Genomic DNA, 72,089 nt, shown 5'->3' on the forward strand with positions numbered 1-72,089 from the left:
CAACAGCCTAAACTTTTATTTGGTCATATCATTTAGTCAGAATCACCTAATATTGTGGGCAGAAGCCCAATAAAGGGCTCATCAACAAAAGGTTGGTGATGATGTTTCTGGTTTTTATTTGTAGAATCTTCACCCTACAACAATAAAATATATGCCCAACGATTGCTATTTTCTCTTTGGGTAAAATACAGGTTGCATTACAGTAGCGTATGACTACAGGAGCGCATTTTGGGGGTAAGGCGAAACCGCAGGATGGAAACGTAGGTTTTTGGTGTACCAGAGCTGTTTCCTTCCATTGCGTCACGCAGAACACCAATTATTGCATCACAATAGCTTGGCGCACACCTGCCATGACTGTGTTCCATTACATCCCGCTGTCGTCAGACTCACTGTGTCCACCAGACAGCTCGGTAACAGTGTGACATTGCTTATTACTTCAACCCCAAGTTTCCCCTTGGTAAAGAACGCATTTATCTAAACAGCACTGGATAGAAGCTACATCTCCGTGCGCATTTTGGCCATCTTTCATCCTACAGTGGTCGTGGTGATGTGTGACTGAAGAAGTCAATATGTTTGCCAATTCAGTCGAGGACCTTGGCCAACGTAAGCTAGTGCCACGGCTCCTCAAAACATCCGAGGAGGAGTTAGGCTCAGAGGGGGTCACCGGGTACTTCAAACTATTCGTGGTTCTCCTCTCCGTAATTATTTTCCTCTTCTGGGTTATCCATCTACGGAAAGATGATGTAAGTACTGTGCTGTTCGCCAAGCCCGTAGACGTAGCTGCAGGAAGACGTTTTTGAGTAGGGGGTGCTGCAGGGGAGGGGTGGGGGTTGAAATAAATCACCTTAATAATATAGTATTTGCGGGCTAACAATAAAATACAATTCCTAATGTGATGAATAGTCTAAGCATATAGGACAAGATTCGGCAACATCACTGCAGCCTAAAGTTAATTGAAATAGATGTGGCAATTTTATAACTGACATGCAGATCGGTAGAAATGGTTGGATAAATTGTTACCTCCCCCAAACTCGAAACACAACTGGAAACTCATGCACTGCCTAGGAATAGACCGTTGTGAACAGAGCACATATTTATTTGTACTGCATAATTACAAGGTGTGTGTGTGTGAGAGAGAGGGGGGGGGGGGTTCACTAAGATTGTGCCTATTAAAACTGAGCACAAATGGACAGCTATGCGATCGTGGAGAAAGGTGCTCACCTCGATCCAGCACCAGCGGGCAGAAAGCACCACTCACTGTGTTGCTTGCTGGACTGGTGGGCTAGTACACCTATGTTTGACATTGGCTGGAGCAGGCCTGTCAGCCGACCATTGTTCCATATTTTATATTGCTTTTCTCCAAGTTGAGGATGATAAACTAATAGAAATGGAATTGTTCCAGATCAGTTGATATCCACCACAGGGGAGAGAGAAGGGAGGAGGGAGGAAGCCTGACCCGACTTCACTCAAACTAAACTGTCTATCATACAGCAGATCATGTCTGACTCCAATCCCCCAGAACTGAATAGATAAGAGCATATTGTAACAACCTTAAGCCAACACATGGCGATCTCATCAACGGGTTCGGACCTCTTGGCGCAACAGTTAAGGTGTTACCTCGACAGTCGCTGGACCCGGGTTTGAGTCCCAGTTGAGGATACCCACTGAATTTGCTATATTGATGTCAGAAGTGGGATGGTGGCCGAGGGGCACTCGGAGAGGCGTGTCCACGTGAGGGACTTGGTATAGAGAAGCGTGGGGACACACTCTCCTGAAGGAAGGGGGTATTGTAACAACCTTAAGCCAACACCTAGTCTCCTCATCAAGGGGGTTGGATCTCTTGCCGTAACGGTTAAGGTGTTAGCTTGACAGTTGCTGGACTCAGGTTCGAGTCCCATTCAGGGCTACCCCCTGAGTTTGCTACAATATCAGGAGCTCACCACTTATAAAACTGAGCTGAGATGCAGAATGGGGTCTAAAACTAAGCTGAGATCTCTCCATACAGAATGGGGCCTAAAGCTAAGCTGAGATCTCTCCAGGCAGAATGGGGCCTAAAGCTAAGCTGAGATCTCTCCATACAGAATGGGGCCTAAAGCTAAACTGAGATCTCTCCATACAGAATGGGGCCGAAAGCTAAACTGAGATCTCTCCATACAGAATAGGGCCAATATATAAATATCCCAGGTTTATTTTTCTACCCAATCCCATTATAATTTATATAAATTTTATTTATTTTTTATTTATCTTACTAGGCAAGTCAGTTAAGAACAAATTCTTATTTTCAATGACGGCCTAGGAACAGTGGGTTAACTGCCTGTTCAGGGGCAGAACGACCTTGTCAGCTCGGGGATTTGAACTGGCAACCTTTCGGTTACTAGTCCCACCGCTCTAACCACTAGGCTACCCTGCCACCCCAATAATGAACAGAAAACGAGTTTAATAGTAGTTAACAATAATAGTAAATAATAGTAAACACAAATTATTGCAGTTGTACCATCTTACCACCAGGGGCCACTGCACCACCATCAAATCAAATTACATTTTATTGTTCACATACACCGGGTTAGCTGATGTTATTGGAGTGTAGCGAAATGCTTGTGCTTCCAGTTCTGACAGTGCAGCAATATCTGAACAAGTGATCGAACAATTCCACGACAACTACCTTATACACACAAATCTAAGTCAAGCGATGGAAAAAGCTTCCCAGCTGTATGTAATAACACTTAAGATTTTCTGGGCTAACAATGTAAGAAATAATACATATAAAAAAATACTGCAAAGTTTCCTAAGGACTAGAAGTGAGGCGACCCTATCTTTCGGCGCCATCTTCAGATCTAGTTGTGGTGCCAGTAGGCTTACTCTACGTTAGTAGTGGTGCCAGTAGGCTTACTCTACATCAGTAGTTGTGTCAGTAGGCTTACTCTACGTTTGTAGTGGTGTCAGTAGGCTTACTCTACGTTTGTAGTGGTGTCAGTAGGCTTACTCTACGTTTGTAGTGGTGTCAGTAGGCTTACTCTACGTTTGTAGTGGTGTCAGTAGGCTTACTCTACGTTAGTAGTGGTGCTAGTAGTTAGTAGTGGTGCAGTAGGCTAGGCTACTCTACGTTAGTAGTGGTGCCAGTAGGCTTACTCTACGTTAGTAGTGGTGTCAGTGGTGCCAGTGTGCAGGCTTACTCTTAGTAGTGGTGTCGTTAGTAGTGGTGCCAGTAGGCTTACTCTACGTTAGTAGTGGTGTCAGTAGGCTTACTCTACGTTAGTAGTGGTGCCAGTAGGCTTACTCTACGTTAGTAGTGGTGTCAGTAGGCTTACTCTACGTTAGTAGTGGTGTCAGTAGGCTTACTCTACGTTAGTAGTGGTGCCAGTAGGCTTACTCTACGTTAGTAGTGGTGTCAGTAGTGGTGTCAGTAGGCTTGTCACTCTACGTTAGTAGTGGTGTCAGTAGTGTTTGTAGTGTCAGTAGGCTTACTCTACGTTTGTAGGCTTAGTAGGCTTACTCTACGTTAGTAGTGGTGCCAGTAGGCTTACTCTACATTAGTAGTGGTGCCAGTAGGCTTACTCTACGTCTGTTAGTAGTGGTGCCAGTAGGCTTACTCTAGTAGTGGTGCCAGTAGGCTTTACTCTACGTTAGTAGTGGTGCCAGTAGGCTTACTCTATCAGTAGTTGTTAGTAGTGGTGCCCAGTTAGTAGTGGTGTCAGTAGGCTTACTCTACGTTAGTAGTGGTGCCAGTAGGCTTACTCTACGTTAGTAGTGGTGCCAGTAGGCTTACTCTCAGTAGGCTTACGTTAGTAGTGGTGCCAGTAGGCTTACTCTACGTCTGGTGCCAGTAGTGGTGCCAGTAGGCTTACTCTACAGTAGTGGTGCCAGTAGGCAGTAGTTGTTAGTAGTGGTGTCAGTAGGCTTACTCTACGTTAGTAGTGGTGCCAGTAGGCTTACTCTACGTTAGTAGTGGTGCCAGTAGGCTTACTCTACGTTAGTAGTGGTGCCAGTAGGCTTACTCTACGTTAGTAGTGGTGCCAGTAGGCTTACTCTACGTTAGTAGTGGTGCCAGTAGGCTTACTCTACGTTAGTAGTGGTGCCAGTAGGCTTACTCTACGTTAGTAGTGGTGCCAGTAGGCTTACTCTACGTTAGTGTAACGTATAGGAAGCGGATAATCAGACAGGCTGAATTTAGGCCTTAAATGTCTATTTTATGATCCTTATACCAATTTTTGCTGTGGCTTTTTTCAACAGGATGAGGTCTACGACGAGATTGACTCGTAAGTCCTCTTTCATAATTTATTGTGAATTCAAAGGGATCTTTCATGTGGGTTAATAAAAAATAAAAAAGATTACCATTGAATAATTCAGAATTTAAAAAACAAATGACACCCTATTCCCTATGTAGTGCACTACTTTTGACCAGGACCCATAGGGCTCCAGTCAAAAGTAGTGCACAGGGGATTAATTAGGGTGCCATTTGAGATTGATTGATTTTGTCCTGCAGAAACCTGGTCAACAGGTTCACAGAGGGAGTCACCCTCAACTACAAATACCTCCAGCGCTTGGAGGGGCGGCTGGACATGAAGAAGCTACAGATAGACAGACTGAACGCTGAAGCGAACTTTGACCTCTCCTCCTGCTGCTGCTATGGTTCTGACTCCTGCTTTGGTGGACCCTCCTGCAGCTACACCTCAGACTCCTGGTCTGAGAGGTCCTCCTGCAGATTCACCTCTGACTCCTGCTCTGGGAGGTCCTCCTGCAGCTACACCTCTGACAACTACTCTGGGAGGTTCTCCTGCAGCTACACCTCTGACTCCTGGTCTGAGAGGTCCTCCTGCAGATACACCTCTGACTCCTGCTCTGGGAGGTCCTCCTGCAGAAATACCTCTAGAACTAAAACACATTCTAGATCACATTGTAGATCTTCCGAATCTTCTATGTCCTCCTCCAGATCTAGTGGTGGTGACTGCAGCACCTGCCAACACTGTAACAAACGGCCGGACAGGTTCCTGGGCGGTAGTCTGGATAGTCCCTACTCATTGGATAGCCTGGATTGCCCTCACCCATTGGATAGCCCCAGCCCAGTGGAAAGCCCCAGACAACCATTTAGTCTTAGCCCACTACCAGGAGATGATAAGGGGCACGTCAGATACTATGGCTCCACGCAAGCCTCCAACACCTCCTGCCGTTCGACTCGCCCCTCCTCTGAAAATGCCTCCCAATGGTCCTCTCCCAGCCTCTCGAGGTACGTGAATCCTTCTATCTCATCCCCTAGCTCCTCTAAGTATCTGACTCCTCCCCTAGCTCCTCTAAGTATCTGACTCCTCCCCTAGCTCCTCTAATTATCTGACTCCTCCCCTAGCTCTTCTAATTATCTGACTCCTCCCCTAGCTCCTCTAATTATCTGACTCCTCCCCTAGCTCCTCTAAGTACGTGAATCCTTCTGACTCTCGGCTGCCTCTGGAGTATCATCAAAGCCCTCGGCAGCCTACTATTGGTTACTACGACACCACCAAGATGGAGGACAAAGGGGACTATGTTCCTGTGGTTGCTACTACTGTTAAGTCTTCACCTGGCTGCAAAGACTGCTCCAACCCCGCTGACTCCTCCGAGACTCAGAAGGCCAACTGTGTAGACCATTCCAAGACTCCGATGACAGTGAGACGGATTATTACAGTGTTTGAGATCGTTCCAGGGAAAAGTGACCCACCTGTCCTGCACAGCTGGAACCAACGACGCCTGGAGGTAAATGTGCAACAGAAGGTCTGTACAAATTACCCTTTAAAATGTCTTCTGCGTCCCAAATGGTGGTTAGTGGTTAGAGCGTTGGACTAGTAACCGGAAGGTTGCAAGTTCAAACCCTCGAGCTGACAAGGTACAAATCTGTCGTTCTGCCCCTGAACAGGCAGTTAACCCACTGTTCCTAGGCCGTCATTGAAAATAAGAATTTGTTCTTAACTGACTTGCCTGGTTAAATAAAGGTAAAAAAAATATAAAAAATCTTAAATGGCAATTTATCCCCCATAGATCTCTGGTCTAAGGTAGTGCACTATATATATGTACGTAGGGAATAGGGTGCCTTTTTGGACGCACACCCTGTTGAGGAGTTGTTGGATTTGGTGGTAATCTGATGTAATCTAATGTATTTTTATGTAATCTAATGTATTCTGATGTATTCTTATGTAATCTAATGTATTCTGATGTAATCTAATGTAATCTAATGTAATCTGATGTGATCTAATGTATTCTGATGTAATCTGATGTAATCTGATGTGATCTAATGTAATCTGATGTATTCTGATGTAATCTAATGTATTCTGATGTAATCTGATGTGATCTAATGTATTCTGATGTAATCTAATGTAATCTGATGTACTCTAATGTAATCTAATGTAATCTGATCAAAGGTAGCCCATAATGAGAGACTGAAGGGAGGAGGGACCAACACCACCTCTAACCTGACCTCTACCTCCACCCACCTCGAAACGACCCAGTCCACCTCAACCTCATCTCAGGCTAAAACAAGAAGGATCGCCAGGAAAACCACCAGCCTTCCAGACTTCTCCCCGCAGCGTGTCAACAACCCTCCTAGTCTCAGTGGGTCGGAGGGTAAAGGTAAACCCAAGTCTTATAAGAGTTAACACTACTAAGTTTATCTCCTTTTTGATGCTTGAAGTCACTGCCCCAAATATCAACACTGTAAAAAAAAAGAGTACTCCTGCACCCACAATCTGTATTTTTTTTGGGGGGTTATTTTATTTTCTAAAGGTCAAGACAAGCCGTCCATCCGGATGTACCTGCAGGGTGGGGCCCAGATCACCTTCATCACCCAGGATATCCAGGAGAAGCTAGAGTCCCATGTCCGTCGCAAGCAGAGCCAGCGCCTCTGGGGATTCCCCAAGCTAGTCACCAGGTACGTGGGAGACCACCTTGCCGACCTGGCTGCCCAGGCCCCCTCCGCTTCCGGCGACAGCAAGACGGTTAAGATCCCTGGCAAGATCATGGGCAACGTAAGCGACCATGTTGGCCGAGGGCAGCGAAACACAGAGTTGTGTTTCAGGCTGAGTAACAGGACAAGGCCACGGGAGGAGAGAGAGGAGACCCAGGCTACTAGTCCTGCAGCTACAGCCAAACTCAAGGACAATTTATACAGCTCACCTGCCAACAGCAGGCCTGTGGAGAAAACTCCCTTCACCAGCACCAGCACCACCACTACTCCCCAGCCAGCCGAGACCCACACTACCAGACCCACCCAGACCAGCCGATCTCTGGACGAGTCCTCCCTCCAGATGGCCCCAAACCCAGTGACCCTGACCCAGGAGAGACGCCAGCTGGAGATGCATGTGAAGAGGAACTGTCTGGAAGTCAAGCTCAAACCCCTCCCTGGCATGGTGGCCACCAGCCAGACAACCCTTTCCTCAGCAACCAGGCAGCCAACTAGGCAGCCCATCCAGGCAGCAGCCCTCGACCCTCTGAAATGCCCTGCGCCACTAAGGCGGAGGGATCCGTCGGCAGCAGAGGGATACGCGTCTTCTATGGACCCAGAGGCACCGAGGCGTCAGGAGGAGAATCTGGTGATGAAGCCCACATCTTCGGCCACCCCTTCGACCTCCTCAGCCCACCCTCACAGCTCAGCTCTGGAGACTTGGACCGGCATAGACACTGTCTCAGGACCCCGCTCTGCCTCCACCCCCATACGACTGTTGTGTTATGACACGGACACTGAAAGGCTTTTTGTGTTTACAACATAGATCTACATGGACTATTTGTTTTGGTACCAGATGATTCAGAACTGATACATTTTCTTTAACTAATAAAAAGGTTTTGCATTTCACATGGTTGACTTTAACTTGTTCTCGTAATCCATCAGATGTGTCTGTTAAAGGTATCATAATATTAAGTTATGGCCTTTATTGGCATCTTAAGACAATTCCATATTAAGCTAACATACGGAATTGTTTTAAGATGGATCATTTAGCTAATTTTAGGACTCCTGTAGGTATAAAAAAGACACACAGTTGAAGTCGTTAGTTTACATACAGTGGGGCAAAAAAAGTATTTAGTCAGCCACCAATTGTGCAAGTTCTCCCACTTAAAAAGATGAGAGAGGCCTGTAATTTTCATCATAGGTACACTTCAACTATGACAGACAAAATGAGAAAAAAAATCCAGAAAATCACATTGTAGGATTTTTTTATGAATTAATTTGCAAATTATGGTGGAAAATAAGTATTTGGTCAATAACAAAAGTTTATCTCAATCCTTTGTTCTATACCCTTTGTTGGCAATGACAGAGGTCAAATGTTTTCTGTAAGTTAATAACAAAAGTTTATCGATGCGTGGAACGGATGTGGGTGGTCTACATAAAGGTGCTAATTTTAAAAAACTCACAAATGCTTTGATGAAGGCCTTGAGGCCGATACGTAAAGCTTATTAAACACTACCAGACCCACCCAGACCAGAGTTGTGTTTCAGGCTGAGTAACAGGACAAGGCCAGGGGAGGAGAGAGAACATCTTGGCCATGTTCTGTTATAATCTCCAACCCGGCACAGCCAGAAGAGGACTGGCCACCCCACATAGCCTGGTTCCTCTCTAGGTTTCTTCCTAGGTTTTGGCCTTTCTAGGGAATTTTTCCTAGCCACCGTGCTTCTACACCTGCATTGCTTGCTGTTTGGGGTTTTAGGCTGGGTTTCTGTACAGCACTTTGAGATATCAGCTGATGTACGAAGGGCTTTATAAATACATTTGATTTGATTTAATATCAGTGATACTATCGAGCAGTGTGCAGTTTCCTTTTTCCTTCATCTTGTCCAACTGTTACCATGCACCTGCAAAAAAGATTGCTCAGATGTGCGAGTGCCTTTTGAATGTAATATTTGAGATTCTTCAAAGTAGCCACCCTTTGCCTTGATGACAGCTTGGCACACTCTTGGCATTCTCTCAACCTTACATTACATAACTTTACAGTTATACACTACAGACACCCTGGTTTCGATTCCAGGCTGTATCACAACCAGCCGTGACAACGTTTATTTTGCAACGCTTGCGCACCCAACTCATCCGGTTCGGGCATCATAGGGCTTACATGCTGACCACACCGCTCGTGCCGGGTGCATTGCAAAATAAATGTACACATGCATGTTATTCAATCATTGCACCCACACTGCTCGCATGCGCCAACGAGTGTCAGCGTTGCCAAGCGATAAAATAGAAGTTGCTTCTATTTGTGCCGTTGAACGCGATGCAAGTCCTAGTCTATGGTGTTGCCAGGGAACAGCACCCTCTTCGAAAGAAGTAGAAGGTGAAGATCTGCCTCTCTTACTGTGATGTTGGACCCCGTCCTTGAAAAATCCTGCAGAGCAGCAGACTCCTCCTCTGGCACACGGCAGCGAGCTGCAGATCCCCTCCTGGTCCTTGTGTCCATCCTCATGAAGTTACGCAGGACACAGGTAGCCTTCACAAACCTGAATTCCTCCAGGAGGCAGTCCCAGATGACCCTGGTCACACAACCGTGCAGTGCTCTACATGGTAACTGTAGGCATCGATTTGACGGAGTCTCCAGTTACAAGGTATCTGTAGGAATGTGGAAGATAATGTCTTTATTAGACTTTTACATCACCAGGTCATTGTGGATTACTAAAGTATAATATCTCTGATAACAAATCATGATAACATTGGATTGATTTTGTTTTTTTACAGTGATAAATACATCAAGATAGCTAGTTAATATGAAGTTAGGTAGCTGGTGATATTTCATTCACTTAGCTATCTATACAGTATGTGAAGTTGTCTAGATAGCAACCTCATTTAGCAGCTCATTTGAGTTAGTTAGCTAATAATACATCTGTTAAAAAACAAAAACATTTTCAACATGTATTTATTAACTTGAATAGGTTGTTCTCCCAGCCATGTGGACAATTGGAAACAGGGCAGCAAAGTGTGTTTGCCACCAGAGGGGTTTAGAGGATATTACTATTGAACTATGAACCCATTTAGTAACCAGACCTCTATACAAACTTGCAATGCTGAATTTTTGAAGCACCATATGCTGCCGGCACGCCCATAAGCGATTCGCAAAAAAACACATTAGATATTTTCTTTTGAACATTTCCGAAATTCCGTAACCCGGAAGTACTTTTTGTAATGTTGCCGACGAGACGCTGGTAAAGGAACCCATCAACGTTTTCCTTCCTGCTCACAAAATGGTCAACGATTAAGATTGATCATCCTAATTGCAAATGGACTATGGTAAGAGTTATTTGTCTGAAAAAATAGCTAGATAATCATTTCGGTAGCTTATCTTTATGTATATATAGCTTATATTTTGTTATGTTTAGCTAAATAAACTAGCTACCGAAAAGTGTCTGACTGTTTTGACTGGCCATGGAATAGTTAACCTAACATGCATAACTAGCTACATGTCCTTTATATTGATATAACAGCATGGATTAATTTGTTTTAGGTAGTCTGAACTAGTGAGACTGCTGTCGTCTTCTCCCATACCGCCAGTTGACTGCTCGTCCCCCACCACCATGTCTACGGGGATGGCCTCTGCACCTCTACTGCAGCCTACTAGCAACACAACCCAAGGTTTTATGCAACAATTACACATTTTTACTATTAACTAATTATAATCAATAGGGACGATTGATAACGGAGCTTCAGGCTATTTTGACTGAGTCTGATCTTTTTTGAGTCGTCAAAAGAACGAATTGTTCGACTAATTTATTTTTAATTTAATTTGGACAAAAGAACGAGTCAGAATTCATCCAAGGCTGAAAAATGACAAAAGAAAGTTGGCTGAGCTGGAACCGTAGCGCGATCCCATAGCAAATTAATGGTGTTTTTACGTTTGCAGAGCCTCTTCTCTGGCACAAAAAATGTATCCCTTTTTATTTTACAACTACCATCTGGGTTTGTGTCCACATAACAAGGAAGTAGGAAACGAATGGCATTTTTTGACTGTTTCTGGTCTAGCGATCGATGACAGCAGATTACGCTGCCCAACAATATGTAAATAGAAAGAGATTATTCTGATTTAAAATGGTGCGCGATTTGAAAAAAATGTAAATATACACATTGTTTGATATTAGGCGAAATATACCAGAGTGCCCCTCCATATTAAAACAAAGGGGGGGGCTGCTCAGCGTTCCAAGGGCAAAAGGTATTTCAGTTGGGGGAACAATCTAAATATACATTACGAGATATTTGTTGAAATAGGGGAAATATAGGTATGTCTGTCTATAGGAAACAATGGGACAACCGGTCTCATTGTCAACTATCGAGAAGCAGGCATTGTGACACAATAAACTGGGAATAGAATGTTTGGAAGGTAAGTTGGTGCTCAATATAACTAATAGGAGTTGGTAGGGTGAAAAATTCACCAAAATAATGCCTGTTTTTTTTTTTTTTTGTGATTTCCTAAAAACTACAAGCAGTTGGGATATATGGTAATATTATGAAACTGGGATCGACGGCATATGCACTGAACTAGAGTTTCTGAAAAATGTGTCCAGCCTACCCAGTGTACAGCAGGTCAAATGAATGAGTCACTCTGGGGGGGGTCATGACTCACAAGTCAGTGAAGAGTTGTTAAAAAAAAAGACTTGTTCGAACTGCACATTACCATCTTGACGTTCTGATGCTGTTTTCAAATAACTACTGGTTCGACACAACATAGCGATGCTTGTGTCAAAGTAACAATAACACGTTTTATTTTTTACATGTTTTAAATTTTACCTTTATTTAACCTTTATTAAACTAGGCAAGTCAGTTAAGAACAAATTCTTATTTTCAATGACAGCCTAGGAACAGTGGGTTAACTGCCTGTTCAGGGGCAGAACGACAGATTTGTACCTTGTCAGATGATGATGCTTCGGACCTCACACTACCATCTGGGAGGTGTCAGAACTTTAATTTTATTTTTATCTAACTAGGAAAGTCAGGTAAAAACAAATTCTGATTTACAATGACGGCCTACCAAAAGGCCTCGGATGGGGATTAAAAATAAATTAAATAAAAATATGACAAAGCACACATGACAAGAGAGACCGAAGACACCAACATGGCAGCAACACACGACGACAACACAGCACGGCAGCAACACATGACTGGGGGAGACTGGTCCTGGGGGAGACTGGTCCTGGGGGAGACTGGTCCTGGGGGAGACTGGTCCTGGGTGCATGGATGTAGAGTGTGTGGAGGTGGCGCAGTTTGGCAGGGCTTGAATGTAGGGTGAATGAGGGGTGCATGGAGGGTGAATGAGGGGTTCATGGAGGGTCAGGGGGAGAGTAGGTCTGACAGGTAGGTGGGTCCGATGTCATTTAGGGCTTTGTAGACAAGGATAATTGTGTAGTAATTTTTTTTTGAGAAAAAGGTAGCCGAGGTAGATGAGCAAGGATGTGGACAGACTGGTTTGTTTGGCAGAATCCTAGAGACACTTTTTTGGGATGAGCTGTAGTTTATTAATTGATATTGTGTTCACATAATCAATTCTTGAAAAAAAAAATGAATGCATGGATGAGTTTCTGTCAGATGTAGTGAGCGAGGGTCCTAGGCGGGAGATATTTTACAATGTGGACATTGAAGGAGAGAGCAGGGTTGAAAACAAACCGCTAGCTATACTTTGACAGGAGAGCAGGGTTGAAAACAAACCACTAGCTATACTTTGTTGATGACAGGAAAGTCACATTTCTTCAACTGATTTCAACGTTGACATTCAGAATGACAAGATTGATTAGCTACTCAAAAAAACAAATCCACTTTTAAAAAATACAACACTAAATTGCTAATAAAATAGAGCGATCAGCCTAGGGCACCGTCAAAACAATCTGTTTTTGACCGCGTCAAACTGATTCTAAAATTACAACTAGGCTACAGAAAGGAAAATGGGGGATACCTAGTCAGTTGTCCAACTAAATGGCGTTTCCCTGTACAGCTAGTGAACAGAAAGTTATTTATTTTTTTAAAGTGTGCTGTTTTTCATGGTTTTCATGGCCCCTTAGTTCTAGTGAAGGGAAAATCTTTTTATTTTTAACTGTTTCTCCCCAACATCAGTACCCGACCTCACTAATGCTCTTGGCTGAATGGAAGCCAAGACACCGCAGCAATGTTCCAACATCTAGTGGAAAGCCTTCCTAGAAGAGTGGAGGCTGTTATAGCAGCAATGTTCCAACATCTAGTGGAAAGCCTTCCCAGAAGAGTGGAGGCTGTTATAGCAGCAATGTTCCAACATCTAGTGGAAAGCCTTCCCAGAAGAGTGGAGGCTGTTATAGCAGCAATGTTCCAACATCTAGTGGAAAGCCTTCCCAGAAGAGTGGAGGCTGTTATAGCAGCAATGTTCCAACATCTAGTGGAAAGCCTTCCCAGAAGAGTGGAGGCTGTTATAGCAGCAATGTTCCAACATCTAGTGGAAAGCCTTCCCAGAAGAGTGGAGGCTGTTATAGCAGCAATGTTCCAACATCTAGTGGAAAGCCTTCCCAGAAGAGTGGAGGCTGTTATAGCAGCAATGTTCCATCATCTAGTGGAAAGCCTTCCCAGAAGAGTGGAGGCTGTTATAGCAGCAATGTTCCATCATTTAGTGGAAAGACTTCCCAGAAGAGTGGAGGCTGTTATAGCAGCAATGTTCCAACATCTAGTGGAAAGCCTTCCCTGAAGAGTGGAGGCTGTTATAGCAGCAATGTTCCAACATCTAGTGGAAAGCCTTCCCAGAAGAGTGGAGGCTGTTATAGCAGCAATGTTCCAACATCTAGTGGAAAGCCTTCCCAGAAGAGTGGAGGCTGTTATAGCAGCAATGTTCCATCATCTAGTGGAAAGCCTTCCCAGAAGAGTGGAGGCTGTTATAGCAGCAATGTTCCAACATCTAGTGGAAAGCCTTCCCAGAAGAGTGGAGGCTGTTATAGCAGCAATGTTCCAACATCTAGTGGAAAGCCTTCCCAGAAGAGTGGAGGCTGTTATAGCAGCAATGTTCCAACATCTAGTGGAAAGACTTCCCAGAAGAGTGGAGGCTGTTATACCAGCAATGTTCCAACCTCTAGTGGAAAGCCTTCCCAGAAGAGTGGAGGCTGTTATAGCAGCAATGTTCCATCATCTAGTGGAAAGCCTTCCCAGAAGAGTGGAGGCTGTTATAGCAGCAATGTTCCATCATCTAGTGGAAAGCCTTCCCAGAAGAGTGGAGGCTGTTATAGCAGCAATGTTCCAACATCTAGTGGAAAGACTTCCCAGAAGAGTGGAGGCTGTTATAGCAGCAATGTTCCAACCTCTAGTGGAAAGCCTTCCCAGAAGAGTGGAGGCTGTTATAGCAGCAATGTTCCATCATCTAGTGGAAAGCCTTCCCAGAAGAGTGGAGGCTGTTATAGCAGCAATGTTCCATCATCTAGTGGAAAGCCTTCCCAGAAGAGTGGAGGCTGTTATAGCAGCAATGTTCCATCATCTAGTGGAAAGCCTTCCCAGAAGAGTGGAGGCTGTTATAGCAGCAATGTTCCAACATCTAGTGCAGATTCACCCATCCCCCGACTTCAACCCTCGACTTTCGTACACAGTCAGTTGCTTTCGCCTTACACGGAACCCAAACCGGCTGCGCACGTGCGCCACTGTGCGCAAATTTATTTTGTCCCCCTACACCAACCACGATCATGACACGCATGTTAAAATATCAAAACAAACTCTGAACCAATGTCTTTAATTTGGGGACAGGTCGAAAAGCATTAAACATGTGTGGCAATTTAGCTAGCTAGCTTGCACTTGCTAGCTAATGTTAATTTGTCCTATTTAGCTAGCTTGCTGTTGCTAGCTAATTTGTCCTGGGATATAAACATTGAATGTTATTTTACCTGAAATGCACAAGGTCCTCTACTCTGTCAATTAATCCACACATAAAACGGCCAACCAAATCGTTTCTAGTCTCCTCCTTCCAGGCTTTTTCATCTTTGAACTTATATGGTGACCTATCTAAACTTTCATTGTATTACCACAACAACCTGCAAAACAGTTGCTCTTCCAATCACCCATGTTGTTATAACCAATGAGGAGATGGCACGTGGTACCTGCTTCTATAAACCAATGAGGAGATGGGAGAGGCAGGACTTTCAGCACGATCTGCGTCAGAAATAGGACGGATTTCTATTTTAGCCCTTGGCAACCGCAGAAGCTCGTTGGCGCGCGCGCAATAATTGAATAACATGGATTTCTAAATGTATTTTGAGACCCTTGCGCACGCGACGTGTCGGGTCTGGTCAGCATGTTACCACTCAAACGCGTCCTATGTGTCCAACTAACTAACGTACCAAGCTGCTGGACTACTCTGGATGTGAAAATGAACGGTGTGTCTTTAAGGCGTCCTACTGCCCTGTAGATGTGTGTTGCTGTGGCAGAGAAACTGACGCCCGGGACCCTGTAGTCCACGTTATTATTCCATCCTGAACCGGCGAGGAAACTGGCGGCGTTGCGTTCATAGCAGCCGTCAATCAAAAACAAACGTCCCAAACTATTGCAACTCTGTCGCGGTGAGTGTTAAACAATCTCATCTTGACTCATGTGGCGTTACTTGATGAATCGGTGTTGTGCGAGGAAACGGTTTAGGTGTTCTAGGTAGGCGCTTTAGCCCTTAGGAAAGCGACGTGTAAAACGACTAGTAGAAGGTATGCTAAGCTACTTACTGTAAGTGCAGTGTCATTAACGAAATGACTATAACTTGTGGTTTTCACAATGGTCTTCTCCTCTTTCCATTGTGAAAAATGAAAGGGCAAGGCAAATGCTACTCTAATAATCTCTCACTTGGGGCACATAGATCTTCTACTAACTGCCCGGGCTGCTTCAGTGTATTTCTTTCATATTAGTGAGAAACAAATACAGAAAAAAGAATACAAAAATTTTTTAAAAAAGGTTTAAATGACTTAAACCCGCTTTATAGGGTTAGAGTTCTCACACAGCCATATTGACACGCTACAGCGCATGTTTACGGAAAACAGACAGGGAGGAATACCTGTGCTAATTAGCCGTCTCCGAACACCTGTGTGTAAACGATAGCCACAAACGTGTTGTCGCTGAACAATATTATCGACTGCAACTGTTTTAAAAATATTTTAAAAGAAGCAAGCTGTTGTGTTTCCGCTCTCTATAGGTCAGAGAATGCCCTGCACGTTATACGGCTGCCATCGTGTCTACACGGACACAGACAGCCTGGCCAAACACATCAAGGACCATCAGAATCACATCCCCACTCAGTCCCTCCCAGGTAAGCTCGTAGAATACAACTTCCTGGATCTTGGAGGAGACAAGGTTTCCTTATTGGATAAAGGTAGACTCAGAAGTACCTGAACTGCTGTGTGTGTGGGGATACAAAAAAACATCACTGAGGACAGTTACAATTATTATAGTCAGGTTAAAGTTGCACTATGCAGAAATCGCTCTGTCGTTTCCTGGTTGCTGAAATTCTATTAGTTCTCATAATTAAAGTTTTTGTGAGAAAACAAGGAAGTATTGTGTAGAGAATCATTGTACCATCTAAACTGCTGTGAAATATCTTTTTTACATAACCAAAAATATTGTATTTTCAGCTGGTGTACCTTACTGAAGGTCAGAGATGCAAAAAACGAAACACTAGGGCCCACAATAAACCCAACCAAGGCAAAAACCTGGCCAGCACTAGGGCCCACAATAAACCCAACCAAGGCAAAAACCTGGCCAGCACTAGGGCCCACAATAAACCCAACCAAGGCAAAAACCTGGCCAGCACTAGGAGCCACAATAAACCCAACCAAGGCAAAAACCTGGCCAGCACTAGGAGCCACAATAAACCCAACCAAGGCAAAAACCTGGCCAGCACTAGGACCCACAATAAACCCAACCAAGGCAAAAACCTGGCCAGCACTAGGACCCACAATAAACCCAACCAAGGCAAAAACCTGGCCAGCACTAGGACCCACAATAAACCCAACCAAGGCAAAAACCTGGCCAGCACTAGGACCCACAATAAACCCAACCAAGGCAAAAACTGGTCAGCAAGGAGAGAGTAGTGACTTACCAGGATGATAGCAGGCAGAGAATCACCAATGTGTTACCAGGATGGTAGCCAGGAGAGAATCGCCTTGGAGGGATGTAGTTTAGGATGTAGGATAGGGTGCCCAGGTATATCACAGTAGACAGCAGTCTGCTCAGATAATGCCTCGGAGCAGGATAGGGTGCCCAGGTATATCACAGTAGACAGCAGTCTGCTCAGATAATGCCTCGGAGCAGGATAGGGTGCCCAGGTATATCACAGTAGACAGCAGTCTGCTCTCTCTCTCTCTCTCTCCTGCCATAATCAGTTTAATATGGAAGGTACCCACTATCTCTCTCTCTCTCTCCTGCCAGGTAAAGTGTTCCTCTGCTCCTTCATCGGCTGCAACGGCTCCTTTCCCAGCATGCAGCATCTGATGGAACATATGAGACAGCACCACAAACCCAATACGTACTTCCTGTAGGTATTTGTGTGTGTGTGTGCACGAAGAGCTACTCATCATGCTCCAGATGTCCCTCTGAAAAGTGTGATGATTGTCTTGATTCCCCTCTGTCTCTGCCAGGTGTCAGAGTTGTCGGTCCAAGCTGCGCTCCTACCGCGCCCTCCTCAAACACCTCCACACCTGCGCTAAGGTAGCCAAGAGCAAGGCCAAGGCTGGCGAGCAGGTAGAGGTCAAGCCGGACCCTGACCCCGATGCTGCTGTTCCCATGGCTACAGACCAGGAGACCCCACAGCAGCAAGAGCCCATGGAGTCCGAGCCCTCCCACCCTGTCCATGGGTCTACCGGGTCTGACCATCTCTCTGCCCAGGCTCCCTCCCCCTACCGGCCCCCAGAGGATGGATCTCTCCTCGGCCTGGACCTCAACTCGGCCCTGCTCCCTGGGGCTTTCTCCCTCCAGGAGGGAGGTGGTGGGGGATTGTCAGACACCCAGCCCCCAGGCCTCCCAGACCAGCTCCCTGAGGGATCCTATGGCTCCTTCTCACAGTACCTTCAATCTCCACTGGAAGTTTCTGGACCGGCGCCGCAGCAACAGCAGAGGCCCCCCAAGTCCGTCCCTTCGGCTCTACCTTCCTCTCCGCCCCCCCAGACCTCCACCCCGCCCGGCTCGAACGCTCGCTGGAGGAAGAACCAAGGTGATCTAATAACAGCTTGTTTGGTTGAATCTCAGGGTTAGGAAATGTTGTATTTTCTATTCGATTTCAATTACTTTTAGCCCGCAGCCCGTTTTTGAGGAGCGTGAGGGGCTCAACGTTGAGCAGCCCCCTACCCTACCCAACCCCTACCCGCCCCCTACCCTACCCACCCGCCCCTTCCCTACCCACCCCCTTCCCACATCCACCCCTACCCTGAACAGGCAGTTAACCCACTGTTCCTAGGCCGTCATTGAAAATAAGAATTTGTTCTTAACTGACTTGCCTAGTTAAATAAAGGTAAAATAAAAATAAATAAATAAATTAAGGTCGTAAGTAAAATACTGCCCCCTAGTCACAACAGGTTTTAAGGTGGTAAGAATTCTCTTTCTGACCACTTCTACCATGGGTAAATTTTACTGCCCCCTAGTCACAACAGGTTTTAAGAAGTCTCTTTCTGACCACTTCTACCATGGGTAAATACTGCCCCCTAGTCACAACAGGTTTTAAGAAGTCTCTTTCTGACCACTTCTACCATGGGTAAATACTGCCCCCTAGTCACAACAGGTTTTAAGAAGTCTCTTTCTGACCACTTCTACCATGGGTAAATACTGCCCCCTAGTCACAACAGGTTTTAAGGTGGTAAGAAGGTAAATATGTAAAGAACGTTTTGTTCAAAAGTTGCTTGGAATTCACGTTCATGTTGACTTGTAGTCCTATTTTAGCCTGGTCCCAGATCTGTTTGTGCTATAGTCAACTGCAACGACCATAGGAGTTGGGGGCTACACGGATCTATAAACAGATCTGGGACCACCAGGCTAGTCCTGTTGGAAATCCCTGGATGAAACAGACAGTGATGAGTGAATTGTGTTTTATCGTGTTGCACTGTCCTGCCAGACGCTCCGGGGTCTCTAAGACACAGATGGACCTCTCCTCCTCCAGCCAATCACAGGTTAACTAGAGATGGAGCGCAGGTGAGACGTGGAGAAACCACTAAACACACACAACTAGAGAGAGAGAGAGACCACTAAACACACACACACAACTAGAGAGAGAGCGACCACTAAACACACACACAACTAGAGAGAGCGACCACTACACACACACACACAACTAGAGAGAGAGAGAGCGACCACTAAACACACACACAACTAGAGAGAGAGAGAGAGCGACCACTAAACACACACACAACTAGAGAGAGAGCGACCGCTAAACACACACACAACTAGAGAGAGAGAGCGACCACTAAACACACACACACAACTAGAGAGAGCGAGACCACTAAACACACACACACAACTAGAGAGAGAGAGCGACCACTAAACACACACACACAACTAGAGAGAGAGAGAGAGACCACTAAACACACACACACAACTAGAGAGAGAGACCACTAAACACACACACACAACTAGAGAGAGAGAGAGAGACCACTAAACACACACACAACTAGAGAGAGAGAGACCACTAAACACACACACACAACTAGAGAGAGAGAGAGAGACCACTAAACACACACACAACTAGAGAGAGAGCGACCACTAAACACACACACAACTAGAGAGAGAGCGACCACTAAACACACACACAACTAGAGAGAGAGAGCGACCACTAAACACACACACACAACTAGAGAGAGAGAGCGACCACTAAACACACACACACAACTAGAGAGAGAGACCACTAAACACACACAACTAGAGAGAGAGAGAGCGACCACTAAACACACACACACAACTAGAGAGAGAGAGCGACCACTAAACACACACACAACTAGAGAGAGAGAGACCACTAAACACACACACAACTAGAGAGAGAGAGAGCGACCACTAAACACACACACACAACTAGAGAGAGAGAGCGACCACTAAACACACACACAACTAGAGAGAGAGAGCGACCACTAAACACACACACACAACTAGAGAGAGAGAGCGACCACTAAACACACACACACACTAGAGAGAGAGAGCGACCACTAAACACACACACACAACTAGAGAGAGAGAGACCACTAAACACACACAACTAGAGAGAGAGAGACCACTAAACACACACAACTAGAGAGAGAGAGAGCGACCACTAAACACACACACACAACTAGAGAGAGAGAGACCACTAAACACACACAACTAGAGAGAGAGAGACCACTAAACACACACAACTAGAGAGAGAGAGAGAGACCACTAAACACACACAACTAGAGAGAGAGAGAGCGACCACTAAACACACACACAACTAGAGAGAGAGAGAGCGACCACTAAACACACACACAACTAGAGAGAGCGACCACTCACACACACACACACACACACACACACACGAGAGAGAGACCACTAAACACACACACACACGAGAGAGACCACTAAACACACACACACACGAGAGAGAGACCACTAAACACACACACACACAGAGAGAGACCACTAAACACACACACACACACGAGAGAGACCACTAAACACACACACGAGAGAGACCACTAAACACACACACACGAGAGAGACCACTAAACACACACACACGAGAGACCACTAAACACACACACACACGAGAGACCACTAAACACACACACACGAGAGAGAGACCACTAAACACACACACACGAGAGACCACTAAACACACACACACACACACGAGAGAGAGACCACTAAACACACACACACGAGAGAGAGACCACTAAACACACACACACGAGAGACCACTAAACACACACACACACGAGAGAGACCACTAAACACACACACACACACACGAGAGAGACCACTAAACACAAACACGAGAGAGACCACTAAACACACACACACGAGAGAGACCACTAAACACACACACACGAGAGACCACTAAACACACACACACACACGAGAGACCACTAAACACACACACACACACACACACACACACACGAGAGAGAGACCACTAAACACACACACACGAGAGACCACTAAACACACACACACACACACACACACACAGAGAGAGACCACTAAACACACACACACGAGAGAGAGACCACTAAACACACACACACGAGACCACTAAACACACACACACGAGAGAGACCACTAAACACACACACGAGAGAGACCACTAAACACACACACGAGAGAGACCACTAAACACACACACGAGAGAGAGACCACTAAACACACACACACGAGAGAGAGAGACCACTAAACACACACACGAGAGAGACCACTAAACACACACACACGAGAGAGACCACTAAACACACACACACACGAGAGAGAGACCACTAAACACACACACACACGAGAGAGAGACCACTAAACACACACACACACACGAGAGAGAGACCACTAAACACACACAACTAGAGAGAGAGACCACTAAACACACACAACTAGAACGAGAGAGACCACTAAACACGCACAACTAGAACGAGAGAGACCACTAAACACGCACAACTAGAGAGAGAGAGACCACTAAACACGCACACGAGAGAGAGAGACCACTAAACACACACACGAGAGAGAGACCACTAAACACACACAACTAGAGAGAGACCACTAAACACACACAACTAGAGAGAGACCACTAAACACACACAACTAGAGAGAGACCACTAAACACGCACAACTAGAGCGAGAGAGAGACCACTAAACACGCACAACTAGAGCGAGAGAGACCACTAAACACGCACAACTAGAGAGAGAGACCACTAAACACGCACAACTAGAGAGAGAGAGACCACTAAACACGCACAACTAGAGAGAGAGAGACCACTAAACACACGCACAACTAGAGAGAGACCACTAAACACGCACAACTGAGAGAGAGACCACTAAACACGCACAACTAGAGAGAGAGAGACCACTAAACACACACACAACTAGAGAGAGAGAGACCACTAAACACGCACAACTAGAGAGAGAGAGACCACTAAACACACGCACAACTAGAGAGAGAGAGACCACTAAACACACGCACAACTAGAGAGAGAGAGAGACCACTAAACACACACACGAGAGAGAGAGACCACTAAACACACACACGAGAGAGAGAGACCACTAAACACACACACGAGAGAGAGAGAGACCACTAAACTGCCCTCTGGTCATATCCAATGGAATTCTCCTGCTTCTTCCTCCAATGCTAACTGCGTTATTGGCTTTCTCCCCTTCCTGCTAACTTGGCTTCCCTTTTCCTGCCCCGGCCTAACCAATCACTTAATAATCACCTAATGGATCCATCATGTGGCTGATTGCTCAACCTGTCCGACTCCCAGATTCTGACACAGCCCAGTGTGCATTCACCAGCAGAGTTATTAACCTCTAAAAGTCTAAGACGAAATATAAATATAGCCTATAGAATAACACATTCAGAAATGGCAAAAAAAGCCCGGACTTGAACCCGATCAAACATCTCTGGAGAGACCTGAAAATAGCTGTACAGCGACGCTCCCCATCCAACCTGACAGAGCTGGAGAGGATCTGCAGAAACTCCCCAAATACATGTGTGCCAAGATTGTAGCATCATACCCAAGAAGACTCAAGGCTGTAGTCGCTGCAACAAAGTACTGAGTAAAGGGTCTAAATACCTTTTATTTTTAATAATTTAACAAAAAATTCTATAAACCTGTTTTTGCTTTGTCATTATGGGGTATTGCGTGTAGATTGATGAGGGGGAGAAAAAACAATTGAATCTGTTTTTAGAAGAAGTCTGTAACGTGGAAAATACCAAGGTGTCTGAATACTTTCAGAATGCCCTGTATAAGAAAGATCAGGAAATATGTTTTTAGACATATTTAACTGCTCATTTTCGTTTGGCACAAAACTACTTCCATTTAATTGGTCTGTGTTACCCTCAGACGAGTCCCGTGACACTTGTGGTTTTTTTTTTGTAGGGCAAACCTTTCAGATGTGTGAGAGAAGACATGGTCTGACAAACACCACTCTTCCAGCGCAGACAGCCCAACATCAAGCAACCACTGATCTCTGTAGCTTAAACTGACAGATTTATTACCATTCAGATGTTTGGGTTCCTTAAGACAAAACCTTTTCCTCCAGAACATGCAGATGAGCGTTCTGTATCATCATACCACACCTCTCGTTCCTTCATCTGGTGCCGACTGTTCCCAAGCTCCGCCTTCTTCCTTTAGTGGAGAGGTCTGTGGTGTGAAGAGCTGTAGGTTCATTGTGGTGTTCAGTAGTACAGGGCTGAGTGCTTTCAGTAGTACAGTGCTGAGGGCTTGTGGCTTTGCTGTGTCTGGCTGCCTTCTGTTGATTTATGTTCACCAGCTTCCACTTCCCCCCCCTTGTCAAAAACCTTGTGCTTTTTTGTGGTGTTTAAACCCGCTTTCGCCTCGCGTCAATCTGAAACGCCTTATGGAGACCTGAGAGGATTTGATTGGTACAAGCAATATGGTGAAACTTCTACCTAGCCTATCAGGGAGCTACTACCATGTTTATTCACTCAGCTCTCCACTAGGGTCTAGGAGTCCATTTGGGATTGGACCATGGTTAATGTACAGTTCACCCCTCTTCCCTCCAGCTCAGTCCTTCAACGGCCGTATTCTCTGGAAACACACCAGGGGGCGCTACAGCTGTGTCCAGTGTGGCCACGCCACCCCAAACAGGAAGGAGATGACCGCCCACATCAAGGGCCAACACAAGAGCCCTGCTGCCAAGCCTGGTAACGACACAGATACCACTGTCTATTATAGCCCTCTGGTTAATAAGGACTGATTTGGTGTGTTGTTGCCTCGTCTCACTGAATCCTCTTCATTTTAGATGACCGCGTGCCCTCTTCACAGATTAAAGGGTCTTCAGATACAGAGGCTAGCACCTACACCTGTCTCTGACTCGATGGCCACATGGGAGGAAACGCAGTTAAATAATATGGTGTTTAGTGGAACTAGTTTCATCACTTTTATTTATTTTCCTGTGAAAGTGATTCATTTCAATAAACATAATTAACTTGATCAAAGTAAATGACTAAGTGTTTTTTTTTTTTTTATGTGCAGAAGATGTATTCACACACCCTCATAACTAGATGGTTGGGAGGGACCACAAATTATAGTTAGTTAAACTTGGCATGTGAAATTTCAACAAGCTGAAAGCACGGTGATATTTAGATGAGCCTCAACTGAAGACAAACACATGACCTTGTTCCCAGACTCAACTTCTACAGCAGCAAAAAAACATTCCACTTCCTCTAAAAAATAAATATATAAGCAGCGTTCTAGTCCCGATATTAACAATAAAGTATATTGCACTCCTTACGAGCAGTCGTTAGAAAATAACATTTTATATTCACAATACGGATTTCCTCTGCAAGTGGTCATTCTACAGTCGATCCACTGCTCACATCCAACGACTGGGAGGCAGAGTGAGTCTTTAAATGTCTCTTCAGGTGATTTAGACAGGTGTAGGTCTTGGAACAGAGATGGCAGGGGTACGGTCTCACCCCAGTGTGGTTCAGAACATGTTTCTTCAACTCTGCACCGCGAGAGAACGCCTTACCACACTCGTGGCAGATGTAGGGTCGTACTCCTGTATGTACCCGCATGTGAAGCGTGACCTTACTGGCCATGGTGAAGCCTTTCTCACAGACGGTGCATTTGTACGGTCTCTCCCCAGTGTGTGTTCTCCTGTGGATCTGCAGCTCTCCTGCGGAGCAGAAGGCCTTGCCGCAGTCAGAGCAGAGGAAAGGTTTCTCCCCTGTGTGAGTCCTGATGTGTATCGTCAGGTTTCCGTTCACAGAGAACCTCTTGGTGCAGTAGGTACACTGGTACGGTCTCTCCCCGGTGTGAGTCCGCATGTGGAGCTTCAGGTCTCCTTTGCACCGGAAGGCCTTTCCACAGCTGGGGCAGATCTTTGACCTCTCTTGGGAGTGACGCTGCTCGTGGTTATTTTGCCAGACCTAAACAAAATCATTTTATTAGACATGTAAAATATATTATTTGTCTTAGCCATTTTAGGTTAACAATACACACAGCTTTTTCTTGTCTTGGAAATGTGTTAACCTCTGAAAAGAAAATGCACAAAACACCACCTGGGAGCTGAAGCCCTTTCCACACTGTTTACACTTGTAGGGTTTGTCTTCTGCACCGTGGGCCTTCTGGTGGGCCCTCAGCTCCGCCACGCCCGGGAATGGTCCCTCCCCACAGTACCTGGCGATACATAGGTTAGCACAGTCTATTCCCTATAATTAATTTATAGATATAGGGCTCTGGTCAAAACTAGTGCCCTGAGTAGGGTGTAATTTGGGATGTAGTTATTACCTGTTCACCTTATAGGGCAGGGGGACTGTACAAGTGATTGAAAAACATTTAATGTTGTGTACTCAACAATCAGACAGGTATCCCAAATGGCACCCTAGTCAAAACTAGTGCACTATATAGGGTCCCGTTTGGGACAACCACATACAGCAACAGGGTATCAGTATAATATACCTGCAGTTGAAGACCTTGTCAGTGGAGTGGGTTACCAGGTGTTTCTTTAATGAGTTGTGCCACTTGAAGATTTTCCCACACTGCGGACACTCAAACTGGCCCGCCTGACCCAAACCGCTGGCCCGTCTACAACACCTGTGGCTGACCCGCTCTCTGACCGACCCAAAACTGCTTCCGCATTTAATACAGACATAGGCAGCGTTGGAGCACTGCGTTCGGCGGTGAGTGGACATCTCCGAGGACCTTCTGAAGGTCTTACCACACTGGGAACACTTGTAAGGGTTCTCCCCTGTGTGGAGTCTCTGGTGCTCCAGCATCTCATAGCGGTAAATGAAACAACGGCCGCACTGGGGGCACTTGTGGGCCACGCGCTGCCGCGGCTGCTCCGATGACACACCGGAGGAGGCTGATGGGGCGTGTTCAGCTGTAGTGCTGCTCAGGGAGTATTGGTGCTCCGAGACGACTGCTTCTCGTCCTTCCTCAGACTTCCGTCTCTCCTTCAGGTGATCCTCTCCTTCAGATCCTTGGGTTTCTACTGAATCTGTTCCAGTATTTTTATCCACACTTGTTTTTAACTCGGCCCATTGGCCAGTCAAACTGTCAGTCGAAACCCCCTGGTCGTCTCTGATCTCCAAGGGCGGGCTGTCGCGGGCGCTGTGGCGCGAGGCATTGGCCAGTCTCAGTGATGGAGGGAAGGATAACGAGACGAGGAGACGGTCCTCTGTCCTCGAGGGAACTGAACAGTGACAAGCAGGACCAATGGAAAGAAGATAGGAAAGGTGAGTCGTCTAGTTAGTGAAATATAATGCTATAGAACGTCATCTACAGTCAGACAGAATCTGCATCCCAAATGGCACCTATTCCCTATATAGTGCACTACTTTTAACCGGAAGCTCCAGGAGCCTGGTCAACAGTAGAGCATTATAAAGGGAATAGATTGCCATGGGAAACGCAGACAGAGGCTTACCACTCTTGGGCAGCTTCCCGGGGCAGTGTTGGTTCTGTAGCAGAGACTTCAGGTCCTCTCCGTGAGAGACACAGTGCATGTAGTCCTCCAGAACAGAGGGGGCAGCACTGATCAACAACGCAGTCTGAACAAAGGAAAGATAAATCATATTGTATTGGTCACATACACATGTTCAGCAGATGTTGTTGTGGGTTTAGCAAAATGCTTGTAAATGAAACTAATATTACGATGAGATACAGCTGTACTAGTTTTACAGTTGTTATTCTACCTACACCAGTGAATTGTGATGTAAGCAATAAGGCCCGAGGGGGCGTGGTATATGGCCAATATACCACAGCTAAGGACTGTTCTTATGCGCGACGCAAAGCTGAGTGCCTGGTTACAGCCCTTAGCCGTGGTATATTGGCCATATACTACAAACCCCCGAGGTGCCTTATTGCTATTATCAACTGGTTACCAACGTAAAAATACGGTTGTATACGGTCTGATATACCCCGGCTTTCAGCCAATCAGCATTTAGGGCGTGAACCACCCAGTTCATTCTAAATAACCATGTTTTGTCCCAACCCTGTATAATCCTTTTATCTCGACTCATCTGACACCGGACTAGTGTAAGATGGGCAACAATGGACCTGGTGTTACTCAGTGACCTGAAAACTCGGTGTCACCGGCCGTGTCCCAAATCTGTCTGGACTACTACTTACTGTGTACTAATCATACTACATACTATTTAGAACGGACTGTTCAGTAGAAATAAATGCAGTAAGCAACAAATAACATTCTAGGCCCCGCCTCCCGGGAAGAGCCACATTCTAGGCCCCGCCTCCCGGGAAGAGCCACATTCTAGGCCCCGCCTCCCGGGAAGAGCCACATTCTAGGCCCCGCCTCCCGGGAAGAGCCACATTCTAGGCCCCGCCTCCCGGGAAGAGCCACATTCTAGGCCCCGCCTCCCGGGAAGAGCCACATTCTAGGCCCCGCCTCCCGGGAAGAGCCACATTCTAGGCCCCGCCTCCCGGGAAGAGCCACATTCTAGGCCCCGCCTCCTGAGAATATCATTATACTTGGCTCCTCCCCCTGAGAACTCGTAATCTAATGCGTTGATTCCTGCCATTGGTTCATTTTGGTACAGCACTTCCCCTTATCAGCCGTTGAAGACTGTTCCTCCGTAGTGAATTCTACTGGATGAAGAGCTGAAATGAGTATGACATCACAACATTTAAACCATACTCCATTTTAGAAAGTTTGATAGGATGTCAATTTTCTCATACCTAAAATGCCTGCCATTTACAACACAAGTACGGGTATTCCGACCCTGTAGCAGTGCTGTCCAACGGTGTACCTGTTTGAAGTCTGGGACCGGCAGCAGCTCCTCCAGCCTAGACAGGAAGTGGCACACCAGAGTTTGCAGCGATGAGTCAAAGTTAGGACCATACTCCACCGGGAACACCACCTGACAGACAGAGTCAAAGTTAGGACCATACTCCACCGGGAACACCACCTGACAGACAGAGTCAAAGTTAGGACCATACTCCACCGGGAACACCACCTGACAGACAGAGTCAAAGTTAGGACCATACTCCACCGGGAACACCACCTGACAGACAGAGTCAAAGTTAGGACCTTAGTCAGAGATGAAATTTGAAAGATCCCAGAGGGGAAACCCAACAACCATAGTGAAGGGAGTCTGATCACTGTTCCAATACTTTAAAACGGCATCCTGCCTTGAGATTAAAACACCAACATGGAGCTTCATGATCTGAGAAGTCCATCATGGAGGTTAGGAGCCCTGTGTTCCCTCCTATCTGGGTCTTCCACTAGGCTCTCTCTCACCTTGAAGAAGTGTTCCCTCCTATCTGGGTCTTCCACTAGGCTCTCTCTCACCTTGAAGAAGTGTTCCCTCCTATCTGGGTCTTCCACTAGGCTCTCTCTCACCTTGAAGAAGTGTTCCCTCCTATCTGGGTCTTCCACTAGGCTCTCTCTCACCTTGAAGAAGTGTTCCCTCCTATCTGGGTCTTCCACTAGGCTCTCTCTCACCTTGAAGAAGTGTTCCCTCCTATCTGGGTCTTCCACTAGGCTCTCTCTCACCTTGAAGAAGTGTTCCCTCCTATCTGGGTCTTCCACTAGGCTCTCTCTCACCTTGAAGAAGTGTTCCCTCCTATCTGGGTCTTCCACTAGGCTCTCTCTCACCTTGAAGAAGTGTTCCCTCCTATCTGGGTCTTCCACTAGGCTCTCTCTCACCTTGAAGAAGTGTTCCCTCCTATCTGGGTCTTCCACTAGGCTCTATCTCACCTTGAAGAAGTGTTCCCTCCTATCTGGGTCTTCCACTAGGCTCTCTCTCACCTTGAAGAAGTGTTCCTCCTATCTGGGTCTTCCACTAGGCTCTCTCTCACCTTGAAGAAGTGTTCCCTCCTATCTGGGTCTTCCACTGGCTCTCTCTCACCTTGAAGAAGTGTTCCCTCCTATCTGGGTCTTCCACTAGGCTCTCTCTCACCTTGAAGAAGTGTTCCCTCCTATCTGGGTCTTCCACTAGGCTCTCTCTCACCTTGAAGAAGTGTTCCCTCCTATCTGGGTCTTCCACTAGGCTCTGGATCAGCTTCAGGAAGTTGGCTTCAGCAAATTCAATCGCTGCATCGTTTGACTGCAACACATAAAAGGATCCAGACAAACATCACACGCTGGACACAGTGATGGTTTCCTGGAGACAGCCTAGTCCTGGACTAAAAAGCAAACAAATAGAGAATGATCTTTGAATGTGCTTTTTAGTCCAGGACTTGTTTCAACTGCCCCTTACTGTTCAAGAGAATGGGCTTGTCAGAATATCTCCCCAGTTGATTAGACACTCACCTGTTTCAGACCAGATGCTGTGATTCTATCCAGGTGTGTTTGAACAGCCTTGAGGTCATCAGGATGTCCAGATCGGATCAGTTCCAGAGTCACCTGAGAAGAGACCCAGCCAGTTACCACCCGAGACCCGGCCAGTTACCACCCGAGACCCGGCCAGTTACCACCCGAGACCCGGCCAGTTACCACCCGAGACCCGGCCAGTTACCACCCGAGACCCGGCCAGTTACCACCCGAGACCCGGCCAGTTACCACCTGCCACGAGACCCGGCCAGTTACCACCAATCAGACCCGGCCAGTTACCACCTGCCTCCGTGCATTCAACCATCTGCAGCCTCCAATCACAGACACCAAGCCCCTCCTCCTGTGCTGTGTGCACCTTCCCACACAGACGCCAAGCCCCTCCCCCTGTGCTGTGTGCACCTTCCCACACAGACGCCAAGCCCCTCCCCTGTGCTGTGTGCACCTTCCCACACAGACGCCAAGCCCCTCCCCTGTGCTGTGTGCACCTTCCCACAGACACCAAGCCCCTCCCCCTGTGCTGTGTGCATCTTCCCACACAGACGCCAAGCCCCTCCCCTGTGCTGTGTGCACCTTCCCACACAGACGCCAAGCCCCTCCCCCTGTGCACCTTCCCACACAGACGCCAAGCCCCTCCCCCTGACACTCACAACAACAAAAGTCGAGATGAAAGATCACTTCTTCCTCTCTGACAACAAGCAGTTTCAACTCCCCATTAGCATTTGAGGTCGACCTTCTGGAAGGTTCGCCCATTGCCACAGAGGAACAACTCTGAATCTCTGTCAGAGTGACCATCAGGTTCTTGATCACCTCCCTGACCAAGGCCCTTCTTCCCCGATTTTAGCAGTTTGGTCAGGCAGCTAGCTCTGGTGGTTCCAAACTTCTTCCATTTAAGAACGATGAGGCCAATGTGTTCTTGAGGACCTTCAATGCTGCAGACATTTTGTTGGTATCCTTCCCCACAATCCTGTCTCGGAGCTCTACAGGCAATTCCTTCAACCTCATGACTTGGTTTTTGCTCTGACATGCAGTGTAAACTGTGGGACCTTATATAGACAGGTGTGTGCCTTTCCAAATCATGTCCAATCAATTGAATTTACCACATGTTGTAGAAACATCAAGGGTGATCAATGGAAACAGGATGCACCTGAACTCAACTTCAAGTCTCATAGCAAAGGGTCTGAATACTTATGTAAATAAGGCATCTGTATTTTTAATTATACATTTGCAGACATTTTACATTTGATCAATTTTAGAATAAGGATGTAACGTAACAAAATGTAGAAAAAGTCAAGGGGTCTGAATACTTTCTGAATGCATTGAATATACATAATTTATTTTTTTACACTGTTTGGACGCCTAAGGATTTCAACAGCAGAAAAATCCTTGAGATTGATTGGGAATCTCTTACCCGTCCTCTGAGAGCCAGGATGAGCAGCCACCTCTGTCTGTTGGACAGGAGTTCTGGAACCACCTCCGTTACCATGGACACAAACTCCTCCAGCTTCCCATAATGCTTTGTGTTGCCCTGGCGCACCACCTGCCACATAACTGCTGACATCATCCGGAGAGGAGGGACCAGCAGGCCCAGGGAGGGCAGAGGAAAGGGGGATTCTGCTAGGAGGAGAGAGAAGAGGAGAGGGGAGGAGGAGAGAGGGAGGAGGAGAAGAGGGAGGAGGAGGAGAAGAGGGAGGAGGAGGAGAAGAGGGAGGAGGAGGAGAAGAGGGAGGAGGAGGAGGAGAGGGAGGAGGAGGAGGAGAGGGAGGAGGAGAAGAGGGAGGTTGAGTCACCATAGTGAGGCATAGTTAATTGTCTAAATAAGCGAAAGGCCCCATCCCCCTTTCTGCAAATCAGATCATGATGATATGACTCCTGCTATTGTTGTGTACCCTGGCGCTATGACTCCTGCTATTGTTGTGTACCCTGGCGCTATGACTCCTGCTATTGTTGTGTACCCTGGCGCTATGACTCCTGCTATTGTTGTGTACCCTGGCGCTTTGACTCCTGCTATTGTTGTGTACCCTGGCGCTTTGACTCCTGCTATTGTTGTGTACCCTGGCGCTTTGACTCCTGCTTCATTTTTACATGCAGAAACTCACAAAAGGAAGTACCCCTTTACACCATAGAGAAATGTTCCTCCGAAGAGGCTACAGGACTGCTTTGATAGTGCCGACGAGTTAACCACCTCAGTCCCCAGTTAGCGCCGACGAGTTAACCACCTCAGTCCCCAGTTAACACCCCCAGGTGTGCACTAAAGGGCTACCGCTCACAGGGCTATTGTAGTGTACCCTGGTGCTATGGCTGAGGACACGAACAAGTCCCGCTACGACCTTCTCAGGGCCAACAAACAGGCAAAATTACAATATAGGAACAAGATGGAATCCTATTACGGCAGGGCTTGCAAACTATTACGGACTACAAAAGGGAAACCCATTGACGCGAGCCTACCAGACAAGCTAAATGTCTTCCATGCTCGCTTCGAGGCAAGCAACACTGAAGCACGAAAGCACCATGTTCCGAACAACTGTATTCACACTCTCCGTAGCCGATGTGAGTAAGACCTTCAAGCAGGTCAACATTCACAGGGCCAGACGGATTACCAGGACGTGTACTCAGAGCATGTGCAGACCAACTGGCAAGTGTCTTCACTGACATTTTCAACCGCTCCCTGACCGAGTCTGTAATACCAACATGTTTCAAGCAGACCACCATAGTCCCCGTGCCCAAGAACACTAAGGTAACCTGCCTAAAGGACTACCGCCTCTTAGCACTCTCACGTCAGTAACCCTAAAGTGTTTTGAAAGGCTGGTCATGGCTCACATCAACATCCCGGAACCACTAGACCCACTCTAATTTGCATACTGCCCCAACAGAGCCACAGATGATGCAATCTCAATCCCACTCCACAATACCCTGTCCCACCTGGACAAAAGGAATACCTACGCAAGAATGCTGTTCATTGACTACAGCTCAGCGTTCCACACCATTGTTCCCTCCAAGCTCATCACTAAGCTTGGGGCCCTGAGTCCTGACAGGCCGTCTCCAGGTGGTGAAGGTAGGCAACACCACCTACACTACACTGATCCTCAACACAGGGGCCCCACAAGGGTGCGTCCTTAGTCCCCTCCTGTACTCCCTATTCACCCACGACTGCATGGCCACGAACGCCTCCAGAGGGTGGTGAGTCCGAAATCACCGGGAGCACAGGACCTCAGCCACCCGAGTCTGTTCACCCTGCTACCATATATGTATATACTGTATTTTAATCCATCATTCAATGATTGAGATATAGAGCGATATAAAGATAGTGATGTAGATTTATCTATACACACTATATAACATATACACTATTTTATCCATGTATTCTTCAGATATATTAGTCTAGCCACATACATCCCATCACAGACAGAGCTAATCCAAATATTGTTTTTATTCCATTATTTTAGGTGTGTGCATTGTTAGATATTACTGCACAAGCATTTCGTGTGTATTCAACCAATAAAATGTGATTTGAAAGAAAAGGGGAGAGGAGAATTATTAAGATAATTTATAAATGGCTTGCCAACTTTGGATTTTCTGCAGCAGAACATCTGGGAAACGGCATAAATAGCACCTTTGGGTCCATGAACAACACACTTTACGATGTTGGACGCATAAAGCACCTTCATCTTTCATATCAGCGAGAAATAGTTCAAACAAAACCATGTTTACTGAAGACAAGAGTGGACTGCTAATTAGCTACATGCCTCTCAGAACAACACCTTTGCGGAAGATCAAGGCCACAAACAAACACGCTGTCATTTAAAAATACAGTTGTCTGCCACTGTTAATATAAAACTGGTTACTAGTGTATATAGATAGACAAGTTGTCATTATTCACTGTGTATGCATTACGTGTTACTTTCCGCTACATCTCCCTGTATGGTCGGGAAGGGCCCGTATTAAACATGTGAAGAGGACCATTTGATGTGGGCTAAGCTACATCTAGATAAAACAGCAATGGAGGGCCGAAACAAGATAAAACTAACTAGATATAGAAGCATAATGGCTAAGCTACAAAACAAAATATACGACTTTAGCTAATACATACCCATGTTGCACCTCTAAGCAACTTAACGCTTCGGATTGTTATAAAGACTAAATGAAATTAGCGTTTTATTTATTTATGTTTTTTAAAAAATGCTAGTTAGCACAAGAACACCATTTTTGGCGTTTTCTTTGTTGGTTATAAAAGAGACGCAAATGTACTTCCGGAAACTGAACTTCCGGAATGTTTCGTGCATAGACATAGATAGAGGTCTTATCTTTATATCTGTGACATTATAGAGTCTGTGACAACATGGGCAGCCCCACTGAGGCTACAACCCAGAGGAATACCCACCCAGTTGACTACTTAAAAAATGGATGGCGGAAGCATGGTGAAAGCCCTCAACGGTGCTTCCTGTGCTAAAATAGGCTTATAGGCCACTAGAGTCTCTATCCTTCTCTATGGGTCCGTTCTAGCTCAGCGTCTCGTCAGCAACACTAAAAAAGTACTTCCAGTTCACGGAATTTCTGATTTTCAAATAAAAGTCCCTCCCGTAATAGTAGAAACGTATGATTAACCTGTATTTATTCATAATGTATGAAAAATAATTGTCTAAACATTAACAATGATAACTATTTGTTCATTTTTAAGTGACATTTCCATTAAATGTGGGTTTTAAAACATGTTCCAAGGTCAAATAAATTCCCCCAATGCAAATCATTGTATATGTATTACATATTGGATTATAGAGAAAAAAATATTATTTGTGCCAATGTAAAAGTGGAGTTGGGGGTCTGTAGAATCTACGTCATTTCATGGGGCTCTGAATAATACGGAGTGCTGCTGGCCTAGGTCCCAGAGGTCTGGTTTTGGTGGAGGGACTGGAGGGGGCAGCCAGCAGGGTTAGGTCAGGGGTGGTCAGGGAGTTGTCAGGGAGTGGTCAGGGGTAGAAGGGGGCAGGTAGCAGGGTTAGGTCAGGGGTGGTCAGGGGGAGAAGGGGGCAGGTAGCACGGTTAGGTCAGGGGTGGTCAGGGGAGAAGGGGGCAGGTAGCACGGTTAGGTCAGAGGGTGGTCAGGGGGAGAAGGGGGCAGGTAGGGGTTAGGTCAGGGGGTGGTCAGGGAGTTGTCAGGGAGTGGTCAGGGGGAGAAGGGGGCAGGTAGCAGGGTTAGGTCAGGGGGTGGTCAGGGGGAGAAGGGGGAGAAGGGGGCAGGTAGCATGGTTAGGTCAGGGGTGGTCAGGGGGAGAAGGGGGCAGGTAGCATGGTTAGGTCAGGGGTGGTCAGGGGGAGAAGGGGGCAGGTAGCACGGTTAGGTCAGGGGTGGTCAGGGGGAGAAGGGGGCAGGTAGCATGGTTAGGTCAGGGGTGGTCAGGGGGAGAAGGGGGCAGGTAGCATGGTTAGGTCAGGGGTGGTCAGGGGAGAAGGGGGCAGGTAGCATGGTTAGGTCAGGGGGTGGTCAGGGGGAGAAGGGGGCAGGTAGCACGGTTAGGTCAGGCGGTGGTCAGGGGAGAAGGGGGCAGGTAGCAAGGTTAGGTCAGGGAGTGGTCAGGGAGTTATCAGGGAGTTGTCAGGGAGTGGTCAGGCAGTGGTCAGGGAGTTGTCAGGGAGTGGTCAGGGAGTTGTCAGGGAGTTGTCAGGCAGTGGTCAGGGAATTGTCAGGGAGTGGTCAGGGAGTGGTCAGGCAGTGGTCAGTGAGTGGTCAGGGAGTTGTCCCCAACATCATATGAATGAGTGATGGTACAGAACGGCATAGGCTAGATGCAGTAGATGGTATCGAGTACAGTTTATACATTGAGTAATGTAGGGTATGTAAACATTATATTAGGTAGCATTGTTTCAAGTGGCTAGTGATATATTTTACATCAATTTCCATCATTTCCCATTATTAAAGTGGCTGGAGTTGAGTCAGTGTGTTGGCAGCAGCCACTCAATGTTAGTGGTGGTTGTTTAACAGTCTGATGGCCTTGAGATAGAAGCTGTTTTTCAGTCTCTCGGTCCCTGCTTTGATGCACCTGTACTGACCTCGCCTTCTGGATGATAGCGGGGTGAACAGGCAGTGGCTCGTGTGGTTGTTGTCCTTGATGGCCTTCCTGTGACATCGGGTGGTGTAGGTGTCCTGGAGGGCAGGTAGTTTGCCCCCGGTGATGCGTTGTGCAGACCGCACCACCCTCTGGAGAGCCTTACGATTGTGGGCGGAGCCGTTGCCGTACCAGGCGGTGATACAGCCCGACAGGATGCTCTCGATTGTGCATCTGTAGAAGTTTGTGAGTGCTTTTGGTGACAAGCCGAATTTCTTCAGCCTCCTGAAGCTGTCTGTGTGGGTGGACCAATTCAGTTTGTCTGTGATGTGTACACCGAGGAGCTTAAAACTTACTACCCTCTCCACTACTGTCCCATCGATGTGGATAGGGGGGTGCTCCCTCTGCTGTTTCCTGAAGTCCACAATCATCTCCTTTGTTTTGTTGACGTTGAGTGTGAGGTTATTTTCCTGACACCACACTCCGAGGGCCCTCACCTCCTCCCTGTAGGCCGTCTCGTCGTTGTTGGTAATCAAGCATACCACTGTAGTGTCGTCCGCAAACTTGATGATTGAGTTGGAGGCGTGCATGGCCACGCAGTCGTGGGTGAACAGGGAGTACAGGAGAGGGCTCAGAACGCACCCTTGTGGGGCCCCAGTGTTGAGGATCAGCGGGGTGGAGATGTTGTTACCTACCCTCACCACCTGGGGGCGGCCCATCAGGAAGTCCAGTACCCAGTTGCACAGGGCGGGAGCTTGATGACGAGTTTGGAGGGTACTATGGTGTTAAATGCTGAGCTGTAGTCGATGAACAGCATTCTCACATAGGTATTCCTCTTGTCCAGATGGGTTAGGGCAGTGTGCAGTGTGGTTGCGATTGCGTCGTCTGTGGACCTATTTGGGCGGTAAGCAAATTGTAGTGGGTCTAGGGTGTCAGGTAGGGTGGAGGGGCTATGGTCCTTGACAGGCTCAGGGTTCCATAGCCGCAGGCAGAACAGTTGAAACTGGAGCAGCAGCACGGCCAGGTGGACTGGGGACAGCAAGGAGTCATCATGCCAGGTAGTCCTGAGGCATGGTCCTAGGGCTCAGGTCCTCCGAGAGAGAGAGAGAAAGAGAGAATTAGAGAGAGCACACTTAAATTCACACAGGACACCAAATAGGACAGGAGAAGTACTCCAGATATAACAAACTGACCCTAGCCCCCCGACACATAAACTACTGCAGCATAAATACTGGAGGCTGAGACAGGAGGGGTCAGGAGACACTGTGGCCCCATCCGATGATACCCCCGGACAGGGCCAGACAGGAAGGATATAACCCCACCCACTTTGCCAAAGCCCAGCCCCCACACCACTAGAGGGATATCTTCAACCACCAACTTACCATCCTGAGACAAGGCCGAGTATAGCCCACAAAGATCTCCGCCAGGGCACAACCCAAGGGGGGGCGCCAACCCAGACAGGAAGATCACATCAGTGACTCAACCCACTCAAGTGACACACCCCTCCTTGGGACGTCATGAAAGAGCCCCAGTAAGCAGTGACTCAGCCCCTGTAATAGGGTTAGAGGCAGAGAATCCCAGTGTCTTCCACATTTAACCCAACCCCTCTGAATCAGAGAGGTGTAGGGGGAATGCCTTAATCGACATCCACATCATCGGCGCCTGGAGAACAGTGAACTGCCTCGCTCAGGGGCAGAACGTTAGATGTTTTGCCTTTCGGTTACGGGCTCAACCTGCCACCCTAGTTAAACTGTACATAAAACTTTGAACAGTTCTTATTTTCCTAAATAAACAATATATTGCTTGTATGTTCTGGCAACTCAGTGATTGTGATCATTGTGATGATAAATTTAAACGTCTTTGCCACATTGGTTTTTGGATGTGAACTGAATTGTCCCTAGTGGTCTCCTCCAACCATCCCATCTAGCGGGGTGCAAGGAGGAAAAACAAGTTTTTTTAAATGAATATCAAATCAATACATAAAGCACATGAGGGAACACAAGCATACATGGATTACAAGCAATGGACAATCGAGCTAGGGGCGGGGCTGGGGGCGGGGCTAGGGGCGGGGCTGGGGGCGGGGCTAGGGGGTACAATATCACATTACAATTACACAAGGACCTTAAGGGACATGCATATACTTACAATTCTAACAGCTTTTTTGTTAGTAGAGCATTTAACCGTCTTAAAATACAGTTCAATTTCTTTTTGTAGGGTACGAAAATGTGGTTTTCTGTTTGTAAAGTTACATTTGTGTATATGAAATTTGGCCAAAAGAATAATGAAATTAATTACATAAAAATGATTCTGCTTATTTCTATCATATGTAAAGAATCCAAACAGTACATCTCTCCACAATAGTGTAAAATCTTCATAAATGTGTTCAATTATAAACCTACTGATGTCTTGCCACAGTTTTCTTACATGCATACAATGCCAAAAAAGATGCACAACTGTTTCTGGGTGGTCATTACAAAAGGAGCAATTTGAGTTGATGTTTTCCTTAAACTTCTTCATATAGTGGTTGGCAGGATAATATTTATGAATAATTTTAAAGGAAACTTCCTTAATTTTGTTAACAAGTAGGTATGTGTGTGGCAACCTCCAAACTTTTTTCCAACAGATATTATCAATAAATCCATTCCAATAAGGCATGACATAAGGTATAGATACAACATCCTGCTGAAACAATGTTCGTATCACTCTGTTGATGAATGGACCAAAAGATAAACAAATCTTTCCTACTGATGAGTCAACAGGGTCAATAGAAGGTAGGCTCTGAGGGTCAGGTCTTGACATGTTCCTGAATAACATAGCAACACCTGAGGGAATGGCATCTAAAACAATGGCAACATCTTTAGGTGTTACAGGGACCTTGTAAACTGATAAGAATTCTTTATAACTGAGTAAAAGACCCTCTGCATTTACCAGTTGGCTCACCAATAGGATATTATTTCGGAACCAATATTCTAAAAACAGAGAGGTATTTTTATACAATATATCCCGATTATTCCATATATAATATCTGTGTGGAGAAAAATTGTGTTTATAAATTAAGGACCGTGACAAGAAAACCTGCCGATGAAAAGCAGAAAGTTTCACTGGAACTTTGTCAATATTATAATTGCAAAACAACATGAAGTTAAGGCCACCAAAAGTAGAGAAGACATGAGGAATAAAATCCCAGATAGAAGTGGGTCTTCTTAGGAATTGTTTTATCCAATTGATCTTAAAAGTGTTATTTAAAGTAGTAAAATCCAGAAAATTCAGTCCACCATTCTCATAAGTGTTCATTACAACAGTTTTCCTAATGTAATGGGTACGGTTTCTCCAAAGAAAGTTGAAAAGCATCTGGTCTATGTCCTTGCTTATTTTACGGTCAAGATATAAAGATAGAGCACCATATGTTAGTCTAGAGATACCTTCAGCCTTGGTTATTAGGACTCTACCTTTTAAAGATAAGTCCCTCTGTAGCCATTGATTTAGTTTCTTCTGGGTTTTTTTAATAAGAGGGTTAAAATGTAGTAAGCCTCTAGACTTCTGATCCTTTGTAATGGTTATGCCTAAATATGGAAGTTCTTCTTTTACTGGAATACCATAATATGAAGGTGTCACACAATCTTTGACAGCTATGAGTTCACATTTCTTAATGTTAAGATATAGACCAGACGCTTTGGAAAAAAAAAGGTACTTCAACAGAGGATTTGGAACTTGATGTTTAAGACGTATCCGTCGACGACCACCAGAGGGCGCTATAGCACTAGGCTACAATATTACTGGGGCGCGGTGTAGGACCATGAACTATACCGACTGTGTTTAAAAGGAAAGTTATTGCTATTTTTTTCCTATGTCATGTTTTAGTCACACCTACCGTGCGCGCACACACACCCTCAAATAAGATTTCCACATTCCGTTTAAAGTTGTTGTCCAACTGCATTGCTGGGAGGCAGGAACAGAGACACACCCATAGGGAAAAGACTCAGGAGAGTGCGGCGATGGTGAATCTGTAGTTACTAAGTCACTCCGTTATTTAGGTTGACGTGATGACGAGGTCGTGGCTGCCGTCCCTGCCGTAGGCTAGTCGTTTTACAGCGGGTTACATGCTGGCTGTGGCGGACCGGTTGACAGTCGTGTTGGTAAGGCTATGTGCATCTACTGAAGACGAGGCAACAGGTTGCAACCATGGCCGTTAAAGGTAAGATAAACATCACATTCATTCAGGGTCGCTACAATTATTATAAAAGTTTATTTTGCCATATGTGAAATGGGGGAATAGGAAAAAGTGAATATTGTTGTTAATTTATTCTTTATTAGAATACAGTTTTGTAATATTTATATTACTCGGTGAGATAATTTAAAATAGGCAAAGTGTGCTGCGTCTTTAATTCGTTTGTTTATTTTTAAAGTAACTTGTTATTGTTGTAACTAGGTGTAACCATTTGGTTGATAAGCAGAGGGAATGACTGTGTTGCACAGCTGATTAGTTTAATCTAACATTCAGTCAAGTCTTGTATTAAATTTAATCTGCCCTACGTTTAAAAAGGTGAAGAAAAAAAACACACACCAAAAAAGAGTGATGCAAATTTTGCATAGCCTATAAGGTCTGAAAAAACTCACCGAGAGAGAATGTAACAGCTCACATTGTTCCAGAATGAGATCACCTGAGAATAAACCTCACCTCCTTTCCTCTCTTCCTTGCCTCTCCTCCTTTCCTATGCTCTCTGTCTCTCTGTACACATCTCTTGACTACAGTAACACAGTACACACATAACAATGTCTCTCTGTAGGCCTACACACCAGAAGATCTCTCTCTCTCTCTCTCTAGCCATTCTACACACACACACACACACACACACACACACACACACCTAAGATAAGATCTCTCTCTACCTACTCTACACACACACACACACACATACAATGATCTATCACTCTACACACACCCTAAGATATTTCAGGAACACATACTCTAAGATACACTCTATATACAACGGCATGTGGACACCCCTTCAAATTAGTGGCCACACTATTTAAAAAATATAAAGAAATCGAGCACACAGCCATGCAATCTCCATGGACAAACATTGACAGTAGAATGAATAGAATAGAATGGGCCTTACTGAAGAGCTCAGTGTTTTTCAACGCAATCGTCATAGGATGCCACCTTTCCAACAAGTCAGTTCGTCAAACCGGGGGGGCGCTCTGCCCTGCTCGAGCGGCCTTGGTCAACTGTATGTGCTGTTATTGTGAAGTGGAAACAACTAGGAGCAACAACGGCTCAGCTGCGAAGTGGTAGGCCACACAAGCTCACAGAACGGGACCGCCGAGTGCTGAAGCGCGTAGCGCGTAAAAATGGTCTGTTCTCAGTTGCAACACTCACTACCGAGTTCCAAAACACCTCTGGAAGCAACGTCAGCACAAGAACTGTTCATCGGGAGCTTCATGAAATGGGTTTCCATGGCCGAGCAGCCGAAGATCACCATGCGCAATGCCAAGCGTCGGCTGGAGTGGTGTAAAGCTCACCGCCATTGGACTCTGGGTTTGGCGGAGGAGAAATACTGGTCTGGGGCTGTTTTTCATTGTTCGGGCTAGGCCCCTTAGTTCCAGTGAAGGGAAATCTTAACGCTACAGAATACAATGACATTCTATATGATTCTGTGCTTCCTACTTTGTGGCAACAGTTTGGGGAAGGCCCTTTCCTGTTTCAGCTTGACAATGCCCCCGTGCACAAAGCAAGGTCCATACAGAAATGGTTTGTCGAGATCGGTGTGGAAGAACTTGACTGGCCTGCACAGAGCCCTGACCTCAACCCCATCGAACACCTTTGGGATGAATTGGAGCCAGGCCTCATCGCCCAACATCAGTCCTCGGCCTCACTAGTGTTCTTGAGGCTGAATGGAAGCAAGTCCCCGCAGCAATGTTCCAACATCTAGTGGAAAGCCTTCCCAGAAGAGTGGAGGCTGTTATAGCAACAATGTTCCTACATCTAGTGGAAAGCCTTCCTAGAAGAGTGGAGGCTGTTATAGCAACAATGTTCCTACATCTAGTGGAAAGCCTTCCCAGAAGAGTGGAGGCTGTTATAGCAACAAAGGAGGGACCAACTCCATATTAATGCCCATGATTTTGGAATGAGATGTTGGACAAGCAGATGTCCACATACTTTTGGTCATGTAGTGTATGAACACTCCCAAATACCGCCCCTGAGAACTCTCACTCTGCACCTGAATAACTCTACTGTAGACATACTCCAAGACGAGACATTCCCCAGAAACAAACTGTTTAGATAATGCCAAGTGAGTGTGCCGTTGAACTAGACAAGCGGGTAGGCCTGCTGCTGCTTGCCCAAATGGCACCCTATTCCCTATATAGTGAACTACTTCTGATCAGGGCCAATAGGGAATAGGATGGCATTTGGGACGTTGCACTGTTGACGTGCTGTTTCATAGCAGGCAACATAGTACATTAGTCATCCACAACCTTTGACCTCAGTGAGAGACTTGAGTCCCAAATGGTACCCTAATCCCTATATAGTGCACTACTATAGCACCCTATTCCCTATATAGTGCACTACTATAGCACCCTAATCCCTATATAGTGCACTACTATAGCACCCTATTCCCTATATAGTGCACTACTATAGCACCCTAATCCCTATATAGTGCACTACTATAGCACCCTATTCCCTATATAGTGCACTACTATAGCATCCTAATCCCTATATAGTGCACTACTATAGCATCCTAATCCCTATATAGTGCACTACTATAGCACCCTATTCCCTATATAGTGCACTACTATAGCACCCTAATCCCTATATAGTGCACTACTATAGCACCCTAATCCCTATATAGTGCACTACTATAGCACCCTATTCCCTATATAGTGCACTACTATAGCATCCTAATCCCTATATAGTGCACTACTATAGCATCCTAATCCCTATATAGTGCACTACTATAGCACCCTATTCCCTATATAGTGCACTACTATAGCACCCTAATCCCTATATAGTGCACTACTTTTAACCAGAAAAGTACATAGGAAATATGATGCCATTAGGGACACAGTCCACGACTGGGATTTCCAAACACACAGAGACACCCTCATCAGTCAATACGGTGCTATTTCCCTCATCAGTCAATACGGTACTATTACCCTCATCAGTCAATACGGTGCTATTACCCTCATCAGTCAATACGGTGCTATTACCCTCATCAGTCAATACGGTGCTATTACCCTCATCAGTCAATACGGTGCTATTACCCTCATCAGTCAATACGGTGCTATTACCCTCATCAGTCAATACGGTGCTTTGCCTCATCAGTCAATACGGTGCTATTACCCTCATCAGTCAATACGGTGCTATTACCCTCATCAGTCAATACGGTGCTATTTCCCTCATCAGTCAATACGGTGCTATTACCCTCATCAGTCAATACGGTACTATTACCCTCATCAGTCAATACGGTGCTATTACCCTCATCAGTCAATACGGTGCTATTACCCTCATCAGTCAATACGGTGCTATTACCCTCATCAGTCAATACGGTGCTATTACCCTCATCAGTCAATACGGTGATATTTCCCTCATCAGTCAATAGGGTGCTATTTCCCTCATCAGTCAATACGGTGCTATTACCCTCATCAGTCAATACGGTGCTATTACCCTCATCAGTCAATACGGTGCTATTTCCCTCATCAGTCAATATGGTGCTATTTCCCTCATCAGTCAATACGGTGCTATTTCCCTCATCAGTCAATACGGTGCTATTTCCCTCATCAGTCAATACGGTGCTATTACCCTCATCAGTCAATACGGTGCTATTACCCTCATCAGTCAATACGGTGCTATTTCCCTCATCAGTCAATACGGTGCTATTTCCCTCATCAGTCAATACGGTGCTTTGCCTCATCAGTCAATACGGTGCTTTGCCTGTTCTGTTCTATGACAAAACCACAGCTTTCCTGTCGTATCATCGTACCACGGAACAGATGTTGAAACATTATCAATCACTCCAACCTTTAGACTCTGTTGCCATGGCTACCAGAGTCACTAAGGATGTAGCTCCATATTCCCCATGTAGTCCACTACTATTAACCAGAGCCCTTTGACCCTAAAAGGAATAAGGTGCAAGCTAATATCAGACCAGAGCATTAGGCTACACATGGGTGGGTTAACTAGTCAGACCAGAGCATTAGGCTACACATGGATGGGTTAACTAGTATCAGACCAGAGCATTAGGCTACACATGGATGGGTTAACTAGTATCAGACCAGAGCATTAGGCTACACATGGATGGGTTAACTAGTATCAGACCAGAGCATTAGGCTACACATGGATTGGTTAACTAGTATCAGACCAGAGCATTAGGCTACACATGGATAGGTTAACTAGTATCAGACCAGAGCATTAGGCTACACATGGGTGGGTTAACTAGTATCAGACCAGAGCATTAGGCTACACATGGGTGGGTTAACTAGTATCAGACCAGAGCATTAGGCTACACATGGATGGGTTAACTAGTATCAGACCAGAGCATTAGGCTACACATGGGTGGGTTAACTAGTATCAGACCAGAGCATTAGGCTACACATGGGTGGGTTAACTAGTATCAGACCAGAGCATTAAGCTACACATGGATGGGTTAACTAGTATCAGACCAGAGCATTAGGCTACACATGGATGGGTTAACTAGTATCAGACCAGAGCATTAGGCTACACATGGATAGGTTAACTAGTATCAGACCAGAGCATTAAGCTACACATGGATGGGTTAACTAGTATCAGACCAGAGCATTAGGCTACACATGGATGGGTTAACTAGTATCAGACCAGAGCATTAAGCTACACATGGATGGGTTAACTAGTATCAGACCAGAGCATTAAGCTACACATGGGTGGGTTAACTAGTATCAGACCAGAGCATTAGGCTACACATGGATGGGTTAACTAGTATCAGACCAGAGCATTAAGCTACACATGGATGGGTTAACTAGTATCAGACCAGAGCATTAGGCTACACATGGATGGGTTAACTAGTATCAGACCAGAGCATTAGGCTACACATGGATGGGTTAACTAGTATCAGACCAGAGCATTAAGCTACACATGGGTGGGTTAACTAGTATCAGACCAGAGCATTAGGCTACACATGGATGGGTTAACTAGTATCAGACCAGAGCATTAAGCTACACATGGATGGGTTAACTAGTATCAGACCAGAGCATTAGGCTACACATGGATGGGTTAACTAGTATCAGACCAGAGCATTAGGCTACACATGGATGGGTTAACTAGTATCAGACCAGAGCATTAAGCTACACATGGGTGGGTTAACTAGTAGGCCTAACATGGATCTTAATGTGGACTCTGTTGAACCACACTGTTAGCACACATTTCAATCACTCCAACAACAAATCCCTGGAATTGTTGTTGGATAAGGTCATCATAGCGTTAGCAAACATCATAGTGTTAGCAAACATCATAGCGTTAGCAAACATCATAGCGTTAGCAAACATCATAGCACTCTTACTTTAAAAAAACAAGATGGAGGGGATTCAACAAGGAATCCCTAGTTTCAGTTTCAGTGTCCCCACTGATCAAGTGATTGTTTGTTGTATTGATACAACAGGGAAGTTGTTTTAGTTCAAGGGGTCCACAACCCAACCTCTCAGTGACTGTATGTTGACCTGATCAGATAGTTTCAAATCAATGATGAGGTGAATAAATGACCAGCCTATCTGGCATCTAGACTGTTGTAAAGCCTTCAGAGCCCTGTAGCAGATAACCTGATTGATCTATGTGTATCAATGAATGTGTGTGTGTGTTAAACACATCAAAATACAGTCTGCTTCAGTCAGAATAGTTCTGCATATAATACTGCAACAGTAAACAGTATCTTTCCATTCTCAGTTATCTTTCCATTGTAATAGATTGTAGCAGAACTTTGAGGCCTATTTTTGTAGTCCTGAGTTTCAACAAAGCCTTTCCATTAAGCTGTGAAGGATGCAAATGATACTGAGTAAAAATAACAAGAGGCCGATGTGCATCCCAAACGGCACCCTATTCCCTATGTAGTGCACTACTTTAGACCCTATTCCCTATGTAGTGCACTACTTTAGACCAGAGCCCTATTCCCTATGTAGTGCACTACTTTAGACCCTATTCCCTATGTAGTGCACTACTTTAGAGCAGAGCCCTATTCCCTATGTAGTGCACTACTTTAGACCAGAGCCCTATTCCCTATGTAGTGCACTACTTTAGACCCTATTCCCTATGTAGTGCACTACTTTAGAGCAGAGCCCTATTCCCTATGTAGTGCACTACTTTAGAGCAGAGCCCTATTCCCTATGTAGTGCACTCTGGGCTTTGGTCAACGGTAGCGCACTATATAGGGAATAGGGGATGCATTTGAGGCTAGATAAACAGTGGCTTGTCACAGTCCTCAGTCTCTTTGGGATACCGTCTTTGACAGAGACAGTGTTGAATACTGCTCTTTGTAAACAAATACACTTCCTCCCTCAAACTCCCCTGTGTGTTTCCTAAGAAAATACCCCCAAATACACGTCCTCATGTTGGTAAATAATTATGATGTAGTTCCATCTGGATGTACTGTGACCAGCAGGCAAAGACCGGATACCATAGCCTGTTGGAGCACATGGTTAACGTACGGTTCTCTCTGAATGCAAGGTTTGATTCTAGCCAAGCTGTAACACACAGTAACCTGTGTAGTGCATCACATGTTGTCATACATTTTAGTGTTTACATCAGACTATGAAATGTCTGAGTTCATTAACCCACATCTCACATGCCCAGGGTACACACTGGGTCCCGACCCATAGTTATAGAAACCCTGTTATAGAAACCCTGTTATAGTTATAGAAACCCTGTTATAGTTATAGAAACCCCGTTATAGAAACCCTGTTATAGTTATAGAAACCCTGTTATAGAAACCCTGTTATAGTTATAGAAACCCTGTTATAGTTATAGAAACCCTGTTATAGAAACCCTGTTATAGTTATAGAAACCCTGTTATATAAACCCTGTTATAGTTATAGAAACCCTGTTATAGAAACCCTGTTAAAGAAACCCTGTTATAGTTATAGAAACCCTGTTATAGAAACCCTGTTATAGTTATAGAAACCCTGTTATAGAAACCCTGTTATATAAACCCTGTTATAGTTATAGAAACCCTGTTATAGAAACCCTGTTATAGTTATAGAAACCCTGTTATAGAAACCCTGTTATAGAAACCCTGTTATAGTTATAGAAACCCTGTTATAGAAACCCTGTTATAGAAACCCTGTTATAGAAACCCTGTTATAGTTATAGAAACACTGTTATAGAAACCCTGTTATAGTTATAGAAACCCTGTTATAGTTATATAAACCCTGTTATAGAAACCCTGTTATAGAAACCCTGTTATAGTTATAGAAACCCTGTTATAGAAACCCTGTTATAGTTATAGAAACCCTGTTGTAGTTATAGAAACCCTGTTATAGAAACCCTGTTATAGAAACCCTGTTATAGTTATAGAAACCCTGTTATAGAAACCCTGTTATAGAAACCCTGTTATAGTTATAGAAACCCTGTTATAGAAACCCTGTTATAGAAACCCTGTTATAGAAACCCTGTTATAGTTATATAAACCCTGTTATAGAAACCCTGTTATAGAAACCCTGTTATAGTTATAGAAACCCTGTTATAGTTATAGAAACACTGTTATAGTTATAGAAACTCTGTTATAGTTATAGAAACCCTGTTATAGTTATAGAAACCCTGTTATAGTTATAGAAACCCTGTTATAGTTATAGAAACCCTGTTATAGAAACCCTGTTATAGAAACCCTGTTATAGTTATAGAAACCCTGTTATAGAAACCCTGTTATAGTTATAGAAACCCTGTTATAGTTATAGAAACCCTGTTATATAAACCCTGTTATAGTTATAGAAACCCTGTTATAGAAACCCTGTTATAGAAACCCTGTTATAGTTATAGAAACCCTGTTATAGAAACCCTGTTATAGAAACCCTGTTATAGAAACCCTGTTATAGTTATAGAAACCCTGTTATAGAAACTCTGTTCTAGTGATTGAAAGCCATTCTCATTATACAGCTAGTGTACAGCCTTATTTCTGCTAGTCACAGCCTCACAGGTGACAGACAGGTGTTTTCTCTCTACAGCTCAGTGGAATTAAATACTACCCGGGTTAAAAAGTAAGGGTGGGCAATCTTCCACTCTGTTCTTCCATCTCTCTTTTAGAGAGCCAGTCAGCCAGTCTGCTGGGTTGTTGGGGAGTTCCTGTCTTCTCTTCCTGTTCTATTGTTGTTGAGGAAGTGTGACATCATATCCACACACAGATACAGGCTTTCTCTCTGTCTTTCTGCCAGCCACACAGATACAGGCTTTCTCTCTGTCTTTCTGCCAGCCACACAGATACAGGCTTTCTCTCTGTCTTTCTGCCAGCCACACAGATACAGGCTTTCTCTCTGTCTTTCTGCCAGCCACACAGATACAGGCTTTCTCTCTGTCTTTCTGCCAGCCACACAGATACAGGCTTTCTCTCTGTCTTTCTGCCAGCCACACAGATATAGGCTTTCTCTCTCTCTCTTTCTGCCAGCCAGACAGATACAGGCTTTCTCTCTGTCTTTCTGCCAGCCACACAGATATAGGCTTTCTCTCTCTCTCTTCTGCCAGCCAGACAGATACAGGCTTTCTCTCTGTCTTTCTGCCAGCCACACAGATACAGGCTTTCTCTCTGTCTTTCTGCCAGCCACACAGATACAGGCTTTCTCTCTGTCTTTCTGCCAGCCACACAGATACAGGCTTTGTCTCTGTCTTTCTGCCAGCCACACAGATACAGGCTTTCTCTCTGTCTTTCTGCCAGCCACACAGATACAGGCTTTGTCTCTGTCTTTCTGCCAGCCACACAGATACAGGCTTTCTCTCTGTCTTTCTGCCAGCCACACAGATATAGGCTTTCTCTCTCTCTCTTTCTGCCAGCCAGACAGATACAGGCTTTCTCTCTGTCTTTCTGCCAGCCACACAGATATAGGCTTTCTCTCTCTCTCTTTCTGCCAGCCAGACAGATACAGGCTTTCTCTCTGTCTTTCTGCCAGCCACACAGATATAGGCTTTCTCTCTGTCTTTCTGCCAGCCACACAGATATAGGCTTTCTCTCTGTCTTTCTGCCAGCCACACAGATACAGGCTTTCTCTCTGTCTTTCTGCCAGCCACACAGATACAGGCTTTCTTGCCCCCTTGTCCTACCTGTTTAAAATACGTTTTTTAGAGTCCGTTGAGAGAGAGAGTTTTTTAACTATAAAGAAGCTTTTGTTGATCACCTTTCATTTAAATTTGTCCAGAATACCCTTCACAAGTCAGATGGAGAAGACGGTCAGGATTTAGGATCTGTTGACCATTACAGTTGACCATTACAGAGTTGGTTCTGTTGACAGACTCAACACAACAACAATATAGTACAGACAAAAGACACAATACAGTAGACAGGCGTGAGAGGTGGACGTCTGATCCCCAGCGTTCTGGCCGACGGCCTCCCAGACTTGTCAACAACCAGCCAGGAACCTCAGAAGAGTTGCTGCAGGGGTTGCTGGGTAACAGATTCCTGAATACATCTCTGTGAAACAACAAATAGCATGTCTCTCTGGGAGGGAGAGAGGCCCAGGACAGCAACACAATTAGACCCAACCAAATCTTGAGAAAACTAAAAGATAATTACTTGACAATTACTTGACACATTGGAAAGAATTAACAAAAGAACAGAGCACACTAGAATGCTATTTGGCCCTAAACAGAGAGTACACAGTGGCAGAATACCTGACCACTGTGACTGGCCCTAAACAGAGAGTACACAGTGGCAGAATACCTGACCACTGTGACTGACCCTACACAGAGAGTACACAGTGGCAGAATACCTGGCCACTGTGACTGGCCCTAAACAGAGAGGACACAGTGGCAGAATACCTGACCACTGTGACTGACCCTAAACAGAGAGTACACAGTGGCAGAATACCTGACCACTGTGACTGGCCCTAAACAGAGAGTGGCAGAATACCTGACCACTGTGACTGACCCTAAACAGAGAGTACACAGTGGCAGAATACCTGACCACTGTGACTGGCCCTAAACAGAGAGTGGCAGAATACCTGACCACTGTGACTGACCCTAAACAGAGAGTACACAGTGGCAGAATACCTGACCACTGTGACTGGCCCTAAACAGAGAGTGGCAGAATACCTGCCCACTGTGACTGACCCAAACTTAAGGAAAGCTTTGACTATGTACAGACTCAGTGAGCATAGCCTTGCTATTGAGAAAGGCCGCCGTAGGCAGACATGGCTCTCAAGAGAAGACAGGCTATGTGCACACTGCCCACAAAATGAGGTGGAAACTGAGATGCATTTCCTAACCTCCTGCTCAATGTATGACCATATTAGAGACACATATTTCCCTCAGATTACACAGATCCACAAAGAATTCAAAAACAAATCCAATTTTGATAAACTCCCATATCTACTGGGTGAAATTCCACAGTGTGCCATCACAGCAGCAAGATTTGTGACCTGTTGCCACGAGAAAAAGACTCAGTGTGTCACGTTCTGACCTTAGTTCCTTTGTTTTGTCTTTGTTTTAGTATGGTCAGGGCGTGAGTTAGGGTGGGAAGTCTATGTTTGTTTTTCTATGTTGTATTTTACGTTTGGCCTGGTATGGTTCTCAATAATTTTGTTTAGTGTTCAGTTTCGATTATATTAAAAATCATGAACACTTACCACGCTGCACCTTCTTCCACCACCGATGGCCGTTACACAGTGAGCATAGCCTTGCTATTGAGAAAGGCTGCCGTAGGCAGACCTGGCTCTCAAGAGAAGACAGGCTATGTGCTCACTGTCCTCAAAATGAGGTGGAAACTGAGCTGCACTTCCTAACCTCCTGCCAAATGTATGACCATATTAGAGACAAATAATTCCCTCAGATTACACAGATCCACAAAGAATTTGAATACAAATCCAATTTTGATAAACTCCCATATCTATTGTGTGAAATACCACATTGTGCCATCACAGCAGCAAGATGTGTGACCTGTTGCCACAAGAAAAGGGTAACTAGTGAAGAACAAACACCATTGTAAATACAACCCATATTTATGCTTATTTATTTTCCCTTTTGTACTTTAACCATTTGCACATTGTTACAATACCGTATAAAGACATAGTATGACATTTGAAATGTTGTTATTCTTTTGGAACTTCTGAGAGTGTAATGTTTATTTTTATTGTTTATTTCACTTTGTTTATTATCTACTTCACTTGTTTTGGCAAAGTTAACATATGTTTCCCATGCCAATAAAGCTCTTAAATTGAAAGTGAATTGAGAGAGAGAGAGAGAGAGAGAGAGAGAGAGGGAGGGAACTGCACTGGCCAACTTTGTAATCACAATCATGACACAATGTCTGTCTGTCTCTCTCTCCTCTCTCTTCTCTCTTTCTCTTCTCTCTCTCCTCTCTCATTGTCTGTCTGTCTGTCTCTCTCTCTCTCTCGGCCCTCCCTCCTCTGTCTGTCTGTCTGTCTGTCTGTCTGTCTGTCTGTCTGTCTGTCTGTCTGTCTGTCTGTCTGTCTGTCTGTCTGTCTGTCTGTCTGTCTGTCTCTCTCTCTCTCTCATTGTCTGTCTCGCTCTTTCTCTCTCTCTCTCTCTCTCTCTCTCTCTCTCTCTCTCTCTCTCTCTCTCTCTCTCTCTCTCTCTCTCTCTCTCTCTCTCTCTCTCTCTCTCTCTCTCTCTCTCTCTCTCTCCAGAGATGTTCTCTCAGTGGGCTCTACTCTTGCTGTGTACTCTCCCTGTGATGACCATCCACTCAGAGGGATGTCAGTGTCCAGGAGCCACCATTTTGGCCCAGTTTCCCTCTGTCCTACCCGCTGAGGCCTGCTGCCTGAACTACTCCGGCTCCACGTTCGGCCATGTTCGCTGGACCATGCTCACCAACAGGACCAGACTACAGCTTCTGGACCTGTCTCACTGTACCATCACTCAGATAGACCTGGAGGACACAGAGACCACACTCTCTCCTCTCCAGGAGGTCTATCTGGGTCACAACAGACTGACCTCCATCCCAGGGAACTTCCTGTCAGATCTGCCCAGCCTGAAGGTGCTGGAGCTGGGCATGAACCAGCTGAGGGAGCTGCCTGAGGATTTCCTCAAGGGATCTGACGGCCTTCAGGAGCTAGATCTCAGGGGCAACCTTCTCCGTTCTCTCCCCACCTCTGTGCTGTCTCTGCGGGGTCTGGAGAGGCTTGAACTGGTGGACAACCCCTGGGACTGCTCTTGCTCCCTGGTGGAGGAGCTGGACAACAACAAAACCAGCCTGCAGGGCATCGTGGGTAACATCACCTGCGCATCTCCTCGGAGCCTGGCTGGGCGGCTCGTGTGGTCGGTGGCACCTGGTGACGTCTGCCGCCCACCAGGGCTCACGGCACTTTTCATCCTCCTGCCCCTCTTCATCCTCCTCGGCCTCGTCCTCTGCTGGTGCTGTGGGAGGAAGAGGAAGACGAAGGAGAAGCCGGCCTTCGGCTCCTCCAAGAAGAAGGCCTCCCACTCCCATTCACCCAACGGTCACCACCACCACCACCACCGATCCAAGCACCCAGCAGGCGGAGGAGGGGGTAACTACCCCACGGCGGGGGACAGCAGCAGGAAGGAGATGTTGAAGAACCAGCTCCTCCTGCGACCCTCCTCCACCCTTCTTGGCTCCACCAGGGACATCTATGAGGAGGTGGAGATTAAAGTAGAATCTGTGGAGTCCCTCTCTCACTCCCTCCCCAACTCCCCTCCCTCTCCTGGGTCCTCCTCCCAGACAGAGGGCCCCGAGCTGGACCTGGGCGGACAAGCAGAGCTGGATGCAGTGAGTGTGACGGAGGTGATGAAGGACTCAGCAGACAGGGAGAAGGCTTATATGACCCAGTCCACTGAATACTACAGTCTGGTGCCAGGGATGGACCTGGACGACTCAGATCACGCCCCGGACTATGCCTCGGATCAGGCCTCGAACCACGCATCAGACCACGCAGAGTACGCGAGTGTTGACCTGTCGTGAGAATGGACATAGGTTCGCTAGAAGGAGTGTGTCTCTCATGACTGGCTGACTGGCTTGAGTGTGTGTGTGTGTGTGTGTGTGTGTGTGTGTGTGTGTGTGTGTGTGTGTGAGTGTGTGTGAGTGTGTGTGTGTGTGTGTGAGTGTGTGTGTGTGTGTGTGTGTGTGTGTGTGTGTGTGTGTGTGTGTGTGTGTGTGTGTGTGTGTGTGTGTGTGTGTGTGTGTGAGTGTGTGTGTGTGTCAGAGAAAAAGAGAGACAGAGTGTTGAATGTTCCACAGAGATGTGGTCGGAACTGAATTATCAATCACAATCATATGACAGGATGTGAGGTCACCTTGAGATCTCCAGGATGGGATTGACTTGAGCTCCAGTGTGACCAAATCATCCACCTCCACCACCACACCACCACAACCACACCACCACAACCACACCACTACCACCACCACCACACCACCACAACCACACCACTACCACCACCACACCACCACCACACCACCACCACACCACACCACCACCACCACCACCACTACCACCACCACTACCAACACAACACCACACCACCACCACCACTACCACCACACCACCACCACACCACTACCACCACACCACCACCACACCACCACCACCACCACTACCACCACAACAACACCACCACACCACCACCACCACCACCACACCACCACACCACACCACCACCCACCACCACACCACCACCACACCACCACACCACCACCACACCACCACCACACCACAACACACTACCACACACCACCACATCACAACACACCACCACACCACCACACCACCACATCACCACAACACCACCACACCACCACCAACACCACCACACCACCACACCACAACACACTACCACACCACAACACACTACCACACCAACACACCACCACACCACCACACCACAACACACTACCACACCACCACACCACAACACACTACCACACCACAACACCACAACAACACACCACCACACCACAATACCACACCACAACACCACCACACCACAACACCACACCACAACACCACCACATCACCACACCACCACCACACCACCACCACCACACCAACACCACCACACCACCACACCACAACACACTACCACACCAACACACCACCACACCACCACACCACAACACACTACCACACCACAACACACTACCACACCACCACACCACAACACACTACCACACCACCACACCAACACACTACAACACCACAACACACTACCACACTAACACACCACCACACCACCACACCACAACACCACAACACACTACCACACCACCACACCACAACACACTACCACACCACCACACCACAACACACTACCACACCACCACACCACAACACACCACCACACCACAACACACTACCACACCACCACACCACAACACCACAACACACTACCACACCACCACACCACCACACACCACAACACCACAACACACTACCACACCACCACAACACACTACCACACCACCACACCACAACACACTACCACACCACAACACACTACCACACCACCACACCACAACACACTACCACACTACCACACCACAACACCACAACACACTACCACACCACCACACCACAACACACTACCACACCACCACACCACCTCAACACACTACCACACCAACACACCACCACACCACAACACCACCACCACCACACCACCACACCACAACACCACCACAACACACTACCACACCACCACACCACAACACACTACCACACCACCACACACCACAACACCACCACACCACAACACACTACCACACCACCACACCACAACACACTACCACACCACCACACCACCACACTACCACACCACCACACCACAACACACTACCACACCACCACACCACAACACACCACCACACCACAACACACTACCACACCACCACACCACCACACACCACAACACACTACCACACCACCACAACACACTACCACACCACAACACACACTACCACACCACCACACCACAACACACTACCACACTACCACACCACACTACCACACCACCACACCACAACACCACAACACACCACCACACACCACCACAACACACCACCACACCACAACACCACCACCACCACACCACCACCACAACACCACAGCACCACCACCACCACACCACCACCACACCACAGCACCACCACCACCACACCACCACCACCACACCACCACCACACCACCACACCACAACACCACCACCACCACACCACCACCACACCACCACACCACAACACCACCACCACCACACCACCACCACCACACCACCACACCACAGCACCACCACCACCACACCACCACCACCACACCACCACCACACCACCACCACAACACCACCACCACCACACCACACCACCACACCACCACACCACAACACCACCACCACCACACCACCACCACACCACCACACACCATGTGAGTCTCATTCTATTCCACATTCTATTTCCATTAACACTAAGACACTCAGACTGACTGTATTGTGTTCTACACAACATGGGAAGTCACAAAGAACACTGATGGAAGTGAACTACCCTGTGTAACATCGTATCCTGATGGAAGTGAACTACCCTGTGTAACATCGTATCCTGATGGAAGCAACATAAACATCGACTGACAGTTAAAATGACTGTTGCAAGATAATCATCATCATCATCATCAACAACAACAACGTAATGTCCAAGAAGGATTAGTGTCTAAGTGTGTATGTCTGGGAAAGAGAGGTTACACTGTTACCATGTCAGAAAGTTGAATAAACTGTAGGTGACCACTTCTTGCTCTCGGCACAGATTTGTTGTTTTCTTCATTTCTGTATGTTCAGATTGTCAAACATCGTATCTGTCCATTTTCTACTTTGTCTGAATTGCATATTTGTTATTTGGGATAAAAAATAAATGCTCCTTTCTCATGGCTGTCTCTTGAGGTTGTTCAAGGTGATAAGACGGAAGACTCATTTTAGTTAGCTAAATATTCACAGTAAAAGATATATAGAGGACTCATCGTGGATTTAACCCATTTTAGCATGGACATGGAGGGCTTCCACCATTTTAAAGTAGTCAACTGGGTGGGGATTCCTATGAGTTGGCAGCAATCAATGCCAATGAAGAAGAAGAAAATGAACTACTTTAAAATGGAGATGGCCTCAATGGCACTGCCCATTCTGTCACAGACGCCATAATGGCACAGATACAAAAATGAGTCCTCTATCTATCTCTATGGGTACAACATGTACATCAAGGCTGTAGAGTGGTGAGGAGGAGTCTACCATGTCTGGGGGCGACTCCCCCATTCATTTTCTGTATTCAGAGTTCACTCAAACATCGTTTTAAGCTTTGTTTTTACCATTGACAGTTACAGCTGATTCCAGGATTGTATATCGATTCGATGTCCATAAATATTAGTCATCTGATTTATTCATTTCAGTCTCTGAATTAAAATCAATCTGTTCGCCTCCATCTCCTGATATCAGGATGATTTTTAAAAAAGAGACAACAATCTGTCTCCTGAATTAGCCTAGTGTGCATTGGCGGGTGCCAACTATATCCTGTCCCAATCTTGTTTTCCCTGGCTAAACTAACTGGCTAGCTGAACTATGTTCGTTTTCGTACCTCATTGCCAAAATTAATCAAGACTGCACTCTCAACTTCAAAACTCCTTTGCTAGTTAAACAAAATCACGTAACTAAGAAATTCTCTGGAAATAAACTTAGCTGGAGGTTTCTGACTCACCCCGCTTGGCTAAATGGGATACGTAGTGATCACATTCAAATATGGTCCACAGTCTAGTACCTTTAAAGACATTCTTCGGTACTTTGACGACTAAGAAAGCATTTTTTTCAACCTCCTGCTTTGGGCTGGATGTGTCAATATGTAGTTCTATGCAGAATCTATGAGCAGAATTACTGTCTTACCTCAATCAGCCACATAGATTGAAAGCAATTGTTTTCTCGGTGCCATGCCATATTTACCTACATTTCCCCCCCACGTGGGCCAGCCCCCTAACAATTTGAGTTCTAGTCAATGAGCTTCAGCCCCTCGCATTTGAGCGACAGCCAGCCTGCCCAGCGTTATCCAATGAGGTTGCTGGGCGGGTCCAACGGCTCAGTGGACTCAACAGAGAGAGAGAGAGTAATGACGTGGTGCACATATCTGCACATATGTGATGGAGTACTCAATAATCAGGGACCATTTTTGGCTCGTGAGTTCTACTTTCAGAACTACTGGCTAAAAAGTATGCAAAATACCGGAGTATCTCTTTAATCAATCAATCAATCAATCAATCAAATGTATTTATAAAGCCCTTCTTACATCAGCTGATATCTCAAAGTGCTGTACAGAAACCCAGCCTAAAACCCAAAACAGCAAGCAATGCAGGTGTAGAAGCACAGTGGCTAGGAAAAACTCCCCTAGAAAGGCAGGAACCTAGGAAGAAACCTAGAGAGGAACCAGGCTATGAGGGGTGGCCAGTCCTCTTCTGGCTGTTCCGGGTGGAGATTTATAACAGAACATGGCCAAGATGTTCAAATATTCATAGATGAGGGTGCAACAGGTCAGCACCTCAGGAGTAAATGTCAGTTGGCTTTTCACAGCCGACCATTAAGAGTATCTCTACCGCTCCTGCTGTCTCTAGAGAGTTGAAAACAGCAGGTCTGGGACAGGTAGCACGTCTGGGACAGGTGACACGTCCGGTGAACAGGTCAGGATTCCATAGCCGTAGGCAGAACAGTTGAAACTGGAGCAGCAGCACGGCCAGGTGGACTGGGGACAGCATGGAGTCATCATGCCAGGTAGTCCTGAGGCATGGTCCTAGGGCTCAGGTCCTCCGAGAGAGAGAGAACGAAAGAGAGAATTAGAGAGAGCCTACTTAAATTCACACAGGACACCAGATAAGACAGGAGAAATACTCCAGATATAACAGACTGACCCTAGCCCCCCGACACATAAACTACTGCAGCATAAATACTTAACCTTTTTTAAACTTGAATATTTGTTTATTTAATTGGACTTTATTAATGTAATGAGTAACCTTCCCTTGGCCTCTCAGCCTCTCTCTGTCCTAACAGTGATCCAGGACCCAGGACCCAGGCCAGACCTTTCTCAGTCAGCTACCTGAAATCCCTCCTCACCTGAAGTCTTTCCTCACCAGCCATGGTACCAGAGAACCAGAGTCAGAGAGTCAGAGAACCATGGTACCAGAGAACCAGAGTCAGAGAGTCAGAGAACCATGGTACCAGAGAACCAGAGTCAGAGAGTCAGAGAACCATGGTACCAGAGAACCAGAGTCAGAGAACCATGGTACCAGAGAACCAGAGTCAGAGAGTCAGAGAACCATGGTACCAGAGAACCAGAGTCAGAGAACCATGGTACCAGAGAACCAGAGTCAGAGAGTCAGAGAACCATGGTACCAGAGAACCAGAGTCAGAGAACCATGGTACCAGAGAACCAGAGTCAGAGAGTCAGAGAACCATGGTACCAGAGAACCAGAGTCAGAGAGTCAGAGAACCATGGTACCAGAGAACCAGAGTCAGAGAACCATGGTACCAGAGAACCAGAGTCAGAGAGTCAGAGAACCATGGTACCAGAGAACCAGAGTCAGAGAACCATGGTACCAGAGAACCAGAGTCAGAGAGTCAGAGAACCATGGTACCAGAGAACCAGAGTCAGAGAGTCAGAGAACCATGGTACCAGAGAACCAGAGTCAGAGAGTCAGAGAACCATGGTACCAGAGAACCAGAGTCAGAGAACCATGGTACCAGAGAACCAGAGTCAGAGAGTCAGAGAACCATGGTACCAGAGAACCAGAGTCAGAGAACCATGGTACCAGAGAACCAGAGTCAGAGAGTCAGAGAACCATGGTACCAGAGAACCAGAGTCAGAGAGTCAGAGAACCATGGTACCAGAGAACCAGAGTCAGAGAACCATGGTACCAGAGAACCAGAGTCAGAGAGTCAGAGAACCATGGTACCAGAGAACCAGAGTCAGAGAGTCAGAGAACCATGGTACCAGAGAACCAGAGTCAGAGAGTCAGAGAACCATGGTACCAGAGAACCAGAGTCAGAGAGTCAGAGAACCATGGTACCAGAGAACCAGAGTCAGAGAACCATGGTACCAGAGAACCAGAGTCAGAGAACCATGGTACCAGAGAACCAGAGTCAGAGAGTCAGAGAACCATGGTACCAGAGAACCAGAGTCAGAGAGTCAGAGAACCATGGTACCAGAGAACCAGAGTCAGAGAGTCAGAGAACCATGGTACCAGAGAACCAGAGTCAGAGAACCATGGTACCAGAGAACCAGAGTCAGAGAGTCAGAGAACCATGGTACCAGAGAACCAGAGTCAGAGAGTCAGAGAACCATGGTACCAGAGAACCAGAGTCAGAGAACCATGGTACCAGAGAACCAGAGTCAGAGAGTCAGAGAACCATGGTACCAGAGAACCAGAGTCAGAGAGTCAGAGAACCATGGTACCAGAGAACCAGAGAACCAGAGTCAGAGAGTCAGAGAACCATGGTACCAGAGAACCAGAGTCAGAGAGTCAGAGAACCATGGTACCAGAGAACCAGAGTCAGAGAGTCAGAGAACCATGGTACCAGAGAACCAGAGTCAGAGAGTCAGAGAACCATGGTACCAGAGAACCAGAGTCAGAGAACCATGGTACCAGAGAACCAGAGTCAGAGAGTCAGAGAACCATGGTACCAGGCTCTGATTTCACCCACCGTGGGAGGCAGTAATTATAACATTGGGTTACCAGGTACTCAGACAATCACCCAGGGCTGGAGTGCAGCTGCCCTCTCTCCATCCAGTTCTCAGAGAGGTCTGATACATAGAATTAGAATGACTATAATTAGAACCATAGAATTAGAATGACTAGAATTAGAACCATAGAATTAAAATCATTAGCACGGATATGACCCATTCCATGGTGGGTGGACCAGCAACTATATTGATTGAGCAAGTCACATTGCTCTGGTCTGATTCTGAGACCTTCCTGCAGTCTTCTCCACCAGGCCAGTCACATTGCTCTGGTCTGATTCTGAGGACCTTCCTGTAGTCTTCTCCAACAGGCCAGTCACATTGCTCTGGTCTGATTCTGAGGCCTTCCTGCAGTCTTCTCCACCAGGCCAGTCACATTGCTCTGGTCTGATTCTGAGGACCTTCCTGTAGTCTTCTCCAACAGGCCAGTCACATTGCTCTGGTCTGATTCTGAGGACCTTCCTGTAGTCTTCTCCAACAGGCCAGTCACATTGCTCTGGTCTGATTCTGAGGCCCCTCCTGCAGTCTTCTCCGCCGGGCTAGTGATCAGACTAAACGGGAGGGGGATCTATGTTCTGTAATATACATAACTTTTATGAGAGAGAGAAAGAGAGAGAGAGAGAGAGAGAGAGAGAGAGAGCTTCCTGGAATTAAACCACACATGAAGCCCTCTACTGAGCTAACTGAATAATACAAACAAAAACCATTCTGAAACATATCTACCTTTTATCTTGCCCATATTAATGCAAAGGTAAGTAGCTAATACTCCCCTACATTTGCGGATCCTTATATGATTTGAATCAATGTGATTAGGACGTTGGTAGGACTGGTAAGTCCTTAAGGGGCGGCTCTCCTATAGACACCAATGCGACAGCAGCTGGACTATATATATTATATTATAGTTCATTGACTTCCATTGAAACAGAAAAAAAATCAGGGTTAAATCTAATAACTTCCTTTTCCATGTTCTTTTGAAAAGACAGATGGACCCATAAATAATGTGCTGCTACACCTGCATTGCTTGCTGTTTGGGGGGTTTTAGTAGTTTGATTTAGCACAAGGAGATCAGCTGAGAGACTTGGGAACTATGGTCTAGAGGCACTCAGTTTAACAGTGATATTAGTCATACCATGTCAGTTTAACATCCTGTATTTTAAAGCCCAGGTCAGAAATGTGACAGCAGCTGGACTATATATATTATATTATAGTTCAGTGATATTAGTCATATTATGTGTGATTTGATGTTGTATTTTAAAGCCCAGGTCAGAAATGTGCTTCTACACCTGCATTGCTTGCTGTTTGGGGTTTTAGGCTGGGTTTCTGTACAGCACTTTGAGACATCAGCTGATGTATGAAGGGCTTTATAAATACATTTGATTTGAATTGTGTCAGAAAGGAGAAACAAACAGAGGAGGATGAAACAGGGCAAGTTAGAGAGAGGTTTATCTGACTGGTGAAAACCACTTGGCATTGAAATGAGAAACACAAGTCAGCTGGGGACCAGCGACAGCGACAACGAGGACAAGATACACTACGTCACCAAAAGTATGTGGACACCTGCGCGTAGAACATTGAATTCCAAAATCATGGACATTAGTATGGATTTGGTCCCCCCTTTTCTGCTATAACAGCCTCCTCTCTTCTGCTTTCCTCTAGATATCAAAGTTTCCTCTAGATAACAAGCTTTCTTCTAGATGTTGGAACATTGCTGCTATAACATCCTCCACTCTTCTGGGAAGGCTTTCCACTAGATGTTGGAACATTGCGGCTATAACAGCCTCCACTCTTCTGGGAAGGCTTTCCACTAGATGTTGGAACATTGCTGCTATAACAGCCTCCACTCTTCTGGGAAGGCTTTCCACTAGATGTTGGAACATTGCGGCTATAACAGCCTCCACTCTTCTGGGAAGGCTTTCCACTAGATGATGGAACATTGCTGCTATAACAGCCTCCACTCTTCTGGGAAGGCTTTCCACTAGATGTTGGAACATTGCTGCTATAACAGCCTCCACTCTTCTGGGAAGGCTTTCCACTAGATGTTGGAACATTGCTGCTATAACAGCCTCCATTCTTCTGGGAAGGCTTTCCACTAGATGTTGGAACATTGCTGCTATAACAGCCTCCACTCTTCTGGGAAGGCTTTCCTCTAGATGTTGGAACATTGCTGCGGGGACTTGAAATTGGATGAACTGACTTGTTGGAAAGGTGTCATCCTATGACGGTGCCACGTTGAATGTCACTGAGCTCTTCAGTAAGGCCATTCTACTGCCAGTGTTTGTCAAAGGAGATTGCATGAATGTGTGCTCGATTTTATACACCTGTCAGCAACAGGTGTGGTTGAAATAGCTGAATCCACTCATTTGAATGGGTGTCCACATACTTTTGTATATATAGTGACAAAGCTGTCAGTCTATGATGGACCAAACCTGCAATAATTATAAATAAATGAATGAACAAATATATGCAAACATATATAAATAAATGAATAAATAAATAAATTCACTCATAAATAAATAAATGAACAAGGAAATACAAAAATGCTGACAAAAATAAGTTTTTGTCTATATATTTGTATAAAAAGATTTATCTAACTATAATCTAATTATTCACACTTTCATTCATCTATATTATTTATACATGTATTTATTTATGCATTTCTTCCCCCAATATGTTAATGATGGGGTGTCAATCAAACATCTCTGGGTGGTAACACAACATTGGTTGGTCAATTTCACAGAGCGTTGCTTGATTGCATTTTCCTGGCTCTGATGGTCCAAAATGTAAACAATCAAACTAGGTAGACAACAGCCCAGTTCTTCTGGCAAGTAGTGTGGCTGCAATCAGGTGAGCCGTGGCCTTAGACTTGGTAGTGCTGTTGAGTTAGGTTCAACGTTTCCAATGTTGCGTGATGGTTTGAACTGAACGACACGTTTTACAAAAATGGTGCGCATCGTTCTTCAGCAGGAATTGAGGTATGTTTCCACCCTTTTGGTGGGTGTGGCCTGATCAATGTGGGTGTGGCCTGATCAATGTGGGTGTGACCGTTGTCACAAAATTTGTGCAGCACAACATAGACAATGGCCCTCTGGGCCACCATAATCACACAGTTTTTCAACTGGTTGTTCAGTACAGTGAGGTTTCCATTTAATTAAACGTTGCAGGCAAATGCAATGGAGCAACGCGTCGTGACAACGGTGTGTTTGATACCACCCACATACATTTGATTGACACCCCTTTGTTAGCATAATTTAGATGAATGAAAGTGGGATTAATGTATCTATTTATATGTGCATTGATTTATGTATGTGTGCATATGTGCATTTATGGATGTATTAATGTATTTCTAATTATGGCAGGTTTGGTCCTCCATATAAGTCAATCAAGGCATTCAAATAGGCCTTGTAAAACATTTTGTTCCAGTTGGGTGGTACCTCCATAAACTGTGTTTTGTTCTGCTCTGAACAGTACAGGGTGAGTTATCCCCATGCTATCAATCAATCGCTGTAAAACAAAAACACCTTTGTATTTCACAGTATGTACTTCCTCAATTTATGATACATTTTAATATATTCATTGATTAACATTGATATATTCATTGATAAACATTGATATATTCATTGATAAACATTGATACATTCATTGATTAACATTGATACATTCATTGATTAACATTGATATATTCATTGATTAACATTGATACATTCATTGATTAACATTGATACATTCATTGATTAACATTGATATATTCATTGATTAACATTGATATATTCATTGATTAACATTGATACATTCATTGATTAACATTGATACATTCATTGATTAACATTGATATATTCATTGATTAACATTGATACATTCATTGATTAACATTGATATATTCATTGATTAACATTCTCAGATTTTTGTTGCATTCATACCCAGCCTGTAAATGTGTAAATGCCGATGATGGATTCTGACCGGCCATCGTGGTTCAAATGAGAGGAGAGCGAAGTAACTATCTTTCTAAGGACAAAAGGACTGAGGGACTGGATTCAGTCTTTACAGGTATGAGGAGACATGCCTTCATAATGATTTTCAACTTGGCTGTAACCTCATTATATTACTCTTAAAATCAAACATTTGAAATCAATATTTCAAGAATTGTACATTTTGGAAAGGATAGGATGGATAGATTTGTACCTTTATTTAACTAGGCAAGTCAGTTAATTAGGAACAAATTCATATTCTCAATGACAGCCTGTTCAGGGGCAGAACGACAGATTTGTACCTTGTCAGCTCGGGGATTTAAACTTGCAACCTTTCGGTTACTAGTCCAACACTCTAACCACCCTGCCGCCCAGATGGGATATCTAGAATGATAGATAGATAGAATGGGATAGAAAGGATAGGATAGGATAGTATGGGATAGGATTGTCACACCCTGATCAGTTTTACCTGTCCTTGTGATTGTCTCCATCCCCTGCAGGTGTCGCTTGTTATCCCTGGTATATTTTTCTCTGTGTTTTCTGTCCGTCTGTGTATGTTCCAAGTCATCCAGCGTGTTTTTCCTGTGCTCCTTTTCAATTCTCTTTTACTAGTCCTCCCGGGTTTGACCTTTGCCTGTTTTCTGGACTCTGTACATTTTGGAAAGCCTGACCTAGGATGGATGACCATTTGTACCTTTATTTAACCATAGGCAAGTCCCTGTTAATTCTGCCTGAACAAATTCATATTCTGCCTGACCCTGACCTCGAGCCTGCCTGACCATTCTGCCTGTCCCTGACCTTGTCCTGCCTGACCATTCTGCCTGTCCCTGACCTCGAGCCTGCCTGACCATTCTGCCTGCCCTGACCTGACCTAGCCTGCCTGACCTTTCTGCCTGCCCTGACCTCGAGCCTGCCTGACCACCCTGCCCTGCCCAGATGGGATATCTGCCTGATGACCTCGAGCCTGCCTGAATGCCTAGAAAGGATTCTGCCTGCCCCTCGATAGCCTGCCCTGACCTCATTGTCACACCCTGACCTCAGTTTGCCTGACCTTCTGTTGTCCCTGACCATCCCTGCCTCCAGGTGTCTGCCTGTTATCCCTGCCTGACCATTTATCCTGTGTTTTCAAGCCTGCCTGACCATTGTGCCTGTTCCAAGACCTCGAGCCTGCCTTTCTGCCTGCCCTGACCTCAAGCCTGCCTTTACCATTCTGCCTCCCTGACCTGACCTGCCTGACCATTCTGCCTGCCCTGACCCGCCTGCCTGACCTTCTGCCTGCCCTGACCTCGAGCCTGCCTGACCATTCTGCCTGCCCTGACCTCGAGTCTGCCTGACCATTCTGCCTGCCCTGACCTCGACCCTGCCTGACCTTTCTGCCTGCCCTGACCTCGAGCCTGCCTAACCATTCTGCCTGCCTGACCAGTCTGTCTGCCACTGTACCTCCTGGACTCTGAGCTGGTTTTGACCTTTTGCCTGTCCACGACCATTCTCTTGCCTCCTCCGTTTGGATGTAATAAATATCAAAGACTCAAACCATCTGCCTCCCGTGTCTGCATCTAGGTCTCGCCTTGTACCCTTATAAGGATAGGATAGGATGGGATAGGATGGTATAGATAGGATAGGATGGGATAGATAGGATAGGATAGGATAGGATGGGATAGGATAGAATAGGATGGGATAGATAGGATAGGATGGGATAGATAGGATAGGATGGGATAGATAGGATAGGATGGATAGGATGGGACAGATAGGATAGGATAGGATAGGATAGGATAGGATAGGATAGGATAGGATAGGATAGGATAGGATAGGATAGGATAGGATAGGATAGTATAGTATAGTATAGATAGGATAGGATAGGATAGGATATAGTATAGATAGGATAGGATAGGATAGGATAGGATAGATAGGATAGATAGGATAGGATAGGATAGGATAGGATAGTATAGTATAGTATAGATAGGATAGGATGGGATAGGAAAGGATAGATAGGATATGATAGAAGAGATAGATAGGAAAGGAAAGGATAGATAGGATAGGAAAGGATAGATAGGAACTCAAATAAGGAGCAGAGACCTAAAGACGGACTCACATAGGAGCTGAATAACTACAGAGGGAACTATGTTTGTCTCTCCTGTCCCTAGGAGCTGAATAACAGCCGTGATAACGATGCATGACTTTTACTGAAGCCTGGAAGCCTGGTCCCATCGATATGACGGAGCACAGTGCCCTCTAGTGGCTTTCTATGGCTTCACTGGATACTCGCCAGACATTCAGACATTCAAACTTCAATAGCTCACAAACTAGTTGAGCTACAGACCTCAGGTTAGACTATTTATGAAGGGGAAAAAAGTGTTCAAAATTGCACAGAGTTTATTTTCTGAGCAAATGTGTGACGTAGGGAAGTGAAATCTGAAACCACTTGATGTCCCTCATACCATTTCATTCGCTCTTCCGACTGTCCATCAACTCCTGACTGAACCCTACGTCACAGTCACTGACAAAGCCCATGCCTGCGATCGCTACGTCGTAGCGCAGCAGTAGACAGTGGTTTCATCGCTATAGCACGTTCAGAAATCGATTTTTATAGCCATTAATCTAAAATAATTCAGAGATTAAAAACAAACAAAAAACATTCTGTTTGTCAAGGACGTACAAGAATAATACGATATGAAATGCGAGTTCCTAACGAGTCCAGGAAATCAAGCTCTGTGAGACTTTCAACAGCGATGAGGGGGCAGATCTTTTCATTGAGAAAGAACTTCAGAAAATATGCACGTTTACTCCAACACTAAACATACAAATCCATTTTTTGAGTATGCAGCATTTCTAGCTATTGTTTATGGCCCTCTCATAATAAATAATTACTTTTGGAGATGATCTAGATTACATTTTTAATGACATTTAACTGGTTTAAAGGTGAACAGCTTCTTATAGAGAACAACACTATAAACGCAACATAGAAAGTCTTGGTCCCATGTTTCATGAACATTTCTCATTACCAAGATAATCCATCCATCTGACAGGTGTGGCATATCAAGAAGCTGATTAAACAGCATGATCATTACACAGGTGCACCTTGTGCTGGGGACACTAAAAGGCCACTCTAAAATGTGCAGTTTTGTCACACAACGCCACAGATGTCTCAAGTTTTGACGGAGAGTGCAATTGGCATGCTGACTGCAGGAATGCCCACCAGAGCTGTTGCCAGAGAATTGAATGTTCATTTCTCTACCATTAGCCGCCTCCAACGTCATTTTAGAGAATTTGGCATTACGTCCAACCGGCCTCACAACCGCAGACCACGTGTAACCACGTCAGCTCAGGACCTCCACATCCGGCTTCTTTACCTGAGGGATTGCCTGAGACCAGCCAACTGGATAGCTGATAAAACTGTAGGTTTGCAAAACCGAATCATTTTTGCACAAACTGTCAAAAACCGTCTCAGGGAAGTTCTTCTACATGCACGTCGTCCTCACCTGGGTCTTGACCTGACTACAGTTTGGCTAACAATGTATTTCCAGCACCAATGCCAAATCCCACTGCAGAACCGTGGCTTGAGACACCTTCTGAGCCATCACATCTCCAATAGGAAACATTTCAAGAATGGAAAGACAGACACTCATGACAAGCATTTACTGTGCTAACACGTTCCATTGCTAACACGTTCCATTTACTGTGCTAACACGTTCCATTTACTGTGCTAACACGTTCCATTTACTGTGCTAACACGTTCCATTTACTGTGCTAACACGTTCCATTTACTGTGCTAACACGTTCCATTTACTGTGCTAACGCGTTCCATTTACTGTGCTAACACGTTCCATTTACTGTGCTAACACGTTCCATTTACTGTGCTAACACGTTCCATTTACTGTGCTAACACGTTCCATTTACTGTGCTAACACGTTCCATTTACTGTGCTAACACGTTCCATTGCTAACACGTTCCATTTACTGTGCTAACACGTTCCATTTACTGTGCTAACACGTTCCATTTACTGTGCTAACACGTTCCATTTACTGTGCTAACACGTTCCATTTACTGTGCTAACACGTTCCATTTACTGTGCTAACACGTTCCATTTACTGTGCTAACACGTTCCATTTACTGTGCTAACGCGTTCCATTTACTGTGCTAACACGTTCCATTTACTGTGCTAACACGTTCCATTTACTGTGCTAACATTTACGTTCCATTTACTGTGCTAACACGTTCCATTTACTGTGCTAACACGTTCCATTTACTGTGCTAACACGTTCCATTTACTGTGCTAACACGTTCCATTTACTGTGCTAACACGTTCCATTTACTGTGCTAACACGTTCCATTTACTGTGCTAACACGTTCCATTTACTGTGCTAACACGTTCCATTTACTGTGCTAACACGTTCCATTTACTGTGCTAACACGTTCCATTTACTGTGCTAACACGTTCCATTTACTGTGCTAACGCGTTCCATTTACTGTGCTAACACGTTCCATTTACTGTGCTAACACGTTCCATTTACTGTGCTAACACGTTCCATTTACTGTGCTAACACGTTCCATTTACTGTGCTAACACGTTCCATTTACTGTGCTAACGCGTTCCATTTGCTGGCGTAAGTCCTGGATGTTCGGATAACAGTAAAGCAATGAAAACAATCAAGCATCCCAAAATAGCTTACGTTAATATATGTAGCTTAAGAAACAAGGTTCATGAAATCAATACATTTCTAGTAACAGATGACATTCATATTCTGACTATCTCTGAAACTCACTTAGATCATGAGTTTGATGATACAGTGGTAGCAATACAAGGTTATACCATCTACAGAAAATATAGAAATGCCAATGGTGGAGGTGTTGCTGTTTATATTCAGAACCACATTCCTGTAAAGATTAGAGAGGATCTCATGTTAAATACTGTTGAAGTAATATGGCTACAGGTTCATCTGCCTCACCTAAAACCCATTCTGGTGGGAAGCTGCATCTGACCACCAAGTGCTAACAGTCAGTATCTGGAAACCCAAATACTGTTGAAGTAATATGGCTACAGGTTCATCTGCCTCACCTAAAACCCATTCTGGTGGGAAGCTGCTATAGACAACTATAGACCACCAAGTGCTAACAGTCAGTATCTGGATAACATGTGTGAAATGCTTGATAATGTATGTGATATCAACAGAAAGGTATATTTTCTGGGTGATTTAACTATTGCCTGGCTTTGATGATCTCTGACCTCTGACCTCACCCTAGTAACGGGAGGACCTCCTAGGGATGTGTGGTCGTCCCCTCGTTGTGGTCCGTCCCCTCGTTGTGGTCGTCCCCTCGTTGTGGTATGGTGTGCAGTCATCAACGAGTGAAGATGCTTGTGAACCCACAACTACATAAGTATTCAGAACCTTTACTCAGTACTTTGTTGAAGCACCTTTGGCAGTGATTACAGCCTCCAGTCTCCTTGGGTATGACGCTACAAGCTTGGCACATCTGTATTTGGAGAGTTTCTCCCATTCTTCTCTGCAGATCCTCTCAAGCTCTGTCAGGTTGGGTGGGGATCGTTGCTGCACAGCTATTTTCAGGTCTCTCCAGAGATGTTCGATCGGGTTCAAGTCCAGGCTCTGGCTGGGCCACACAAGGACATTCAGAGACTTGTCCCGAAGCCACTCCTGCGTTATCTTGGCTGTGTGCTTAGGGTCGTTGTCCTATTGGAAGGTGAACCTTCGTCCCAGTCTGAGGTCCTGAGCGCTCTGAGGCAGGTTCTCATCAAGGAGATATCTGTACTTTGCTCCATTCATCTTTAGCTCAATCCTGACTAGTCTCCCAGTCCCTGCCACTGAAAAACATCCCCACAGCATGATGCTGCCACCACCATGCTTCACCGGAGGGATGGTGCCAGGTTTCCTCCAGATGTGATGCTTGGCATTCAGGCCAAAGAGTTCAATCTTGGTATTATCAGACCAGAGAATCTTGTTTCTCATGGTCAGAGTCTTTAGGTGCCTTTTGGCAAACTCTAAGCGGGCTGTCGTTTGCCTTTTATGGACGAGTGGCTTACGTCTGGCCACACTACCATAAAGGCCTAATTGGTGGAGTACTGCAGAGATAGATGGTTGTCCTTCTGGAATGCTCTCCTATCTCCACAGAGGAACTCAAGAGCTCTGTCAGAGTGACCATCAGGTTTTTGGTCACCTTTCTGACGAAGGCCTTTCTCCCTCGATTGCTCAGTTTGAACCTGCTTTACCTTTGTCTTTATGGCGCATTGTGATGTCATTATGGGGTACTGTGTGTAGATTGCTGAGGAAATTGATGTATTTAATCCATGTTAGAATAAGGCTGTAACGTAACAAAATGTGGAAAAAGTCAAGGGGTCTGAATACTTTCCGAATGCACTGAATATATATTATCTTAACCATATTAATAAAATTGGAGCCAAGTCTCATATGCGACAAAATACAGACCAGAGATGTGACCCTCCTAGTCTATCAAAAGCTTTTTCTGCATGGAGAGATAATATAAGGTAAAAATCTGTCGTTCTGCTCCTGAACAAGGCAGTTAACCCACTGTTCCTAGGCCGTCATTGAAAATAAGAATTTGTTCATAACTGACTTGCTTAGTTAAATAAAATTCACATAGCAATTTATGGGAGAGGACAATACAGTGCCACTGACACGGCCTGCAACGGAAACATGCAGTCTCTCCTTCACTGCAGCCGAAGTGAGTAAGACATTTAAACGTGTTAACCCTCGCAAGGCTACAGGCCCAGAAATCCCCAGCCGCGCCCTCAGAGCATGCGCAGACCAGCTGGCCGGTGTGTTTACGGACATATTCAATCAATCCCTATACCAGTCTGCTGTTCCCACATGCTTCAAGAGGGCCACCATTGTTCCTGTTCCCAAGAAAGCTAAGGTAACTGAGCTAAACGACTGCCCGTCACTCACATCCGTCATCATGAAGTGCTTTGAGAGACTAGTCAACCATATCACCTCCACCCTACCTGACACCCTTGACCCACTCCAATTTGCTTACCGCCCAAATAGGTCCACAGACGATGCAATCTCAACCACACTGCACACTGCCCTAACCCATCTGGACAAGAGGAATACCTATGTGAGAATGCTGTTCATCGACTACAGCTCGGCATTCAACACCATAGTACCCTCCAAGCTCGTCATCAAGCTCGAGACCCTGGGTCTCGACCCCCGCCCTGTGCAACTGGGTACTGGACTTCCTGACGGGCCGCCCCCAGGTGGTGAGGGTAGGCAACAACATCTCCTCCCCGCTGATCCTCAACACTGGGGCCCCACAAGGGTGCGTTCTGAGCCCTCTCCTGTACTCCCTGTTCACCCACGACTGCGTGGCCATGCACGCCTCCAACTCAATCATCAAGTTTGCGGACGACACAACAGTGGTAGGCTTGATTACCAACAACGAAGACGGCCTACAGGGAGGAGGTGAGGGCCCTTAAAGTGTGGTGTCAGGAAAATAACCTCACACTCAACGTCAACAAAACTAAGGAGATGATTGTGGACTTCAGGAAACAGCAGAGGGAACACCCCCATCCACATCGATGGAACAGTAGTGGAGAGGGTAGCAAGTTTTAAGTTCCTCGGCATACACATCACAGACAAACTGAATTGGTCCACTCACACAGACAGCATCGTGAGGAAGGCGCAGCAGCGCCTCTTCAACCTCAGGAGGCTGAAGAAATTCGAATTGTCACCAAAAGCACTCACAAACTTCTACAGATGCACAATCGAGAGCATCCTGGCGGGCTGTATCACCGCCTGGTATGGCAACTGCACCGCCCTCAACCGTAAGGCTCTCCAGAGGGTAGTGAGGTCTGCAAACGCATCACCGGGGCAAACTACCTGCCCTCCAGGACACCTACACCACCCGATGCTACAGGAAGGCCATAAAGATCATCAAGGACATCAACCACCCGAGCCACTGCCTGTTCACCCCGCTGCCATCCAGAAGGCGAGGTCAGTACAGGTGCATCAAAGCTGGGACCGAGAGACTGAAAAACAGCTTCTATCTCAAGGCCATCAGACTGTTAAACAGCCACCACTAACATTGAGTGGCTACTGCCAACACACTGTCAATGACACTGACTCTACTCCAGCCACTTTAATCATGGGAAATGATGTAAATATATCACTAGCCACTTTAAACAATGCTACCTTATATAATGTTACTTACCCTACATTGTTCATCTCATATGCATACGTTGATACTGTACTCTATATCATCGACTGCATCCTTATGTAATACATGTATCACTAGCCACTTTAACTATGCCACTTGGTTTACATACTTATCTCATATGTATATACTGTACTCGATATCATCTACTGTATCTTGCCTATGCTGCTCGGTACCATCACTCATTCATATATCCTTATGTACATATTCTTTATCCCCTTACACTGTGTATGACAGTAGTTTTTTTGGAATTGTTAGTTAGATTACTTGCTCATTACTGCATTGTCGGGACTAGAAGCACAAGCATTTCGCTACACTCGCATTAACATCTGCTAACCATGTGTATGTGACAAATAAAATTTGATTTGATTTGATTTTGATTTGAGATACTATTTTGTCGAAAATAATGAGAAACGTTTCCCTGCTTCCAAAATCCCATTTCAGCCACCTGTCCGTTGAATCACAGCAGTAATAATTTTGGCACATTCAAGTATATCCTGGGTGGTGCACAGTCTGGTCACACATAGATGACGGTCGTTCAATTTCCAGGTTGCTGAACTGCATTTGGAGATATCCGAAGAAGAGCTGCTCTTACAATCTCGCGATATCTGACACCGTCAAACTTCCCCATGAGCCCTTGCGTGTTCTCTTTCTAC

General features: G+C 45.7%; 5 protein-coding genes across 11 annotated transcripts in view; 4 read left to right on the plus strand and 1 right to left on the minus strand.

Moving 5' to 3' along the window:
* Positions 1 to 316: 316 nt before the first annotated feature.
* On the plus strand, positions 317 to 7,813 carry LOC112227288. Of its 2 annotated transcripts, none has more exons than XM_024392190.2 (6): positions 317 to 743; positions 4,231 to 4,256; positions 4,484 to 5,224; positions 5,400 to 5,724; positions 6,387 to 6,594; positions 6,748 to 7,813. In XM_024392190.2, the coding sequence occupies exons 1-6, from the start codon at positions 570 to 572 to the stop codon at positions 7,728 to 7,730; spliced, it is 2,457 nt and encodes an 818-aa protein (XP_024247958.1). In that variant the 5' UTR covers positions 317 to 569; the 3' UTR covers positions 7,731 to 7,813. The 2 variants fall into 2 exon arrangements, with proteins under 2 accessions (XP_024247958.1, XP_024247957.1); XM_024392189.2 differs by having other exon boundaries at positions 318 to 743; positions 5,400 to 5,742.
* A 2,272-nt stretch (positions 7,814 to 10,085) lies between these two features.
* Positions 10,086 to 24,059, plus strand: znf414 (zinc finger protein 414). 4 transcript variants are annotated; one of them, XM_042307605.1, is made up of 8 exons: positions 10,107 to 10,228; positions 10,447 to 10,570; positions 16,101 to 16,214; positions 17,333 to 17,438; positions 17,542 to 18,113; positions 19,008 to 19,084; positions 23,625 to 23,765; positions 23,864 to 24,059. In XM_042307605.1, the coding sequence occupies exons 1-7, from the start codon at positions 10,226 to 10,228 to the stop codon at positions 23,718 to 23,720; spliced, it is 1,092 nt and encodes a 363-aa protein (XP_042163539.1). In that variant the 5' UTR covers positions 10,107 to 10,225; the 3' UTR covers positions 23,721 to 23,765; positions 23,864 to 24,059. The 4 variants fall into 4 exon arrangements, with proteins under 4 accessions (XP_024247955.1, XP_042163539.1, XP_024247954.1 ...); XM_024392187.2 differs by lacking the exon at positions 19,008 to 19,084 and having other exon boundaries at positions 10,086 to 10,228; positions 10,443 to 10,570; XM_024392186.2 differs by lacking the exon at positions 19,008 to 19,084.
* On the minus strand, positions 23,989 to 33,606 carry LOC112226428 (zinc finger protein ZFMSA12A). Of its 3 annotated transcripts, none has more exons than XM_042307603.1 (9): positions 33,447 to 33,606; positions 30,768 to 30,970; positions 29,339 to 29,431; positions 29,037 to 29,132; positions 27,834 to 28,088; positions 26,495 to 26,618; positions 25,528 to 26,263; positions 25,128 to 25,245; positions 23,989 to 24,995 (listed from the first exon to the last, which is right to left on the minus strand). In XM_042307603.1, the coding sequence occupies exons 1-9, from the start codon at positions 33,448 to 33,450 to the stop codon at positions 24,414 to 24,416; spliced, it is 2,211 nt and encodes a 736-aa protein (XP_042163537.1). In that variant the 5' UTR covers positions 33,451 to 33,606; the 3' UTR covers positions 23,989 to 24,413. The 3 variants fall into 3 exon arrangements, with proteins under 3 accessions (XP_042163537.1, XP_042163536.1, XP_042163538.1); XM_042307602.1 differs by having other exon boundaries at positions 30,768 to 30,973; XM_042307604.1 differs by having other exon boundaries at positions 27,834 to 27,944; positions 30,768 to 30,973; positions 33,447 to 33,604.
* A 5,623-nt stretch (positions 33,607 to 39,229) lies between these two features.
* si:ch211-106k21.5 (trophoblast glycoprotein) lies at positions 39,230 to 52,641 on the plus strand. The gene is made up of 2 exons (XM_042308172.1): positions 39,230 to 39,595; positions 51,211 to 52,641. Exons 1-2 carry the CDS (start codon positions 39,583 to 39,585, stop codon positions 52,503 to 52,505), a joined length of 1,308 nt encoding a protein of 435 aa, XP_042164106.1. The 5' UTR covers positions 39,230 to 39,582; the 3' UTR covers positions 52,506 to 52,641.
* A 19,319-nt stretch (positions 52,642 to 71,960) lies between these two features.
* Positions 71,961 to 72,089, plus strand: part of LOC112227283 (40S ribosomal protein S8) — a 3,783-nt gene continuing 3,654 nt past the window's right edge. The window contains exon 1 of the mRNA XM_024392184.2: positions 71,961 to 72,089. This exon is cut by the window's right edge and continues 17 nt beyond it. The gene's annotated coding sequence lies outside the window, so the exon portion shown is untranslated.

The sequence above is a fragment of the Oncorhynchus tshawytscha genome, linkage group LG28, assembly GCF_018296145.1.
Source record: "Oncorhynchus tshawytscha isolate Ot180627B linkage group LG28, Otsh_v2.0, whole genome shotgun sequence".
Lineage (NCBI taxonomy): Eukaryota > Metazoa > Chordata > Actinopteri > Salmoniformes > Salmonidae > Oncorhynchus > Oncorhynchus tshawytscha.

What these genes read in the sequence shown, in the direction of transcription:
- LOC112227288 (XM_024392189.2), top strand. Translation starts at nt 570, where the DNA reads ATGTTTGCCAATTCAGTCGAGGACCTTGGCCAACGTAAGCTAGTGCCA. An exon ending in TCCATCTACGGAAAGATGAT is followed by an intron (nt 744 to 4,230) that starts GTAAGTACTGTG and finishes TTTTTTCAACAG; the next exon opens with GATGAGGTCTACGACGAGAT. An exon ending in CAGTGGGTCGGAGGGTAAAG is followed by an intron (nt 6,595 to 6,747) that starts GTAAACCCAAGT and finishes TATTTTCTAAAG; the next exon opens with GTCAAGACAAGCCGTCCATC.
- znf414 (XM_024392186.2), top strand. An exon ending in TCGCTGGAGGAAGAACCAAG is followed by an intron (nt 18,114 to 23,624) that starts GTGATCTAATAA and finishes TCTTCCCTCCAG; the next exon opens with CTCAGTCCTTCAACGGCCGT. An exon ending in GAGCCCTGCTGCCAAGCCTG is followed by an intron (nt 23,766 to 23,863) that starts GTAACGACACAG and finishes TCTTCATTTTAG; the next exon opens with ATGACCGCGTGCCCTCTTCA.
- LOC112226428 (XM_042307602.1), bottom strand. An exon ending in CGGTCCCAGACTTCAAACAG is followed by an intron (nt 26,619 to 27,833) that starts GTACACCGTTGG and finishes TCCTTTGTTCAG; the next exon opens with ACTGCGTTGTTGATCAGTGC. An exon ending in CGGGAAGCTGCCCAAGAGTG is followed by an intron (nt 26,264 to 26,494) that starts GTAAGCCTCTGT and finishes GTCACTGTTCAG; the next exon opens with TTCCCTCGAGGACAGAGGAC.